The sequence below is a fragment of the Rissa tridactyla genome, chromosome 4 (assembly GCF_028500815.1).
Source record: "Rissa tridactyla isolate bRisTri1 chromosome 4, bRisTri1.patW.cur.20221130, whole genome shotgun sequence".
Lineage (NCBI taxonomy): Eukaryota > Metazoa > Chordata > Aves > Charadriiformes > Laridae > Rissa > Rissa tridactyla.
Window position 1 is genome coordinate 81884744 of NC_071469.1, and position 72089 is coordinate 81956832.

At 39.8% G+C, this 72089-nt stretch overlaps 1 long non-coding RNA gene across 2 annotated transcripts; it reads right to left on the reverse strand.

The window, feature by feature from the left end:
- Window positions 1–10712: 10712 nt before the first annotated feature.
- On the reverse strand, window positions 10713–30935 carry LOC128908802 (uncharacterized). 2 transcript variants are annotated; one of them, XR_008466108.1, is made up of 8 exons: window positions 26350–30935; window positions 25810–26132; window positions 22840–23000; window positions 22160–22284; window positions 20636–20757; window positions 19018–19162; window positions 11570–11743; window positions 10713–10802 (listed from the first exon to the last, which is right to left on the reverse strand). It is a non-coding gene; the product is annotated as an uncharacterized LOC128908802 (long non-coding RNA). The 2 variants fall into 2 exon arrangements; XR_008466107.1 differs by having other exon boundaries at window positions 10765–10802; window positions 11528–11743.
- Window positions 30936–72089: the final 41154 nt, after the last annotated feature.

Below are 72089 nucleotides of genomic sequence, written 5' to 3' on the forward strand. Positions count from 1 at the left end.
CCTGTGCAGGGCTTGGTGTTACGAGGCAGCACCACATAACGTCCCGTGGCTGTCCCAAGGCTTGCTAAGCTGGGTGCTCTCTTAACCTCGGAAGATCATTGGGACTGTCCTATCTGATGCTCACTAGGCACCCTGCATTAACTATCTGCCACCTTTTTTTAATTTTTTTTTTATTCCTTTGGAGTCTGGAGACTAGTTCTATTTGCTGGGAGAAAGTCAGTAGTGTTACTGGTGTCACCTCGGAGTTTGCTGAAGGCTGTGGGATTTTGTCAAAGAGCGGCAGCCCACAAGCACTGACCATGGTGGGACAGGGAGCTGGGTATCTCCAGAAGTAGTTCAGGACTATGCAAAGATAGAAAGTTTTCTATATTGTAAGAAGGGATTCTTCCCTGCTTACAAAGCTTGTTTTATGTAACTTAGTTATCTTCTCAAAAGGAAAAATGCAGAAGGGATGGTTGTTTGCTTTGTTGGTTTTTTAATACTTATTTTAAAATAAATTCCAGAAGGCAGGTGAAAATAAAATCAGAGGTTTGACTTCACGCTAATAGGAAGGCAAAGAAAAAAGGGATTTTTTGAAAGAAGAAGAAACAACCAACAGTCCAAACCACAGGTGCCTTCAATAATATGAGAGCTCTAGGGGAAGGCACCAGCCAGGAGAATTGGTCTACTTTGACTCTGTGGGAACTGAATTCGCCACTAGCGGTTCAGACTTTACTCTGCTCTTAGTCTTGCCCAACTATGACAATAAAAAGTCCATGCTCCAACCTGTGCAGAGGGCAGGAAGGATGGGGAGAATTGCTGTCATTTCTCTCTGTGCAATACCGTAAGGCTGGAGTTCTGCAGGTTATGTTAAAAATATTGGACTGAAAATACAAAATCAAATATATATGCAGGAGGCATAGCCATGATGGATTTGAGAATTTTTCAACTGTTGATTCATTTAAAATATGTCATGAAAAAAGTCATTAGTATGATGAAGAAGCATGTTTTTTTACTTCTGCTCACTATTTGCTTGCTTTCTTTGTTTTCTTACTTTAATTCTGTTATTTTCTTTTCATAGTTGCTAGTTGACAAATTCTTTCTTACCCATCCCTAGGTACAAACCAAACCAACCTGCCCAAGCAGGCCTGGTTTAGCGATCAACAATTATCTGTCATGAACCATCATTGTTGTAGGATGCCATAAACCTTAGCCCTTTGTTTTTTCTTTTCTTTCCAATGGCTGCATACGGCCTTTTCACCAGTGAAAGTCCAGGATAACCAGTTCGTTATAGAGTGAACTGACACACGCACACACATACATGTATATGTATATAACTTTTTACGGGAAGCAAAGCAGGACACCATCCATCCATATTTCTTGTACAGAGGGAACAGAAGTTAATTTGTAGGTTGGTGAGAGAGAGCTTGTGACACTGCACTCCATTTCACATCAAGAGACATTAACTTGAAATTACTGTTTCCAAGGGAAACACTTATGACTCAAAGCATTAATTTGCATTAGCCCACGATAAGGCTAGCCTGTAAATTGAGTTATTGAAAATAACTCGCAACCGTAGCACCAAGGAAGGAATTAACTAGGAATGTTTTCCTATAAACATAAGCTGATATTTTTTTTCCAGGTAGTTAAAATACTAAAAGTGTGCAAAATGTAATCAATTTAGTTTTCTAGTAAAGTCATTATTTAACAAATTGTCACTATGGAAGTAATCAGTTTGGATAAATTTGCGTTGGCTGGGTTTTATCTCCTCACTTTTTAGTTTCATGTGAACAGCCTATTAAAACCCATGGTTTGGGACAAGCTCTACATTTTTCTCTTACAGCTGTGAGGACAATGGTCATTCTTTACAAATTTAGTTCAAGGTAATGTGATGTTCTACCCAATCTGGCAGAAAGATTTATAACTTAGCAACTGGGGGCTAAATTTCTGTGCTGTAAGCAAGTCTGGTCTCAGGCAAATTTCACCTCTTTTGAGCACCGTAAAGATTATTTAGAAAAAAATCTTCATAAAATATATTCTTTGCTCTTCGTGTGCTCCTATGTTAACCACTCAAAGCCAGTTAACACTCGGCAGTATTAATAACTGAAATCTATACCAGCGAAATTATTCTAGGTTCTTACTGACTACCAGCTGCATGTGTACCACTACTGTTTTAAGTATCAGGTGAGCCGACATTCCCCCAAGTAAATATAGTCAAGCAGGTCCGATTTGTTCAATCCTCACTCAGGTTTCCATCCTCACTCAGCAGCATAGCTTTGATACGAGAATGGAAATGCCCGCAAAATTCCTTGTCTCTATAAAAGCTTATCTTTCTTTTCAGGAGCCACCCAGACTGGTACCCCGGAGGGGAAATGCAGACATCCCTGCCCCATCCCTGCATTTACGGCTATGCAAAAGGCTCACACCTACCCAATTGCCATTGGGCCCTCTCCAAACACCCTTCCAATTTATTAGATTCCAAGTTACTCTGGAATAGGAGAGAGGAAAATGGCGAGGGCTAATTTTCCAGACTAAGAATCTTTAAATCCAGATGCTCTCTCCTTGTATTCCATTACCATTTGCACCTGTGTTTGTACTGCAGTCGCAACCCTTTTGGTTTCATTCCTTTCTTTCTAATTCAAACTCAACAACGAACTTTCAAATCCAGCATCGCAGACGTAGTACGGTGGGGCACTGAAACACCTATGAGTTTGCCCAAAAGGCATAGCCTGGAAGGAGACTGCTATACCGGTATATGAAATTATCTCCTCTTCCCCGTGGTAATGTGGTGCCTGGGTAACTGGAGGTTCTCCCTTTGGGCTGGCGAGGGGAAAGCGAACCCGCTGAGCTGCCCCCCAGCAGAAGGATCAACGCACCTCTGAATTACAGGCACGGCTTTTCTAGATTAGGCACAGGATGTCTGGTTTTCTGCTTGCACAGGCATATGGTAAATAATATGATGTATATAAAAGGCAGGTGCCAATGCTACACGTGTAGGTGAAGAGCATTAATAAAGAAGCAGGCTGGAGTCCTGCCGATTCCCGTCCGTGCCGTGTGTTTTTCATGGAGTGGAGCATTGCACCGCGGTGCCTTACCCCTGCCCCTCGCATCCCGTATTCTATCTGCCTGCCATGCCCGACAGGGCACCCTGCCGTGTATCTCTCAATTGCTTCTCATGAGTAAGGACATTATTTTTGATCCAAACTAATATGTAATTATCTATTTCAGAATGTTTTATTAGGAATTAGGACCCTTTTTATATTTTAACCAAACATATTCATTTCACAGCATGTTAAAAATCATTTTCTCTCTTCTAACTGTGTTTATCCTTTCTCCGTAATATTTCACAGCTGAAGTCCTTTTCTAAGAGAGCTTGAAAAATATTGTCTGGTTTTATTTTTTTTAAATTGAGCATATATGGACAAAATCTGTCCTCTCCTTTCTTGTCCTTAGCATTCTAAAATGTACCTGTGTTCAAATATTAAGAAATAAAACAAATATAAATTATGCATTTTCCAAGTTAATTTAAAATGCATTATGCACTGCTTTGTTCTCTGGAATTAGTATTATTAAGGGGACAGATCTGTATGGATTAATTTTGAGTCAGTTTATTCACTTCTTTGTAATTCAGTGGCAAGGATTTCTGTCCCCAGGCATCAAATTAAAATTTTTACTGTAAGTAACACATACACAATATGGACCTCTTTGTATTGTTTCTTTGTTTTTCTATCAGACAGCATATTTACATATTGTATTATTTCACAAAACCATCTCTTTCAAAGTAAACAAAACTTTTTTTGCCCCCCTTCCTGAAAATTATTTTAATGTTCCCATTGTCATGGTACCCAACTGGCACCTAGTTCTAGTTTTGAGGGGGTTTTTTTTCCCCCTTTCCACCAATAATCACGTAATATTTATCCGTGTCTTCCCCGAGTTCTATCACAAGCTGAATAACCATCCAACCTCTCTTTCCTTCCAAATATTTTTGGTGGTGTTTAAGCTGCTTCTTTATGATTATTTTTTTAAAAACCCCAAGCTATTCAATGATCATTTTAAAATATTGTTTTATTGTAATAATTCTTTGCACTTACATGTTTTAAATCTTTATTTTTCCCTAAACTGAGCAAGAAAATAGAGTCTGCTTTCTTAATTAGTCTTCTTTAAACAAAATATCCTTTCATATGCACTAATAAAGACTAAGGATCATTTCTCTCTTGTTTAAATAACTGCTTGCTGTAGTATAAAATTGTAAGAGACATGATGCAGATCAAGATGCTGGCTTGAAGTGGAGAAGAGGAACAAGCAGTGCAATAATAAGCAGATTTTAATGATTTACTATAAATCAGCATTTTTGCCCTGTCAGTGAGATTGAAGAGGCAGACAGCTCCTCACATGTCTGCCTAGCAAATGTCTTCCTGATGAATCATGTGCTCTGAATCACTGATCACAACATTCAAACAGCACATCCAAATAATGAGGAAAACATATACACAGCATTCTTACGGCTAGTCTAAAACTGCAGGAATATGTGTTTTTAGTGGTGTGGTAGTTAAACCCCTACATTGATACTGTGTCTGTTCAGCAGAGGGTAATATAAGGTTAACTATTGATGCCCTAGCTTTGCTTCCACTCGTTAAACCGACAGTGAAAATCTAATCTTTACATACTCTGCAGGAAAAAAGAAGGCAAAACTGGATAACAACGTATTTTTTTAAAATATTTTTTTCAACGGAAAAGTGCATCGTCTTATTGAGAGAAATATTATTGCCATTAATTAGAAAACTACCAAGGCTAGTGTTTTATATACAGGGTAGTTCAGATGACCACTGTTAATAATTTCAGTTGATCGCTAAGATAATAGTGGTTATAAAATATTATGCATTGCTTGCCATAATATACACTGATGCTCCTCGCAATCCTGCCAACGCTTTCAGGTAACCAAATAATTGTCATCAAAGTCTCCTGCAGTTGTGGGATATGACTGACTCGAGTTCTCCACAGCAAAGGTCATAGGATTTTAAGGATGACTTGGATACACTGAAGGCTCTGGGGGGTGGATGGGATGTGGTGCAGCCCCAAAAGCCCTGGGAGAATTAAAGAGTGAACTGCAGAGTGGGGTCCAGTCTCAGCCTTTGCAGGCAAACACTCCCACGAGCAGTAACGGGACTTAAAGGCATTAGACAAAACTTCCCGGAGTAAATACGGGAGCTGACCCACCTCTCCCCCTTGGGTTCAGGAAGGCTGATAATTTGCCCGGCAGTAATAACTGTGATAATTGTCGTCCTCACTTACAGGAGATGCTCTGGCGAGGCTTTGGCACGCTGCAGCTGAGTGAGGGTAAGCCCATTTGCAGGTCAGCTCGGAGGACCTCATCCTGCAGCTCACTAACTTGACTCTTTGCGGATAAAATGAGGACTTCAGCTTCCAGCAGTCTCCATCCTTTAACCTTTTATTAACACCATCATTTATTCAGCAAACAGTTATGAAGGAACCTTAGTAGGAACAGTTAGTAGGAACCTTGGATTTAGAGACTGGAAAAAAAAAAAAGATTATTTCAAATTTTGTTGTGGTGAGCTTTTTAAAGATAGTAACTTGTAATTCTTAGTTTTGTGGACTGTAGCTTTTGCATTTATTACTAATTTTCTGCACTGCTCTAAACGCACAGTTCACATTTAGTTTAAAAACATGTTAGTACCATCTACATACGTAGTATTTGCAGTTCAGGTCATCCTTATGTAGACTTAGCAAAAGGTTTTTCCTGGAGATCCTGCAGATGAGCTGGCACTAGAAATCCACTGATGGTTTTTCCTGCGTGTCCCTGTATCCCGCTGCCCATTGGATGCAGAATCACAACACGTGTTTTTGCAAGAAGCTGCTGTCCATTGTTTGAAGACGTGAAATTCAAAGTCCTCATCTTTTCTGGCTTGTACGCAAGGGAAAGAAATAATAATGGGTTTAAAAAAAAAAAAAAATGTCAATGTACTTTAAACATAACCATGTCAGGCTCAAAAATGTTTTTCAAAAGCATATCCATTTGTTTAATTTGAATAAGAACATACTTAATTTCATGGTCATTTGGTTAAAGCAGTTATTTTTATTAATGTGTTATTGAGCTGGAAGCTGAGGGCACTGGTCAGTTTGCTACTGTATAACTCACTCGCTTGGAGAATGAAGTCTCGCAGTACAAAGGGGAAAACTCGTATGTGCTATTTAGGAATCACAATGGTATATTTGATCTGTGTTCTTATTTTATTCAAAGTAAGGAAGGGGGAAAAAAAAAAAAACCAAAACGCTCAGACTGCTGATTTCTGCAGAAAAAATCTGCAAATGAACTGTTCTATTAGCACAAATGTACAAAAGTCTTTAGAACCTCTCTCTTCAAAAGCATAATTAGGTATTTATTTCAGACATACTAACATCTTTGCAGTAGCTAATAAGATGCAGCCCATTTGAATATTAATATAATAAATGATTAAATTAAACAGCAAGATTCAGACTCAGAAATAGCCTTTATAGGTCCCAGGGGGTCACTAAAACTGTATTCCATTTCTTCCTACAGTTAACATAGTACAAGGGACATGAATGCGTAAAGCAATATTTGTCTTATGAAACATGGAGTTTTATATTGTGCTATTCAGTTTTATTACTCCACAGTTTGAAGCTGAGGCCTGTGATGAAGTCACCATGCTGGGACCCAACAGCAACTCTTCCTGTTTCAGTGCTTTTTGGCATCAAAGTGACGCATGGTTGCTTTGGCAGAGGCAAACCTAGTGGCAGGCTACATATAAATAGGTTAACAATGTTGGCATGGGATAAACTAATAACAACACATGCAAAAAAAAAAGTCGTTGTAAAGTAAACAGGTGAGGAATTTTTCATCTGTACATTATTATGTATTTATTATTAATAATATGCACCCAATAACGTGCAGAATTAATATCAACAGCACGAGGATGATAGGTTGGGCTTATTTTTTCCCCTGTACACCAGATAAAAGAAAAATAGGCAAAGTAGGCAATTATAATTGGCCATTATTCCGATAAAGGTGTTTCCCTTCTCAAATTAGTCCATGAAAACTGCACACTATCCAAATCCCATGAACCTGAGAGGTGTTAATAAACATCTGGTCATGGTTTTTGCTTAATTAGCAATCCTTAGTTTGGACTGAAGTCTGTTTATGTAAAACAAAACACACGTATGCGTGCGCACACACACATTCTTTCCCCCCGCCTTCCTCCCCCCCAACAACAATAACAAAAAAAAGAGAGGTTTTTGTGAGCCACAGCCCCTCAGCAGCCCAAATCGGCTTCTTGTAAGTGCTCGGTGGGAGAATTGGATTTTTAAGTCTTATCATTTGTCAACGCAGCAGAATAAAATGAAAGCTATTTGGATTTGTCTGTTTCTGTTCATTTTACCAGACTAATGTCACCTCAATCAGACCTACAAAATCCCCGTATTTTATTGGAAACAAAATTACCATTTTTAAATGCAAAAAAGAAATGGCATACTTACTATAGGTTACTGAAAAATGCCATTTTATTATTCTTCGCATCTAAAATCTTACAGCACCATCTCTCTAAGGAGCAGCATTGGCAGGGAGGTAATGGATAAACATGCAACTGGGCTTGCAAGACTATACTGTCTAAATTAGATAAAAGAAAAGTAGGAAGAAAACTCCAAGATAAGTGGTACAAAGTAAATCAAAACAAATCATCTTACCAAACTTTATTCGCATCTGATACCATTTTTAGAAATTAAGGTCAGTTTTGTGGAACTAATAGGGAGTTACACCTATATATCTTGGGCACCATGACAATGCTTGAGAGGAAGATTTATACACTATGGTTGCAGATGCAGAAGAAAGATATGAGAGATCAAATGGAAGTGCATGATAACAAATGAAAAATGGTCCCCACAGCCCATAAATTAATTGAGAAAAGAAGGTTGTCATTATTTGAACATGCTTTAAAATAAGGTATGGGGTCCAGATGGCAGAGAATAGATAGGCCAACAAAGTTTGAGTAATTGATGACTTAAAAATAAAACAAGATCTTAAAGAAATGAATCACGTTGGGAGAGTTAGAGGAGGAATATTAGATGAAAAAGCACAAAAACTCCTCGAAACTTCAGAGCAAAAATCAAAGTATAGGAAAACAGACACATTTTTTCGTGAAGGATCTAAATAAATGTAAGTAATAAATATTTCAGGCAGCAATTGTATCCCCATTAAGGACACTTTTCTATTGTCATTTCATTAACCTATTCAGCTTTGTTTTCCACGATTTTATTTCTTTTTTCTGTGGTCTAAGTTTTTTTTTAGGAATGAACTGAAGGAAATTAGCAAAGACTGCTATAAAAATCACAATTACCACTTCTGCTCCCATCACTGTTGTTAGCTCATAAGGTCAGCGCACAGAGCCCTTTGGTAAGCAGTGACACGCTTTCCAGAGCTTATTGTCTGCATTTACAGTAGCCGATTTCCAGCAACCCAGCTTGTTGGGCTGGTTAAACCCAAACCCTTCCTTCCTTCGTTTCAGGTTAGCAGGGTCAGGCAGGTCGGGGAAGAAGTGACAACACTCCCACAGGTTTTATTCTGTGGGGGTTTTTTCCCCCTTGTTTTTCTCCCCCTTTCTCTCTTCTTATTCTTTGGTGCCACACTGAGGGGGTGGGAGCACATCCTTTAAACAGTACTTCAGTATTATGCAATGCCAGGTAATAAATACATAAACTATGTACAATCTTATTATTTTTGCCTTCGAAATTTCACCCATCTATCCACAGGGGAGATGAAAACATCTGTATGGGAGAGGGTGAGTGTGTCTGCAAGGGGTGGGGGGTGTGTGTATATATGTGTTCACATATGTATCTGCACTCTGTGTGTGTGTGTGTGTGTGTGTGAGAGAGCACGCGTATGCATGTGTGCATTTTCCATATTTATCGCTTTTCAGTACATTAGAGCATTTAGTACTTTGGAAGGCACTCATCCAAACAGAGCTCCATGTAAATGCACTGTGTACAAGCCAAGAAAGAACGGCTCCAGGCTGATAGAAACCTCAGAAGTATGTTAAATCATAGTACTCAACTGTTCCTCATTAGAACACTCCTCATTTCTTCTTTTTTTTCCTTCCACTTAAAAAAAAAATAATTTTTCCTCAAAGCCACTTACTTCGATGCTGCACTCTAGGAGCATATTATGAATATTCAGAGCGAAAATAGAGAACCATCTAATAACGTGGAACACAAAGGAGCCCTGAAATGTATTCAGCCTCTTATTTACATTGTTATGAGAGATATTGCATTATCAAACAATGGCTCCATTCCACACTGTATCCGTTACCCCTCGCATTAGGCTCCTTGGGAACTTATTATTGATGACAAAAATGCATCTAATGAGAGACTGCAGACTCGCTAAATGTATAGGTAAGCTATATTGCCTATAAGAAAGATAGCCCTAAAGGAAAAAACATCAAAGCCCGAGAGCTGATTTGTTCAGAAGTGCAACTGAGATGGGAAGAAAAGCAAACTTGGGGACCTTCCCATCATCGCGCACAATGATGTCATTAAGGTACATTAATCTCAAAAAAGATATATACAGGGAAACTAAAACGTGACCTTCGGTGCGGAAGGCAAGCAAAAAGGCTTGAAAATATTCAGAAGGCAGAAATATACAGGCAACAAACATTTCAGGGGAAAGATAGTTGCCAGCAGGATTGATTTGAATACTCAAACCGGTGATTTATTTTTCATGCTTCTCATAAAAAGAAGAGAGCCTTTTTTTTTTTTCCCCTCCTCTCCCCCTCGCTCGCGCGTTCCCAGATGGTAGGAAGGATGGGCTGAGGCTCGCCGTGCCCATTGAGCAATGGCTGCCCTTTCACAGACACCACAAATGAATGCAGGATGCTGGATAGACCAATTCAAACCCTTTACCAGGACTATATCAAAAAAAATGGAATAACCCACGTTCTTTGCATTTGTAACAGAAGAGAAGGAAAAAGGACAATTTCATTAAAAGTCCAGCCTCCGTAAAGAGAATGTTAAATAGTTTCATACCCAAAATCCAAACTGCTTTGAATGCAAGTGCTGCTTTGCCCTTAACCGAAATGAAATTTCGCAAATCCGGCTATACATAGAGAAAGAAAATGAAAGACAAAATATTTACTCATGGACTCAATAGTGTCCTTTTTAAAAGGGAGGGGGTTAACTATTGATTTTTTAACAATACATATTTAGCATATTTCACATGATCCATTACATTCCTTAGAACCATTAAGATGCAGTTTACATGATTTATTCAGAATAAGGTCCACTTTTAGCTATATTTAAGTCTCCTATTTGTTATTTAACATGTGTTTAATGTTTTCTGTCCCTGCTGTGCACAGCTGCAAGCTGCTATTTTTTGGCAATTTTTGTGACTGTGAAGTGATTTGTGTCTTTGAATCTCACCTTTCTATTCTACGGCCTGCTGTTTTGATTTTTTTCTAAACTTTAAGAAATAAGTTGCAGTGCATTATGACCTTTACTTCACTTCGTGGAAGTAAACAAGAAGTCTAAAGGCCTATAAAAAAAATCATGGCAGGTATCCTTATGGGGCAGATACAAGGACACATATGCAATTGATTTAGCATTTTGTGACACTGTAATTCAAAGCAGTTTACGAAAAACCTTCTAAAAATCCAGTAATGACATAGGAACTAGTAATTGAGTGCTGGCAAACACTTCACTCACCACTTACAGTCTAGGCATATAAATCCTCCATGGCAGCGAATCTTCCATATTGTACGACTTCATTAAGATTATTTCAGCTGGTTTCAATTAGAGGAAATCTGACCGGAAAATAAGTTGTTATTATTGTACAATATATTTAAAATATCCTATTTATTTTTACAGTCATAAAGCAAACAGAGCATGATGTTGAAGTGCAACAGATAGATACAAAAACGATTGCGGGGACTTTTGTGGCAAAAGAATGGGTATGGTATAAGGATCCTGGTGTTCCAATTGGCTTCCTGGATATAAAACTTTAGAAAAGCAATAATAATAGATGATGGCAAAGCACGACAGCTGTGCCAGTGTCGTTGGTTTGGGTTGGTTTTTCTTTTTGGCATTAGGTGGGACTTTCCAAAACACGGGTATGAGCAGAAGTTTGCTGAAATGCAATGAACTCATCTCCAGTCACAGTATCTCTGTGCCGGTGTGACAAACCCCATGCCCCACACAGGGGACCCACGTACCTGCATGCTACAGTCACTCCTGGACCTGAAGCCTTTGCTGACCTCAGTGTGTCATACTGCACCTCGGCAGTCCTGGAGACAGTGCCGGACCCGAGCCCCAGCCAGCCCCAATCCCAGCCAGCCCCAAGCCCAGCCATCCCCAAGCCCAGCCAGCCCCGACCCTGACCAGCCCCAATCCCAGCCAGCCCCGATCCCAGCCAGCCCCGATCCCCTGCAGCGTTCCCCACGGAGCAGCTGCTCATGATGGGAGCCCCAGTGGCCACATATCAGCGTGGCAATAAGAGGCACCACAAAGGACTGAACGACCTGATATTCACCCCTACGTCCCAAAGTCCTTCAGCTTGAGGAGGCATGCTTACAGACACAGCAGCACGGCTACCTAGTCTGCTTATGGCTTTTCATCCCAAGGTTGGCAGCCGTGCCGCCCTGGAGGAGCTCAGCCTGCAGCAGTCAGCACAGACTCCCTCGCCTCTTCATCCGCTGTTTTTCCTTTGGCCACCTCTTGATTTCGAGGAAATGAATCAGTATCTCTCCTGCAAATTAGAATCTACGTATAATTCATGGGCAATGAATGTGCAATGTTCATATAATGATCTAAAAAGGCAGTTAGCAGTGCATAATGCATATGCTGGTACATATTCCTCTTTTTATGTGGAGTAAAATGGGAGTGCTTTGTGGTGTGCTGAAATCTCAGAGATGCGTGCCGGTGAGTCACTCTCTTTTTTTTGGAAGGTTCATATTCCACATCACCAGTAAATATAAGGACAGTGAAACACTATTGGGTGTACTGGGGACATTTGTTGTCGCTCTTTATGATATCTCTGGATAATTTCAATGTCTATCAAACTGCTACTTTAATTGATAGGAAAGCATTTCCCCCTAACAATTTTAAGCAAATATAGTAGGTAAAAATGTCTGTGTCAATTTGAATACATTTACCTGTAAGTGGCAAACTTAGTAACTTCATTTATCTGATTTTAATGAAAATGGAAAATGCACTGCTATATGACTTTAAAAAAAAAAAAGTAAAATATACCGGTTATTACTGTTTGATATATGTTCCCCATCCTTTTATAGGATCTATAAGAGAAAGCCATGTTGAAACAGTTTAATGCAATGCCTTTAACTTATCTAAACCACATTCAACTGACTGCACTGGGAAAATTGAATCTTTTCCTCACAATCTTAGTGACATGAAAAATATATAATACAGTAAATGATTAATGCAGTTATAAACTATACCTGAGATAAGATTTAAGTATTCATATTTCTATCATGTTAATACAACACGATAAACCCATGAAGCAAACTTGACCATAGCATTTGTTATTCTGTCCAGTGTTCAATTATTCTTTGTCCAAATACAATTTAGGAGCTTGCTAGAATACATTCTCCGGGTACGAAGCATTATGTGCTACAGCGAGATAATCAAAGCAGTGGTCAGCAACTGTAGACCTCGATCCAGTATACTCAGAGCTGCAAAATAAAAGGGAGCCCAGAGTATAACCACATGTAGGTTTTTATTTTGGTTGCCCAACGTATGCCGTTTATACGCAAAAGCATTCTTTTTCTTTGCTTTCCTAACATTTCACTCAAAGCTTGATATTTTCAGGTAACCTAAATTGATGTAATCACAGATGTGCTTAGCAAGTACCAAAGCAATTTCAAACCACGTTTCTTTAATAACCAACCTCTTCTTCTAATTTGTGCAGTAAGGGTTGAATTCTGCCTGTAGGAAACACACGTATACAACTCCGAATGATACCAAAAGAAAAACTGAGCCCACAGTGATGACCACTTTGATGTTTTGATGGGCATTTTATTACAAGGATCTTGTGCCTCCATGTAAATAATAACCAATTGTAGTGTAGACAGGCAGTGTGCCTAGAAGGGAAAGCACAAAGCTGGGAGACAGGATGGGAAAGCTGGGGATCTGTCTCAGCCAGTATCCTTGCAGCAGGTTACTTGAGGTCTCAACTTTCTCTTTTGCAAAATGAGCATAAAACTTCATTTTCAAAGGTGCATTTATACCCTTGAATAAAAGGTGAGATGATAAATTTGAAATTAGATCAGATATAATAAATAAAGTGATGTAGGTATTCTACAAGTTTAACCCAGCTTTGTGCAAGGGGCTGGAGTAGATGACATCTAGAGGTGCCATCCAACCTAAATTATGGTACGATTCAATGACTGCAGCCCTTGGCCGCATTGCTTTTAAAGTACCTGCCACCCCGAGCCCTGTTCCCACAGCTCCATCCCACACCCTCTGTGTACACGGACCCCCCAGATGAATGTCATGCTGTGGTGACCCACTTTAACCAGCGTGTAGGTTGGAGTCTCCTCAGGGCCCGCTGAAAACTCCCTACATCTCTCTGAAAGGTTGGTGGTTTCCGAGCTGAATTGGTGGTAAAAGCTAGAGGTTCCTTTAAGAGTTACTCAGGAAATAATGCTGAAGATGGTCAGGATTTAATAATGAAAAAAAAATATTTTTTTTTGTCAACACGTTCATAGAGAAATTAAATTGCCAAGAGTTTTTCTGTTTTATTTGCCCCCCAACTCAGCTGTCAGCTGAAAGGCTTTTGATGAAAACATATTTTTGAAATGAGCATAGAAGCCAGCTGGGACGGCCAGGCAAGGCCCTTTGCTAAGCTAATCTGTCACTGACTAAGGTTTGGATGGGCAAGCATTCAGGATGATCTGAGGTTTGCCTAGCTTTCAGAACGGCAGGTAAGCTTAATAGCCGTATTTTAAATAATACTGCTAAACTATATCACATTGCAGCTATGCCCTGTAATCAAAAGGGAAAAAAACCCAAGGAGCTGACAGAATTAGAATAGAATACAATACACCTCTCTGGATGGAGTTATTTTATTTTCCCAAAAGGAGCCACAAGCTCTTCTTTAATTAAATAGGCCTTAAGAACACAAACAGCATCAAAAATGATAAGCAGAAATGAAATACTTCCCAGTACTTGTTTAAAATTTGAGTAAGCTGTAATAATTCTTTATTTCCATGACACTAATTTTATGGGCTCGTTCACTTTCTATTTGATCAAGAACTTCTGCATATAATAGTTACCAGCATCTCAAACAAGAAATCATGTATTATTGTATATATACACCAGGATACTTACTGTTGTAGTGGTAATACTAGTAACGGGACACTTTTACTTAAGAATAAAAAAGCTGACACAATTGGGCAGCCCTAGCAGATAGACACCATTATTGCTCTGATAAAACTCTGTGCAATATGCAGCTGTTTAATTAGGTATTGGCATAAGCATTTGCCTCTATAAGCACTGATAGTAACTCCATTTGCATTTCTCTGTAGGTACTTTCATGTATATATGTAAATCTGACCTGCAATAAATATTTAATTTCTTTCAAGCTTTCCTGATTTACTTTCATGCCTGTTGCAAAACTTCCAGAAACACAAATGGTTTCCTTTCATGAGCAAGATACATCAAGTGTCTTCCTTTTTGTAGCACATTTACATTTTTCAGGTTGCCTAGGTTGGTTTGTGCTACTCTTAGTGATGCAAACTTGAATAGAGACTTAATGTCCTCACAGCAATCTTACAACAATTTCAAAACATGCCTATGGTAATCCTATTATCACACAAGCTTGCAATGACAAAATGATCTCAGTGCAAGTCTGCAGTGACCCTCTGGAAGGCAATACCATTATAATGTGAGATTATACAGGTAAAATGAATTCAGTGAAAACACACACTGTGTTTGAATTGCAGTGTGGAGCCCTGACGAAATGATAAAATCAAGTTCACCTTTATGCTACATTATGTTTATGTTACATGCAAGGATAAGATGGGAGGAGCTGTGCTCAAAAAACATGTAGCAAGAGTGGTGTAAAATACAAAGGGGTTCAAGTAGGCGCAGAATGAAAGTCCAAGCAGTTTGCAGAAAAGAGCTCAACAGATTTGTTCACTTGTTGTCATTCTAGGAGGGGGGCAGTGGTAATCCTGATACGCCGGAAGCTGCCCAGCAGGCCAGGTACCCACCCGGCGATGGAGCCCAACGCCTCTGCTCCGCTACCCAGGCGTGTCACCTCCCCGTCTCTGGCCACCCAAGGCACCTTCCTCAGCACCTGTGAAGAGCCCTTATCCTAAGCCATTTTAAGCCTTCCAACAACAACACATTAATGATTACTGTTTATCATGCCTTTTGACACTCGAAAGGGCAATGCAAAATCAGCACTGAATTCATTAATTTATTAATTAAAAGAGAGGAGAGGAATATATTAGCAGCCTCTAGAAATGGTCATGCAGAAGTGCACCCTCCATACAAGTCTCTGGCCCTCACCTCCTCCTGCACGAGCAGAACAGAGCCAAAGGTTGGGGCCCCATTCAGTGACTTCGGTCAAGGATGCAGGGATCTTTCCGCATGGAAACAGAGATGCTTCTCTACCCCAACTTATATTTTTATCCAGCTTAACACTGCTATCATGACACCACCGGCACACAGTAAATTAACAGGGGGATGCGGTCGCTGCTGACGGAAAAGGAGATTTTGCTGGGCTGGCTGGCAACACGAAAGGGTGAGGAGAGCCTCCAGCCTTCGCAGTGCCGGCGCCCCTGGAGAGCCACTCCAGCTTCGAAGGGCTCTTTGTCAGATGTGTAGGAAACACAAGTGTACGGTGCAATATTTTGGCCAGCGATGGGTGGAATCAGTCTCACCCAGCATTAAATATGTAAAGTCAGGTATCTAGCCTACACTAGTCGCTAAACTACATTTTTTTTTATAATCTTTAGAGACTATAAATCCAACTCATTTGACCAATGCTAAGACTCTGTCTTAGCACAAACCGCCCTGTTTCACTCCGCTGACTTTAAAGGGTAACTAGCTCAGACTTAATTGTCTAACTTTTAGACATCAAAGTCAAGGAAGATGAATATTATCTACCCACTATTCCAGGGATGTCAAAATGAAATGAGCAAAAAATAAGGAGAGACTAGTCAAACTATTTCCCTTTTTGATAATTAGGAACTGTAAGATGTTTACTTACAGAATATGCTTTTCAGAAGTAACTTAAATAGATCTGTGAAGCTGACAACTATTGCAGATGTTTTGTATCTACATCTGTAGGGATTTCATAACACTTATTAAAAACCTTCACACATCTAGCTTGGGAAAGCCCTTCTGGATGAAAAGGTGGTTTCCAGGGACAGCCTGCTCGCTTTAAACTTTTCTAATACTTTTTGCGTTGGAAAGTATGATATTTCTGCTTTGAACTTCAGCTGTCTATGTAGTCTTGAAGTAAACAGAGAGGGAGAGTCCATAAACCTTAATAGCAGAGTAGAGAATGGTCTCGTATCGGTGGTGTCATACGTGGGGTGAGCCATTGCAAGTCCCCCACAGTCTGTTTTACAGGTAACGGTTGTCTGAGAGACTCCAGGAGAGTTCCCTGTGTGTCATTAGCCCCTCTGAAGGGAAGATGGATTGGAGGTATTTTAAGGAGCGTGGCTCAAGACATGACAGATTCAAGTTTGTAAACACCAGGCCAAACAAAGTCCCAGTTCCTCACATCCCAGTGATTTTCCCAGCCAACCAACACACAGCAATAAGAGAAAATCAAGGAAAGCTTTCCTATGTTATTGCTTTTACAAGTGTCTCAAAGTGATTGACAGCGTTCATATTCTCATTATGGCATCTGCAGATAATGAGGTATCTAGGCACAGGAATATCCACTGCTTGAGCATGCCAGGAATATTATCACTGACGTTTGAGCAAAAACATTGCAATTCCACACAATACCTCTACATCTTAGAAACGTCAAAACACAGCCAGATGCTGGAGCCATGGCAGCTGAAATCACATGGGTTAGCTGGTATCTCTTGAAAGAATTATTATAGATGTAAGGTACCTATTTAGCCAGTCAGGATTGTGGGTTGTAATTCTGCAGATAAGAGCAGCCTCCCCCCTGAATTTAAAGACTCTCTCCCCTTTCTCCTTTTGAAATCTTCATAATTTTCTGTAAACAAGGCTCAAGAACTGTCTCAAGTGCTGTGAGGAAGAACTTTCTGAGCTATATGGCAGTCAAACCAAACTTGCTTTGAGGGAAGGCTGCGGAAAACGTGCAGTCTCAGACAGCTGAGATGGTTCTGTGACTGATGGCTCAGGTCTAACTCTGCCACCGACCTACTGGAGTGTGACCTTTGGAATGTTACTTTGCCACAGCGATGCTCGCCTGCCACTGGTGCACATCGTCTAGTTAGCTGTCAGCCTCCGAGCCAAGTGTCCTTCACCCTGAGTCTGAGATGGAAGGGGGGGGGCGGGGGGCAGACCGGCAGGTACTAACCACACGGGACTGTGGCTGGACCGCAGGAGGTGGCTACAGGTTCAACTTCTAAATACAATAAGGTAATGAACAGTGTTTGAAATCTGGAAAATAGGCACAGAAACTCCTTTAAAATTCTGTTACTGGGGGGCATGGAGGTCATCTGTAGGAAAAGCTGCCTGCTGGGGACATCTGCTGGGTCCCAGGCACAGGGGCACTGAGTGAGCAAGCTGCTCTACTCTCCACCAGTGAAAACGCTCTGAATACATGAGAGGTTTACACTGAATTATCAATGGAGCAATGCTGGAAATGCATGTCTTCTTCCTTCCCTTCCTCCCTCCCTTCGCAGTAGAGATGAAGAGGGCACTGCCAACACCAACTCCTCCCTTTCCCCTTGCATTGTCCAAAATGCTGATGCTGGGACGTGTGCCTTTATCAACTTTACCTTCCCCATTACTAACGAGCATTTTATTGCCTTGGCAGGATTTCCAAATCTTTTTCTTGTATTTCAACACAGGTCCGGAATGGGTGGCCTTAGGATAGGAAGCAAGCACTGCGTTTCCTTAAGAGGAACAGGTGTCTTCAGCCTGAAAGCAAGCAAACAGGCCTTCACACATAGAACACAAAGAAAGGATGTCTCCACGTGTCTTTGTAATGTCTTTGGGCATTACAACTGCTTTTTTTCCCCCCACCATTCTTCCACTGTTTGACCCTTGTCCCAGCTAAAAGCACAAGGCATGTTAGGTGCAAACTAATATTCTCAGTCCTGCTGCTGCAATAGCCAGTGATCCACAACAGCCTTGTAGTCATACAGCCTGCGTGGGGATGCCTCTGAGCAAACACAGGGAGATTTGCAGAAGGCCTTCATTCAAAACCAGACAGAGTATGCGTAGGGTCAACATACAGCATTCATTGTTATGCCTTCCTTCTAAAGAAATTGTTTCTCCAGCTGGATGTCAAAACTTCAGTCAAATGCCCTGTGGAGATGAAGTGCTTTAAAAAAATCACCGTGGCTAAAAAGATAGTAAAAGAGCTAAGACTGATCACTATCCCTTGGCATCACCCATAAGCTAAATTGCAGCAGGTGTACTGAAATGAAAATGTACACCAGTACATTAGAGTTTGTACTCATTTAAAAGATTTCTTATGAAAAAAAAATCGGTATTAAAAACTCTAAACCTTTCTTAGATATCAATACAAAAAAATCTCACGGCAATAGGTTATTAAATCCACGTCATATTGCATTCTAAGTTATTTTTGTGCCAAAAATCTGAAAAATTACCAAGTGTCCAAATGAAAACTACAGAAAGATTTATAATATTTGGGAAATAAATGCAATGTGCTCAGACAGGTCAGACAATGGCCTGAGATGTAATAGTTTGCTAAATACTAAATAAACCCTCTTTAATCATGACAATTTGAAGGTCATGTGGTTAGGACACCTTGTGAAATGTGAGAAGTTTCAGTTCAATGTGTTGCTCCAGCACAGCCTCCAAGTGCGACTCTGGTCATACCGTTTACCCTCCATTTCCAATCTGCAGACTGGAAACGTGACTCCCTTCACACTCTCTTGGCCCGGCTGCTCTAATGAGGCAGCGGCTGCGCTCCCTCCACACATAGCACGGCTGATCCTGATGTTGGTGAGGTCTCCATTTCCAGCTGCAATGCAGAAAATAACTAATAAAATGAGGGAGTAGTTTTTTTCAGAATTACAGGAGAATTCAGTCAAACAAATACCAGAAGCATGAATCAATTAAATTTCTAGCACCAGTCTGGAAATGTACTATACTTCTGTTAAAATTGGTCTACCTTATGAAAATAATAAATCCTACATTTTCATGAGGGTTTTTTTTTTTTTCCTTCCTCCATGTGCTTAGAGATTTCTTAGTATGCTTTGTCACCAAGCGCCACACCAAATGTTGAGCCCTTTCTTCAGGTTGCAGATAAAAGGGAAGAAAATAATGATGTCTCATAATGACAGCTGTCGGAGGGATTTGTGGGAATCAAAAAGCTTTCCGGAAAACCCAGCATACAAAATGCTTGACCCAGTTGTCATTACTTCTGCCTGGCCTGGCCAAGCTCGTACACCAGGAGCCTACTCCTGCGCTGGCTGATGCGGAGGCAGCGTGGGACAGGCGGTGAGAGACAGAGCAGGGCAGCTGCAAATGAAAATCACCCTGGGGAGGGTTACAACTAGATAAAGTTTTCGACAATAAGATTCCAGAGACTGCTGACTGGAGAAAAGCTCAATATTTTAGTCTCAGTACAAATTTGCTTCAATCTTATACAACTCCCATGCAGCAGCATCCACAGCTGCATGCTGTAAACAACAAACAAATCTATTTCCATCAGCCCTGCTGATGCTATGAGAAAAGTGCCTGAGCATAAGACATGCACAGATGTAGAGTCTCACCTGAGCCTAGCGCTGCCCTCCATTTGGCCCCTCTAACTTAATATCGTTGTTACAAAGCTATTGGTCTCCTGGTAGCGAGCTGGCTCAATGCAGAGCCTCTTCTTCCAGCTAATCTGACAACTCCGATCCAAGAAGCATCAAGGGCCCAATTAAGAAGACACATCTTATCAAGGAGCTTATTTTGCATAACAGAATACAAATGACGAATAAAAATTTAATGTTTAATAACTTAGTACAAAGAGGGCTGTTGATATAGAATGCCTGGAATTTTTATGGCGGCTGTCAGACTTGTGATAAAACTGTTATATAGGAACACTTGGCAAAAAACAGCGTAGAATTTTTCAGTAATGGTGTGTGCATGATATTGCATTAATTCTTGATAGGAAAGTAACTGTAAGCCTGGGAATCAGCCAGTTTGAGTTTCACTGTAAGATGATTTTTTTTTTTGAAGGACATCTAAATACATTTTAATGAAGAGTTAGCTGAAAGGATAGTTGGTACTTCATAAATGCATTTGTGTGTTTGCTGAAGTCCAGAAATTATAGGCAAATGATCATAATCCCTCTGGGTTCAGAATAACTTTGTCAAATTCAGTGATGTGGCTGCAGTTCGCTGTAACCATCACTAATGGATAGTAGGGAGTATGCTTAAAGAGGAAGGAGAGGTTATCTATAAGGCTTTGCCCTTGCTGGAAAGGGGCATTTCTTCGATTTACTTACTCTGTATGGAACAGTTGAACACGGATGTAGCTCTTTTCTGACTTTGAAGATCATAATCTGGAGGAAAGCTTGGCTTGCCTTTGTTCTTACAATTGCAATTTATATATTAGAAGTCCTTCATGCTAATAAAAAAAAAAAAATTATTTTTGTGCTTTAAGTTCTGATACAAAATCAGTACTTCAAACAGCAGGTATGCATTCTATTATCAAAGAATTATTGCAGGCTCTGTAACTAGCATGTTCTGTAAATATGTCAATACCAATCAGGAAAAAAAAAGTGTTCAGATTTTCTTTTAATCATTTTCACAAAGCTGATGCTCTTTCACAGGTTTAGAATGCTCGCATCATACTCTGATGAATTTGCCATATATCTTTAGCATTTTTGTAAAAAAAAATAAATCTAAATAAGTGTAGAAATTAAGTCATTTTTACCAGTACGCTTAAAATAAAGTGTCCATTAAATAATGCTAAACTAATGCTGAATTAGAGTGGAACTCTTTTAGAAGTACATATCACATCCACATGAATACTAAATGAATTTCTTATTCATTCGATTCTATTGTATTAGTGTTATTGCAATGAATACTAAATGAATTCCTAATGATTGGATACTTAAAATAAAGTGTTACCCCTTTACAATAGTCATCAAACTTTAAGGACAAATTGAGATTAAAAAAAATTATGTACTGTTGGGAAAAAAAAAGGTTGAACTGTATAGTTCAGACTATTGAAAAGTATAATTTATCTGATGATGCTAATATTCAGATGCAGTCTTACATTAGAATTAACACTACAGGAGTGGACCCTTATACAGAGGATTTGTTGCAGAAATAAAATCTATCGGTAACAGTTTCATTGTTCCATCATTATGAACTCATTTGGTATTCACTGTAATAGCACTGATCATAATGAATTTGTTTGATATTCATGTGGCTCTCACATGCATTAACATAGGCTTTCTGTTGTAATTCAACATCCAACAAGCATTAGTTAATGCAGACTTTGGATTAGGCATGGACCAGTATTCTGCAACTGGAGTTTCCTTTCAGTTTACGCGCAGTTAAAGGACATTTTTATCTGTCTAATTCCTGGCTCTTTTTTTTCTCTGATACATTGTTTTTAAGCTGGAAAGCCTCCTAAAAGATCCCACATTGCCTTTTCATACGAACATAGGTGTGTGCCATCTTATATCTCAGGCAGCAAGCCAGAATACCAGAATTTTATCACCCAGGCACATTACCTCATTATCCCCTTGGCAATAGTGGCTTTGGCACAGCTTGGAGCTGGCAGGGTACTAAGGGAGCAAGAAATCCTGACTCCCGGTATTAAATGGATTTTGTCGCTTTAGGTTCGGAAATGCCAATACTTCCTGAGTATTGGATAATATTTATTTGGCAAAATGAACTCCTGCCCTCGCAGTATCTTCCTCAGAGGAAATAACTCCATGGCAAAAAAGCAGGGTAAATCTTTGGAAAGTTTTCATAACGGAGGGAACTCAGCCAGGTTTTCAGCAGGTTTGACTCACTTGAAATTTTTGGAGTATTCCTCAGTCGAAGCTTGACTAATGCAGGCTCTGGTGTGATTCAGCCTCAGTCAGGGTGTTAGACTGCGTTTCTCCATTGTGCCTCATGGTAATTATTCCTATTATATCTTCAAGAGATTATAGATGAGCGATAGATGAACTGCAATAACTATTAACAAGAATTATAGCAATTTTTATGCATAAGTGTTCAAAACACCAGGGGCCATGCACTCAGGTAATACACATGGATTTAGATCACGTAATCAATTCGATTGCAGTAATTGGTAACATGAAATTATGGAGTCAGGTGATCTGCTGATGCTATCAGCACTGCTGCTGCAACCCAAAGTGTTTTCAAAATACTGTCTCCATTTCATTTCAGTCTCTCACAAAGGAGGTTTTCCTTTGGTTTTTCCTGATGGCTTTACGCAAAAAATTTCTTCCTCCCACACAACCCCACTTTCCCCCATCCTTCTCCCCACAACAGCCTCCAACTAAAAGACTGGATTTTATCCCTCCTTGGTACATGGAGCTCCTCTTTGAGGGGCTGGAGGTGTGAGGAGACCAGGAGGGCTCCAGAATAGACCCACTGGCTCCCAGAAAGCTGGCAGGAGAGCTACAAATCCTTCTCAGAAATATCCTGTAAGGCTGACCTTGGGACTTGGGGAAGGTCAGGTTCCCACCTGCTCTCTTTGGGAAGCGGAGGTGGGTCTGCAACAGGCTCCTCACTCCACTCTCCTTTTTGGCAGGACATCGGCAGAGCCCGGTCCAACCCAGAGATGGAGCAGCTGTTTGGGATGGCTGTACCAGATGCCCAAAATGGTCAGGCTCAGTAGAACTGAAACTGAGAGCACAATTAGGAAAATACATGCATTAAATACAGTGATGGATGCTCAACGCCTGGTAGCAGAACACAGCCCTCTCCTGCTGGGGAACCGCTATGCGAGGGTGGAGGCAGCACCGAAGTTGACCCCAGGAGACGACCAGGATGGGTCACAGGGAGAGAGAAGGAGCTGCCTGACAGCAGCCCTCCACCAGGTGGGAAAGACTAGAATTATAAGGAAGACCTGCCTTGGGTGAGTAATTGGAGACCGTCTCTTTACTTCAAAAAGTCATGGTCTAGTTGAACCATGCAGCAGTGCCCACAACGACGGACTGCTCTGACCAGTAATGGCTGTGAGGGGTCCTCTTCCCTTATGATTTAGCTTCCCTTTTGACTTGCAGGCAAGGCAAAATTTGTCAGAGCTCCTGGAAGCCCTAATAGATGTAAACACTGTTTAATTAATATGATTTATGATATAATTGCACCACTGTGCTTGAGCCTTTAAAGGAGTTCCATTTCCAATGTTTCTTCCTAAAAGGGATTTCAGGTAAAACTTTGTGAGGGGAGGCAGTGCTGCCCTGGGGGGTGCAAGACGTGTCTGCAAACGATACACCAACCTCCATGTCACCCATCTAACGACAGACTCATTCACCATTTAAGCAAAGATATTTAAGTGTATTATTATTCCTCTTTTACCTACAAATGTTTTATATAGAGAAATTTGAGGCTCAGCTGTACTAGAAAATGCACTTTTGTTTTGTTCTGTTTAGGACAGAGGACTGTCTCACAGGACTATGGAAAACATGTCTTTTTCTTTTCTTTCATTTTATTTGCCTCACTGAAAAAATATCTGGTTTAGTTCTTTCTGAGCCAAGACTAAAGATGATAATTTTTTTCCTGAGCTTCTAAGGAAAACATATTTTATATTTTTTTAGTATAAAGTATGCTTATAATTAGCTGATATACGTGAATTAATGTCTTGTGGTATAGAAGCACACAGAAAGGATGTAAGTAACCAGCTACTTTATACCATATATCACGACCAAGCACAAAGTTTGGCTGCATTTAATGGAAAAAAATGGTGGGGAGCGTTGCCCGGCCACTGCAGAATACCTGTGATAATGTACTTGCATCACTTCACAGTTAAACTAAAGCAAACGTATGTCATTGCTGTGTGTGCCGTAACACCTGGGCACAATAGAATGAATTCATGGACTGTGCACCCATAAATCTTCATTTCCTAGTTTTGTGGGTTTGTCAGGCCTTTAAAGTTATTTAACACGCTTTTTGCAGTGATAGATAGGTACTGAGAGTGTTATAAATACTAACTTGTGTCTGAAAGTTAGGCTGTGAAGCTATCACCCAGGCTTATGGTGTCTGTGGTTTTATATCCAGCTAACAAGTCACTTTCATGAGTCGGGACATCATCTGGAGTCTATGAATGTGTAAGAACCAACAGTTACTGTATGTATGTTAGGTGCTGTTTGATTCATATATACAACATTTCTTCCAGAAAAAAAAGCATAGTAAGAGTGTTCCTTGCTTTAGTTTTAAAAATAAAGACCGTAGACCTTGCTAGTGTCTGGCCTATCAGGAATTCATAATGAAAACGAATGTTCATTTTTTCTTTAAAAGTGTCTCAAGCTAAATGATACTGACGCTTTCAATTTTTAACATCATAATCAATAAAGGCTGCTTATGCACACTTTGCAAAACCATCAGTTTAGAAGTTTGAAAAAAAAATCTGCATATGGCTGCAGCTTGCTGACTGCAAAGCTCTAGCACTAAATCTTCTGAGTTAAAGTTTTACTGGTGTGTTATGAGTAAAAATGCCTTGTCAGCCATCTGCCAGTTTTTCTCCTAACATCCATATTTTCAACCCTTGCTAAACATTGGGAGCATTTGGCCACAAGAGGCCAGCTCTACAATTAAACAGCCGAGTTCTGCAGCAGAAGCAAGGGCATGTCAAAATAGAACTGTCTGTTATTAATTTTAAAAGTCCATAAAGGAAAGCTATGACCCTGTCAGGGTGATGGACTGGCAGTTAAATGTATTATAAACTGTTAACTCTCAGAGACACAAAAGAAAAGGAAAAGAAAAACAATGCAGCAGTGTCAAAAGCTTCAATAAATGCTAATCATGGCAGATTAATCAGCCTCTAATTCCACTGATCCAAAAAGGTTAGAGAGTCAATTGTGTAAAATTAGCTCTTTCTCATGTGTCCCTTTGCATTTGGAGAATCTGTCTGTTCATTTGCATCTTTTGCCAATGTTTACGAAGAATTCAGTTCATTAGCTCTTAAACATAAAATCAGACACTGGAAGGGGGATTCATTGCCTTTTCCTGCTTAAAGTAGTACTTAAAGCAAATAGCATTGCTACAGTGTACATTTATAGATTCTATCAAGCAGCATTAATTACTGTATGTCTCATATCTAGAAACCTTCTTTTCATAGGAAAGTTTTCATGTGAAGTGTTCTATTTAGTGTTGTAAGGAGGGCTTTTTTGATGGGTTAAGATAAAATGTTTAATCACAAGACTGAAATGAGACAAATGGCAAACCGGAGCTGCTAGACCTTAGTAGAGTACATACTACAAAGAGCTCCCAGAAGTATGCGCACTATCTGCTTTGGGAAATACCTGCTTTAACCTGCATTTGAAAATCCTGCAACTTGCCAAAGAGAATGGCAGTTCAAATGAATGACTATGCAGAACACAAGAAAGCCTGAGGAAGGATTGTTTAATGGCAAATAAAGCGGGAGATGAGAAGACGTATTAGCTGGCGCTGTCTGAAGTGTACGTAACTGAACTCAGGACCAGACAGGACTCACCTGCTTTCCTTACAAAGCCGGCGTTCAGACAGGATTCATTCATCATGCGATGACGTTTGACTGCTGGACTGAGTGTTGAGGTCTCACACCGCTATGACTCAAGTTACTTGGGGAGTGCCTTAGAGCTAAGAAATGCAAGAATGGAGACCCTGATTTCATAATATACCTCCAAGCTTTAGCAACCATGGCTTCCCTTTTTAGAGAAATGCGGTGGTCAGCTGAGGGGAACCTCAAAGGAATACATCCATACACATGGTCTCCTAATGCTCAGTTTGCCTGGACTGCCTCCACTAGGATGAAATTTGTGACTGATTTCTCATTCCCTGGAGAAAATAAAAAATATTTTAAAAAAAGATGTTTCTTCCCCACACCAAACAGATCATGTGATTTAACAGAAATCCAGGAATTTACCACCCATTTGCTCCCCCACACTTCCTGGAAGCACACTCACATTGAGGTCTCTGCCAGAACCCTACCTGAAAGCCATTTCCCCAGACACAGATAGGAGGATGTAGGAGGTCTGTTCATCTCCCAGCTTACCTCCTTTTTGGGCTGGCCTCCCTGGGCGGGTCAGAGCTTCCTCCTCAGTGAAGCACCCAGGGAAGGTCTCCATGTCACCTGCACAAAGAAGAGAAGCAGCAAAAGGCTATTTCTACCACCTTTCCACAGGGACTGGTCCCTGACCGTGAAATCCTGCAGCAACTGAGGATCGACACCAATCTCTCTGCAGTAAGTGCAAGGCGTTGCCTTTGGCTTGGCCCTCGCTGACATAAACACATAGCAATGTACCTATATATTATTAAAAAGTTTCAAAGCAAAACACTCTCTCAACAGATGCATTGGGGAAGAGGATAAAAGAACAAACAGGAGCCAGATGTTTGCCCCATTCCTTCATGAACTACTGAAGGGAGCTGAGCTGCACAGGATACGAGTCTCTGCAGAGACTGGAGCTACGCGAGGTGCTGTGGGGTATCGCTGCCCCACACTGTCACAGGGACACATGCATATCAAGCATCTCTCTCGCCTTGAATGGCACTGCTTTGTCTCATCTCACAAAAAACTTGGCGGGGTTTTCAGGGTTCAGCCCATTTTCTCTGGATTGTGGCAAGTCTTGGGGCATTTATTCTGTAGAGAAATAGGGTAAAGTATCCGTATGAAGAATCACACCACCATGGGCGGGGGTGGGACTGCTTCCATTAGATGCCCTAGTTTGTTTAAGGATAATTTGGATATTTGTATACCATGTTTCAGTGCACAATGTAAGTGTGCCTTTTGGTCAAAGGCTCTTTACTGGGGCTTTGTATGTTTGCTCCCTGTTGAAATGCCATATTTGCTCAAGAAATACTCTTTATTTGAGGTAAGTTTTATTTCTGGACACACTCAATCCAAAACATGAAATTAAAACTTAGTGAGAGGGACCTTTATGGGAAGAGAAAATATAGTTACATATGTTTGATATACATGGCTCTAATTTTAAAAAATGACCCATGACGAATCTAGCTTAAAATATGAAAATATAATATTAAGTTTAAAAGATAATTCTGAGGCGGTAAAACAGAAAAACACAAAAATTATTTTAAAAGGAATATAAAGTAAGTATATATGGCACAGTGCAATGAATGGACTGTCAGCAGTATTTCTTTGCGTGTGTATCTTTTGTATTGCAGTGAACTGTGCAACAGCAAGATTTGAATATTCTGAATCTGCCATCTCCCTCTTCTGTCAATCAGATCCTTCCAATTTTGAACATGCCAGGATGAACTATGTTGACTTCTTTGGCACAAAAAGTGAATCCAGTGAAATTCATATATTCAATGGTTTCATGAAAATGAGAAAAGTCTGTCTATTTGCTAGAACAGCTTTGGGCTAGTTTTGAATGGCTGCATTTCATCTCTGCATTTTCCCTCCCCACAACTGTTATGATTTGAAAAGTGCCCAAGGCCAGGGGCTTGTAGGCCCAAGTCCACTGAAATTAATTGTAATTGGGAAAAAAAGGCCTTTTGCCTAAGCCAGTCATATTATACTTTCCCATCTGACCACTTCTTTTCCATTGATGGATATAGTTTACTCTACCAAATCATTTCTTTTTTTGCAAGTGAAGCTAATTTAATTCCACCCGAAAATATATCAGACAGCTTCTGGCACCTATTCCTGTCTCAGAAGCACTCTAAATGCTCAGGTCTACATAAAGTTCTGCAGCATACAATTGCTCTTGGTTCTGCAAAGTTTTTGCTTTAATAATAGCAACAGACAAGTTAAAATCCTTCTCTTTTGGACTGAACAGAGTGTATATTTTCCTGCTGTAGGTGTGCCACCACCTCCTGCTCCTGCACTGAAGTAGGGCTGTACACAGGTTGTAGAGGGCAGAAGACTTCTGCAATTCTAGCCGTTTTTGCTGGCATTCTGCCATCTGAAGTTGTCATGAGGCCAACCAAAGCAAGATGGAGTTACCCCTGCACAATTGCATGTTCACACTCTAAATCTAAGCTTCCCAAAAGTTTTCTGATGTCTGGATTAACAAGGGGAGTATTTGTCCTGTTAAGAACCAGCAAAGCTCAGCTCCACTTTTCAAAAGGACTAACGCTGAGTTCAGATTTGTTAAGATCCCCCAGCTAAATGCACCCTCACAGATGCTTCATCCTTCCCAATGCTGTAAAGCAGATTATCCTGGTAACAGTAAGACATTGATTTGATAAGCGTAGAGCTAGGAGAAACTTTTTGAACTGGTGTAGTTGAGGATGGCAATAAGACTTGAAATTTCTAGTTTCAGTCACTGATTGGTTTTTCGTCTGTCAAGATGATTTTTAAAGTCTTAAGACCTTGTTTGAATTTAGATTGAAGTGGGGTCATGTCCAGTCGATATCTGAACAGAGTACGTCCAAAAAATACTCGGGTGCTGCAGGAAGCGGGGAGAGTGATTCAAGAGGTCTCATGTTTCTTTTATGGGCCAATATGACCAAGCATGGTATGAAAGGAGGAACTTCAATGCTAACAGAGTAGGCCTTCAGATAAGATGTAAACCAGAGTTCCTGGCCGTTTTCTCTGTGCATCAGCCTTCTGGACACTTTCCAGATCCTCGCTGCCTACCTACGCTTTCAACTGCCTAACCTAGTGTTTATTTCCTGCCCAAAACTGTTCAGTAGCATTGCTGTTCACTATTAAAAGAGTAGCTGCATGTTAGTGGTGGATGAAGAGAGCTTCTACCTCTCAATGAATGTTATTAGACTGACTTAATTAAAATCTATAAATACACTTTAAGCCCAAGAACATCTTTTAAGAGGCAGGGATGCAGGGGAAAGGGATGAAGGGAACAACCTGAGTGACAGCTGCTGGAAACATTTCGTTAACCAGACACGGGTTCTGATCTCCTTTACTATGTACCTTGATCATTTGCTTACATGATACAAAGCGGCTGCAAATCATTATTAAAATGGTAGCATTTGTGCCCAGTTTGCATTGGCCAATGTGATGGATCAAGGTCAGGCTAACTAGCATCAGAGCCCTGTCACAGGCAGTGGCTGTTACCCTGCCCTTTCCAACAGGCAATAATCCCACCCAACGCAACTGCGACCATCTCCTCTTCCCTCTCCAGCACACATACAAGCAGATTGATAAGCAGATTAATAACTGAAAGAGGCTCAGATCTAAATCTGTATGCAGATATTGTCCCTGGACCCTATTTCCAAACCAAATCTTGCCTGGAAATATCAGACTCTATTTCAAATTTGGCAGTTAGGCACACTCTAGTTTAAATTAGAGGCTTAATCTTAGATTTCCCATGTTTCTCTCTCCTTATCTAGTGCAAAATACAGCAAGAAGAGAAGGAAAACTCCCAGAAACCCTTCTCTTTGCACAGATGAGGAACAGCAAATCATAAGTAGGTTCTTTGAATGCTCAAGTATATGATTATATATTTCACTGTCAACTAAAACCACAGGAATAGGAAAATATTACTGTGAAAATACTGCCTGTAATGAGAGGACTTGGTTGTCACATTTGGTAAGACATAATTTATCTTTTATCTGATATTAGTGAATAATATCACTTTGCCATTCACTGCAGTGTGCTTCCCTTAGAAATCCAAACAAACTTTCCTTAAGATTAAACCCTAGGTAAAGAAAGCTATCTTTTCTGGATGTCATAAGCTTCCAGTAATAGATGGAATGCCCTCTGAGTTTCACTGTTTTTTCTTTCCCCAAATCTGCAAAATTCTTAGAAAAATGTCGCTACTTCATTACATCCCAATGAAGCTATGTTGACTTATGCTAGCAAAAGACCTAGTTCATCTGTTTTCTGTTGTTTCATTACCTTCCCACCTTTCTGAAAGGGCTAGTTCTTTGTCTGGGTTATTTGTCCCCTAGCTAGAAGGTGCTGTCTTATAAAGAGGGTTGTGTTTTTACATCAAACTCAGTTCTGGATGATTTCTTTCTTTGTCTGCAGCCATAACATCCTCTTGTTCACACAGAAATAAAAAACCACAAAGGGTATGGATTATGCGATGCATTTCCTGTAACATTTAATAATCACAGTAAAACACTGACATATATTGCTGTCTACTTACAAATCTCTATTTTCTGTAGAAATTACAGCTTATTGTTTAAGTCACCTGAATAACCTGCTTTATAGATGTGAACAACGTAATAAAACAACTCATCCTGACTAGATGAATAACCTCTAATGAACTTAACACACGAGGTCCAGATTCTGCTCAACGTTTCACTAACATCAGTCTCAAATAATACACCCTTATTTACAAATGGCGTAAAATGAGTCATGAACCATTCTCCTAAACTGACTAAACCTAGATGTTCACAAATGCCCTCGCAGTGAGCCATACTTCCCAGGTTTTGTCCCAGGGACAGTTTCTCCCCATTCACCGTCAGCAGGCTGACTCTCCTTTCCCAAGCACGCACGCTTTCATTCCCTCCCATCTAAAGCCAGAAAACATCACTGCAGCAATTGCAGCAATTGTTTTCCTGGGAAAGAAGCATTTGGGAAGTATTTAATGTATTTCTAACTGTCTTCCAGCGTACATCAGCAGCTGGAAGTCAGGTACAGACCCAGAGCAAAGGGTTTAGCCTGTGTTTCTGTACTTCATGTCTTTTTCCACTGACTTTTAGTGGGAAAACTGCACTCCCATGAATGCTGAGTTATCCTCTTGTAACCAGAACACATGGGACACAGTCCTGCACAGAAGGCCTTGATCCTTTTCCTTGGTCTTGGCCCATGATTTATTTAAACAGGACTAACTGGGCGTTCCACACTTTAAGAACCACGGACAAGTAGAAGCTGACAAGTACTTGACAAGCCTGGTTTGGGTAGGTACTGGTTAAGTCTCTGTTCCTGTCACTGGGGAGGATGTTTGAATTACCTGATTGGAAAATAAAGGCATTAAAAAAAAAAAAAAAAGGTACTTTTCCTTTCCTCTGTTTCTTTTAGAAACAAAACAAAACAAGGAAACCTGAACATTTGACAATCTACAGATATCTTTTTATAAAACAAATAATAAAAATGAAGCTTTTTAGCTTTGTGAAGATTATTACCAAGAAACTCCAACAATGCTGAGCAGTTATGTATTTGTTGGAAACCTGTGTTCCTATTATAAAAGCTCTTCCCACAGAAGCCTTTAAATTAAAATTATTTTTGAAGCTTAGCCTAGAACATCAAAAACAAATCAGAGTTCAAGTGCACAGTATGATTCCCATTGGGAAAAGGGATTCATTTACAGATGCTGGGCGATTTTTGTGACAGTAGGAAAGACATTTATTTTCACAGAAGAAGAGAGGTCCAATTCTAAGGCATGGCCTATTTGTATCTGGCTGTGGGTTACTCATTGAAAAATTATTGATCTTCCCTGAGATTAAGTCAAAAGTTATTTTTGTTTTCACAACTTCATGTATTCTCAGCAGAGCCTAAGCGCTGCTCTGAATTGTGCTGCGTCGTGTTCTGTTGGTACATCGACTGGGTTTGTCTGAGTGGGGGCAGGTTATCCCGCGCGTAGTGTGAAAGGTTGTACAGCATCCCATGCGGCCGAGCATGATCAAAGGCTTCCTCTCGATTTCAGCATGGGAGCCTAAACAATGAACTTAAACCAGCGCAAGAGAAACAGCAGAGCAGTTTAAGGCTACACTTCAGTTTCCTTTTCACGTATTGCAATTAACAAATAATGGCAAGCTGCCCACTTGGAAAGGTAGCACATTCATATATTTTTAATAGCTACAAGCTTTGTTGTTAATATTGTTATTATTATTATTATTATTACATTTTCTCTTAAGCTTTTTATTAGCTCAGTGATAACTTTCAAAGATTACTTTGATTCCTTTAATAGCTCCTTCCAAAAAAAAAAATCTAGCTAATCTAGTAATTCCCCAGTTTCCTCCAAATACACATTGAAACTATAAAGTGTTTCTAAATATCCTGAGAATTCTCTAAATAGATTTTGTAAAATTCCCGTAACCTTTCACTAACCACCAAGCCCTTATTATCTAAAGAGGCTTCCAGGGAGGTGTTTGTAGGTAATTACCCAAGAATTAATCATAGGATTAACATAAAAGGCAAAATACAATAAATAATCAAGTTCTTACATACGCAAATCATTGTGAGGTATGTTACCAATTTTCATAGAGGGGCCACTGTCAGAAATGCAATTTCATCTATCCAATTAGCAGGTTTTGCTGCATTATAAATCTGTCACTGCTTTCTTTGCACCAAACAGCTGCTTATGCAAGTAACTGTGTGAAACTCTATTAAAAACCACAGGTCTGTATGAAGGGGGTTTAGAAAAAATAAATTCCCGATAAAGCTGCATTAAGTCTACTTGGTCTGGAAGGCTGTGGCCAAGAAGCAGTTAAAATTATTAGGAAGGGAATTCCATCGTGCTATTAATGTCCTGCAATTCAGCTGTGACTGTGTTCTGTTCACTTGGTTTTCCTCTTCAAGTGCTGTTCTGTTTTTAAAGCTGCTTTGAAGGAATGCTCTCCAGTGGACTGCCGCCTGTCACTGCTCCCTGTCATGTGTCCGATAATTAAAATCTGACTGATTTACTGACTGGCATCAACCATCACAGCTCAAGAGTTAGAAGATGTTCATCCTTCCCAAGGCTAAATTTACTTGGTGAAAAGGGGCCGCTTGCTTCCAGCCTGAGCTGTCATTCAGCTGCCGTGGAAACCATAAAGATAGCTAACAGAGCCCCAGCCAGCAGTCTTTAGTTTATTTTATTCTAATATTTATTGCCACCCAGAAAATGAACATAATACAGACAAGTTAGTGAGAGCACTGCACTAGTGATTTGTGAGGCTGGTGTGGAGTGAGAGCAAAACAGTCCTGCAGTATTAAAATAAAATAGAACAGCGGTGTTTCCCAAAAGCATGGCAGGGCTGTAGCTGTGTTTATTTTAACCCTAATGGGGTGCAATTTATTATTACATTTTAAGTAGATGCACTCTTGTAGAAGGGTGGTTGGGGTTTTTTTTCCTTTTTTTTCTAAGTACACACTGCTCAGGAAGTACGAAAAAAAAAGGAAAGGAAAGGAAAGGAATATCATGTCATCCTGTGTGAATGATCTAGCAGTATTAATGGAGCCTCCAGGATCTATTGAAAGCAGCAACTTCAATAGCTCAGGGTCATGATATCAGTACTTGTGATGGAACAAGCTATTTACAAAAGATTTAAACTCTGGGGAAGACGCCTCCTCCAGGCTCTCTGGCTTATTCTCCTTACCCTTTAGGGTCACATCCTGCTCATCTGGCTCCTTCTAGTTTTTCTGTTATCTCAGGTTGGATGTGACAGTTGCCAGCAATCTTTAGCTCTGACCCTCCACGACGCAGCGTCACCCCAACCCAGAGCACAGCAGAGCAGGACCGTTCCCCAGTTTCCAACCTAGATTTTTTTTAGCGCACTGCTCTCGTTTTTTTCTGTTCCCTCAGCTACAGTATTTGTCATTTTCTCCACATAAATAAAGCAAACCTTAAATATATACTGTCTGGTAAGAAACTCAAATACCTTTCCAGCATGAGCAAGATTAATCACACATAATATTTACAGTACTAAACAAAACAATTATAACATCATATATACTCAGTTGAACAAACACACTGACAGTTCTTTTTGAAACCATACAGTAAAAATCAAATGAAAATCCATATCAGAGTAAAGGAACTTATCTTCAATTTGTATTCCTCTTAAGCCATTTTTGAGACCAAAATTCAGATGCAGACGCCTTCTCCAGAAGTCATCAAGGCCTGATTTACCACTGTCTTTCTGCTGTAGTGATACAGCTGGAGGGACAAGCAGCGCACTAGAAGCAAAGGCAAGTAAAATTACAAAGAGGCATTAAAGGAAAGCCAGGTTTGCTCACTTACCTCTATAACCCTTGGGTTTTTTGCTCCTGCAATTATCATACACACGAAGAGACAAAGTCTTGAGTGTGCTCTGACACAACCCCTATTTTTGAAAAGGTGGACCATAGTCTGGCTTTTAGAGGGCTCACAGTATGCCTAGGATAAAGAGGAGACGTGAGCCTTGTCTACCAAAGAGTTAACAAGCTGAGGGCTCAGCCCTGCAAATAATTTCTTACTTGAGCCTTAGTCATGCAAAAAGTCATATTGACCTTAATGGCTCTACTCATATACTTAAGATTCATGCCAATAAGTGTCTGCAGGGTCAGGTTCTTAAAATCAGGCACCAAAACGTGTCCATAAGCTCCCCTTAGAGAGAGTCTGTATAAAACAATACTCTTAATTGTAAAGTATCCCAATCAGATGTCCTGGATAAACTAAACTACCATTGAGGAAGATAATAATGTAACGTTTTCTGTACGAACATGCAGAATGATTTCTGTGCATGCTCAAAGACACTCCTTTGCTGGGGGTGCAGCTGGGCAAGGACAATGCGGAAATGTCCAGTACCTGCCTATGCAGAAGAGCCATAGCACAAACACAAATTTTTATTAACCACCCAAGCGCTGACACATCCCTGGCCTCCATACAGGTTTTCTTCTGATCAGCCATAGATCTGATGTGCTGTAACAGACTGTAAAAGGAATTCAAAATTACCCATAACCAACAACTTCATCATTCACTCTCAAAAGTATTTCATCTTCCCTTGTCTCCTTGCTTTCAGGAATTTCTCTCAACCTGATATTTCTTAATCGGAGCTTATTTTTTACAGGTCATCAATTTGATTTCTCAGTCTCTTAGTGCTTGGTATTCTCATTTGGAACAGCAATCAGTTGTGCCCATCGATCTTTAGCATCTTATATTCAATTTTCATGCAGCTGTTTACAGCATGGAGCAAAAAACTTTCTGGCAAATGGAAGTTTAACGGCAAATCTCAGGTAACTTTTTTTAAAAAACAATGGTTTATAAAAGGAAAAGACGTATTAAAAAATTAAACTCAACAAGCCACAAAAATAACAAAACTATGGAAACATCTGAGAACAGTAAAACTGTCTGCCATCTTGGAGTACCCACAGGACCAAATTTTTTCCCAGTTAGTTCAGAGATCACTGTAGACTCAGAACATAAGCTGTGGTTAGATCACTCTTATTTTAGCAAGTATAACTATAAGTGATGGTATTTGGACATAAACTTCTGTAGCTTTTCCAGCTACACTAGCGGTCCTCATGACCTGCTGTGGTAGTGGATTTCAGAGGCTGGGGACATGCTGGGTGAAGAAAGATATCCTCTCATTTGTTCTAAATGTACCTGCCATTAATTTTAGTGAACGACAGGTTGTTGCTATGTTAGGGCTTAACATGAAAAGGAAGAACTGATCGGTTTTCACTACATACTCACAGCGTTAAATACCTCAAGTCAAGTTTCTTTGCATTTTTCTTCTTTCCAAATGCCCTTTTTCCTGAAATCACTAATACAGGAGGATGAAAATTGGTTTCTAGTATGATTAATGCTGAGCAAAATTTTCAGCTCAATACTAGACAAAGATCACCTGGTTTTGATATAATGCCTCTTTCCCTTTTATTTTCACTCCCTCTCTCCCCCTTCCTTCTCTGGGGATGCACAAAGCATTTCAACCAGTCTTGCTCCAGCTCCGGACCCCTCACCCTGTGTTCCTGAAACACCACCTCCACACTGAAGTGATTCCAGGAGTTGCTGCTCTCTACCTTTTCACCTCTAAGTATCCTCTGAAAAGGAAAGACTTTTTCACTCTTTCTTCCAAAGTGTTTGGCAAGTTGGATGACCCCATTCATACCTTCAATGTCATTCTGATCGCAAGGGGATGACAGAGTTTTTCAGCAAACATGAAATGTGATGTTCTCCCAGTCAATACGGTTTTCAAGGGAGCTTTTTGCAAGTTCACCTGAGTTTATTAAAAACCAGGACAAGAAAAATGGTTTCACCCCTGCCTTAGTCTAAGGTCCAACTTTAATATAAACAAAGTTGGGAAACTGCTTGGACTTTATATGGGAGGAGAGCAAGAAAACATGGTCATGGCAAAGTATGGTCTTTTCATAGGGCACTCTCAGGCCCCAGCCGCTGGCAGCACCTAGCAAACAACCAGGGCTGGTCTTGTCCCTGCCCTCTCCCTGCCCATCCCCATGGGGAGGCAGACCTCTGCCCCTGCAAAGCCACCTGGCGTCAGAGACTGGAGCCACATAGGGCCTAGTTACAGGCACCAGGAGGCACTGACAACCCAGAACTCACGAAGACAGAAGCGAGCAAATTCCCTCACTTCATCAAACAGTTCAAAATTTGAGGTTTTCCAAAATCATTTTGAAACTTCTAAGATTTTTCACAAGCTTTGAAATCTGAGCGAGCCAGCTTTGGAAGATGGGAAGTGTGGCAAAGCAATTTCCTTCACTCACTAAAACCATAGGAACGCAAAGAGGAAAATATTGCCCTCCTACCATTTCACTGATATCCCACAGTACTGTTATTCTTCTGGCTGCTGCCATCAGGCCTGGCTCTACACTTCCATAGTCATGCCAACACACACCTGAAATGGCCTTCATCTTGCATGTACTGAGGGGTACAGCATACTAACTGTGCCTTAATCTTTCTCCTTTACTGCTGTATAAATTAAATTAATTTAATGAGAAACTGTGACAAGGTAATAATCAATAAAAGTCACTATCAGAAGGAAAGATTTTTAAATGCCTGATTTGAGCAAAGCACCTAAACAGTTTTAAAATGTGACCCATAATGTGTTTCACCCCAAAGGATATAAGCAGGATATTGAAGATTATTCACATATAGGAAATATTCAATTCATCATCCAAATGCACCCACTTCTGCAGTGAAATATAGCAGATATTTAACAGCACCCGGCAATTCGATACGCATTGAAAGGTGGGGTGTGGAGAAAAAATAGAACAGTATCCAGATGAAATTGCAGATGTCAGGAATGGAATTCACCAACTGGGAGGAGACGAGCAGAAAGGGAGATTACTATTTTTATGTAAAATAAATCAGTCTGCTAATCGGGCTGGGATTTTGCTGCTGGGAGTTAAGGAGGGCAAGAGGAGAACCGTAATTTTTAGAGCTGCCACTTTAAACTACAGCCCCTCTTGCTTCAACACTGCTTTGATGCTGCATCAGAGAGGGAGCATCTTGAAGTGCTGTAATGTCAAGGCTTAAACAGGCATATTTTAAAGTAACAGGAAGTAAATTAAGCCAATTAAACCATCTTAATGCTTTGACTTTTTTAGAGTGCTTGCTTACCAAGCAGATTTTTCTCAGCTTTCACAGCAATGATCATTACCTACATTTTAGGAGGTAACTATTTCCCAGCTTTATAGGCTCACACCTAAAACTTTCAGTTATCCCTTTGTTTTCAAGCACAGTTTGTGCATATAACATGGAGTTCAACAGTCTTCACACCCTTGTTGGGACCCCTTGTGTCCGAAGAGAGCCAGAGCAACACAAACAAGCTGTTAAAATCCCTGCCAGGCTCCCCTGCTGGCATTTGTGCCCAAAGAGGGAGAACCACCCCCAAGACCCTACTGCTGCCAGGGTGCCAGTGCTGCCTGGGCCGGGACACCGTACCCAGTGCCCCTGTGCCCTGCGGCAGCTCGGTGATCTGCTGGGTGCTCTGTGGGGGCTGCACTGAGCTCATCAGGGCTTTCCTGCTTGCCCAGCAAGCCCAAGGTATGAAAGCCCTTTTCCCCTCAACGTGGGGCCATCATAGGCTGTCTGTTTGCAAACTTCCCCTCCCTCCAGCTTTGAATCCATTGGGCAACTTCCAACCAGGAGACAAAAATGACCCCCATGTTCTGACATTCCTACCTATTGCTTTAAAAATAAAAGTCCACTTCTGGAGGAGATACTGGTCTGAAGCAAAGATTCGTCAGGTACCAGCTACATTGGGAAGCAATCCCAGAATGTGGTGGAAGCTGAATTGAAAGATTTGAACTTTCAGCTTTCGCAGATGATGGACCAGCTTGTCCCTTCACATCACCCCGGCTAGGGTATACCCAGGTAAATCTAAAGGCCTTTAAGACTTTTCATATTACTAAAAGAGCAAGTCTCATACCTCAAGTTTGGTCAAGAGCCTTACTGCTTTTAATCTTCATTTTTTTTAGTTTTTCTCTCACCCTCTCTCAGCACTTGTTGAGCTTTTGCATGGCGAGCCTTTAGTGCTGGGTGGAAGCTGAGCATCACACGCATCAAGATCTTTACTAAAACCCAGTGTAGGTCACCACACAGCTCATTAAATAAAGGGACATACTCTGCATGCCAATTAAGAGATTAAATTATGGAACAAAGCAGAGGAAGAACTAAAATTTAAAATCCCCTTGTATTTTCCGGCAAGTCATCTGTCAACTGGAGGAGCTATTCCACTAACTGAAGCTCGTGAAGAGCCTGACATAGCCATAACCGTGAATATGTCAAATAGTTATGTCAACTGAGGTTACTGTGAAGTTGAAATTGTACTGGCAGTGGAGTCCTCTATTGTCATGATTCCTATACAGATAGAAAGATGAGGAAGGAAAGAGAAAAAGAGCTATAAAAGTTTACTAGCACAAGTTTAGGTATGTTCTGTTGTTTGTGAATACCAAATAGTGTAATATATGTATCAAAAATGCCAATAAAATATACATAGCAGAACTTCATGGGGCCATTCATACATACAGTATGTTTTGTATTGACAATTATCTTAAAGAAAGGATTTTAAAATGTTATAGTGGGAAATTAGGAGAAAAAATAATTCAGATAGAATTTACGCACACTGCTGAATTCACTGTTTCAGCTGGTCTTTACTTTCCAACTTTCAAGTCCTTCGGATGCCAAAAAACTCTGTCTGTGTGTACGTGTGTGTGTCTCTACAGGCAGAAATGTGTGTGCCTTGGCAGCAATGCAGAGCTGAGCATCTATCCCACGTACAAACCTGGTCAGGTTGGAGACAGCGTTCCCGGGATTCTGCAAGGTTTCTCCGAGAGCACACCCTGCACACCACCAAACCTCTGGGCCTGATGTGAGAAGCAGCAGGGGTGCTCTGTTTTAAAACACAGCCACACCCACGGGAACAAAGCCCAGTCCATATTTTTCCCTGTAGACAACCTTATCCAACACTGTAGAGATTTCAGGGCAGAAGATGCTTCACTACACTTTTTTTCCATAGTGGACTAGCTTCAACAGGCTGATGGCAGCTTTAAACCTATTTTTCTGAAACCCTAGTTTACTGCAGAGATGAGCGCTAATATTCATACAGCGGCTACACCCACCCTACAAGCCAGACAGGCTAAAGCCAGTGCCTCTCTAAAATTTATAAAGCTGAACTAGCCCATTGCTATGCCCACACTTGCAGCTGAGACTCACAGTGTGTTAGCTTGGACACTGAATGCACTGTAATAAATCCTGCTGTAAATCTGTCTTACAGTTAAACATGACTGTTTGTGTCTGTCCATGGAGATTATTCCTAACTCCTCACAGCTCTGAGCTGGGAGGCTGCATGCATGAGGTGCTGGATCCACAGTGAGAGACCCCTTACGCTCCAGGCTTTGCAGTGGTCAGCATTACAACATCTACATCTCTTTCAGATCTAGCTCTTAGTAACCGTAATAGAGCTCGCTCCTTATATAAACATTAGTCTTCAAATATGACTCCAGCTACATAGTCCTTGAATGGGACTGGATTATAAAGAAATAAATAAAAAAAAATATTAAATGAGTCATCACATTCATAAGAATAAAAATGTCGAAGGTTTCATGCAAAGATTATCTTCCAGGACTACAGGAACCACAGGGATTGGAAGGACACACTGTGGGTCAGGAGAGATGGGAAGGGATTTTATTTTTATTTTTTTTTAAGGAAGAGTAAAAAAATGTGATAGTTTGTGAAAACTCAAACCTGCTGCTTCAGGTCTGACTGTCACCCAGCCTTCATAACAATGACATTTTTGGATGAGAAACAGGATGATTTCAAAGAGGTAGGAAAGGCTGCTTCATTTGGATAGTACCAGCGGACAAGACTGACTTCTGAGATGCAGAGAGGTGAGGCTGGGAAGCAGCCTGGCTTCCCAGTCCCCCCGAAGCTCAGCATACCTGTGCTTCTTGCAGGGCAAGGACAAAACCATGCCTCCTATGCCTGCTCCGCAGCCAGCAACGGAGCTGCCCGTGGCCCTTCATCATCACATCCACGGTAACTCATCTGCCCTGCTGGAGAACGGGGAAGGCAGAGGGGATCGGCCCATTCATGGTGCCTCTAGCCTGCCTGCACAGGGGCAGGAGTCAACAGATGTAGGTCACCACCAGTCATCTGTTACCTGCAGTGCAGAAAAGCCCATTACCAAGCCCATGCTGAAGATTTCTATACAAATAACTTCACCTCCCTCAAATCTGCTCTTAACATCATCATCCACCCCACTATGAGCTGGCTGGTTAATTTGAAACAATGAGGTTTGGAGCTAGTCTGAAGTGTGGTATCTGTACCAGAACTGGATCAGTAGCCACAGAGCTGATCGTGGTTACACACAAACTGTGATTTATCCCATAGCGCCACAGTTACTCTGTAGCTGTCACATGTCATTGTGTGAGGTGTCATGTCACATCATTGTCATGGTGACATGTCACCATATTACTGTGCAGTTATCATAGACATACAGTTAAAAGCCCTCACTACAACTGTTTCCACTTAGGTATTTAGTTTCTTAAGGATTGCTGACTGAGATGTAGAAATTCCTATCAATCATAATGTCAGCTCTACAGAAATTAAGCTACTTTTAGATGAGGATTTTAAAACAAATGTAATCACACAGAATAGTGCCTATTTCTCAAAAAGTGGGTTACATCCATCAGTGCGATGACACAAAAAACTAGGTGGAGGCAAGGGAGGGTTCCTTCTTTTGTTTTACAGAGATCTCACAAGAAAAAAGAATACTAGCTGTGAATAAAAACAATCTTGAAAACATAAAATTAGTACTGCAACTGCAGAAATGTCTTTCTGAGTTTGCAGAGAGCCTCAAAAAGAAGGTATAGAGACATTCATCTACTTCAGCGTGCGGGGACCAAGATACCAAAAGCTTTTACGGCTAATACCCTGTAATCACACAATATGTCTCATTCACAACCTCTAGTAGTTACTACAAGGTAGCTGGTAAGCTCAAACCCTCAGCTGTTACAGGTACACTGTCAATCTTGCCCAAACACTTCATGGAAAACCTGCCTGAGATTTGTCTCCACAGAGATTTAAAGCTTCACAGCTGTGTATTATCTTGCTTTAAAAATACATCTTTTGTATTTTGAATGAAGACAAAGGGAAGGAAGAGGACATTTTTCCTAATGGAGAAAGCGTGAAGACCTGTACCTGCAAGGAAACTGAAGCAAGATGGGAGAACATGTGCATGTATACGCATAAGTGCATATAAGTGTGTGTATGCCTGTATATGTATGCATATATTTCCTTAATTGACAACATAAAGAACTATAATTATCTGTTAGTTTTCCTGCTCCTGAGTGGGGACTTGGCTAAGGAAGCAGAGAGTAACCAGAAGGCAAAGAAGAGGTACCTTGTTCTCCTGGAACTAAGAACACTTATGTGGAATTCTCTGTCTCAGAAGAGGAGAAAGAAGAATTGCTATTTTCATTCAAAATAAATCAGTTTGCTAATCAAAGTGGGGTTTTGCTTCTGCAAACTGGGAAAGAAAAGGAAAAAAATAATATTGAGAGCTGTCATTTTAATGAACAGCCTTTGGTGGGACTGCACAAGGTAAAAGTCAGCATAAAATTTAGCCCAGATGTTCAGTTGGAATAAGAAACTTTGTCTTAATGTCATGTTTTTCACATTTCCCTTCTGAAATCTTAATGTAATTTATAGAAAAAAGTTGTATAAATGTTTACAGTTCTGTATTAGAATTGTAAGCAACCTAAAAAAGCTAAATTCACCTTAGGATCTCCTAACACTACTCCCAAAACCGAGCTTATCCTTTGTAAATTGTGCCTGTCAAAGACTATATATGACTCTGTATTACATTGCAGTGTTTTACCTCCACGCACAGATGAAGTCTGAAATTTCTTGTACACAAAAATGAGCATTTTGGCATAAACAATGTGATCAAGACAGTTTCCATCCTCATCACTGAATCTTGATGGTTTTCTTGAACTTAGATATAACAGTTCCCCACACACAGGATATTGTGTGTGATACAAGCAGTTTTAACTTGAAAGCTCACTCCCACCAAATGTCTGCATTTTTGTGTGAGCCAAGAAAGACCAAAACTCAACTATAACGTATTTCCAAGAAAAAGTCTTTGCTGTTATTCTCTCAGGCACAATTTGTTTCCTAACCAATGATGTTATTTAATCAAAACTCACACTAGTCTTCCTAAAAGCATTTAAAAAACAAAACAAGAAAGAAGAATTTCTGTTCCATAGCTTAGTTCTTAATCATCTAATCAAACTTGATAAATTTTCCACTCTCTCTCTCCTAAAATGAATTCTTGGCAGCCTTCAGTGAAAAAAAAAAAAAAAGTTCATGTAGAAGTTCAAAGCAGCAATTTATGTTTCTGATAATTTTAAATTAATTCCTAATCTATGAAGCATAAAGAAACTATGCTTGAGATGCAGCCCACATCCAGCCATATGGCTTAAGGAGACAGTCTCTGTGATGTGTGGCTGCAGATCTTTCTGTCCCTGGCATACACACCTGAAGTTCATGCCCCCTAATGTAATTGGACAGTTTTGTTTGTGAAAATGGCCTGTTCTGCCAAATGCTGAAGTCCTTGCTTTGACAGATATATCACTTTTCCAATGTGAGTGTATTTTGAAGAGAGCTGACACATGATCAAGTTCTCTTTAATATCCTTCAACAAACCTGACAGTTGTCCAGCAGGGTCTTGTGCCGCATCCAACTGTCAGCTTCTGCAGAGGCATTATGGGAAAACTGAGTGAGGAAAACAGCAGTAAAGAGGAAAAAAGTGATTTATGCTTCTCTGTGTATTCAGCTTAGTATTAAAAAGAAGTACCTCAGCTTATATGTATTTTAGCAGCCCTACATGGACAAAGTCCCTTTAGGTTCTGGTAGTACAGGACAGCAACCTATTTATATTTTATTCTTTTATTTTAGGGATTTATTGCATGTCTCATCATGAAGCACCCCAAGTCTCACCTGCTCAGGTAGAAGTATTTATTTGAAAACAAAATGTTAAGAGTAATGAAGACTAAATGTTCTCATTAAGATCCTTTCCAAATCTGAGCTGCCTTATATATACCAATACTGCATGGTTGTCTAACTCTGAGGTGCCTCAGCTTCATGCAGTTTTTAGGAGGGTCTTTCACTTACAAGACAAGAGTTCTCATGTACACAGGAAAAATTATTTGTTTAGTGTTTTGCTGCTTACGTGTGCCATCCGTGAGAAAGTCTGTGTTTCAGTAGAGATCTAAAAATATAAGCTGAGAATATCCTCTTCAAATTGTTATTTAGGCCAGATGTTGTCACTTTGTCACCTTAAAATTTCATTTTCCTGCAGGAAGGTAGAGCCTGATTGAAGTCACTTTGTGTTACTTACTGAAATGCAGCTTGCAACGAGAAGGAATTGAACTGGACCAAGATAATAGCATAAACCCCATCATCCTCACCATAAAAATGGCATCTGTACCCTCAGACTGCAGCTGTTTTCTTTGTCTGAAAACTCCCTCAGCCTGTCTTCTGCCATGCATTGAAAGAATGAAACATTTCTTAATGCTCCATTCCCTGCAGTGAATCTCTTTGGTCTGCAGCCCTGTGCCAAAGTGGCCCACCCTGGCTGCAGTGGGGCTCTCCGTGAGCCCATGTACACAAGCTGGGTTTAGCTACACGAGATTGCAGCCAGCTCTGCCCCTGCACAGGGTCAAGCCCCATGTGGAGAATCCAGAGCAGGCAGCCACAGCCTGAAGGGGCTTGAACCTGGAGTAAGCAGCTCTGCTGTAAATCAAGCTCACACTAATGCTCACCCTTGCATTGATGAAAATCACACATGTGAGCAACACTAAAGATGTGCAAGTGCTGAGGTTCTACATAAAAATGACAGAAAGATCCTATGAGACAGAAACACAAGTGTTACCGAAACAATCATAGAAGAGTTGGTGTGAGCTGGAGTACTGGAGAATGACCATGTTACCTCTGTTATTCCAGTGCCCCTTTAAATATAGTGCTGAGGTGACTGCCTACTTAGCCTACGGTGAAGGCCACACTTGTCTGCGGTGAAGTCCCATAATCTTAGTTTATTGCATCGCATGTATTGTATTTGCTCAAGCTGTTGCCTGAGGGGGTGCTTGTGGGAAATGTATAGCTTTCTTCTCCCCCCTCTCTCTCGCAGACTATTTAGGCTGACATTTATCAATAAATTGCACATATTGTTATACATTTTTCTGTCGGAGCAGCGCTACAAGATTATGTGATGAGCACATTTTATCAATCTAGTAACACTTCTTTTTTTTTTTTTTTTCCTTTCCTCTGTACAAAGATTTTTGCTGCAGAAGTGACTGCAATGTCACAGCTCCAGCACAACCTGATTGCTAAGTCAAACCAGAGACCCAGAGAGTTTTCACCGCAGCCCTCGTTTCAGGAAACATTTCTGGGGAGGCTGTTTCTGGCTGCTCTCCCTCCCCCAGGTCCGTGGACGGCAGAACTGTGGTAGAAACGCAGCATGGCCCTCTGTTCCCCACAAAGCCCATAAATCTCCCACAATCAGGCGATTCCTGCATTCTGCAGTTCTGTGTGTTACATTTTTTCCCGCATGGGCTAAGCCACTAAAAGCCACTGCCCTGACCTCCTCTAAAGTTTTTTTGTTTGTTTTATTTTTTCCAAGGTAGCAGTATAATGACCCTACAATCAAGATCATGTCAGTTAATCCTCTTTTTCAGATCAGCACAACTCTTCCTCATGCATTACATTTAAATTTTCTTTTAAAAATGCCTTTGCTTGAAAGACAAATCATTTGTCTTCAAATTTCATCTGTCAAAACCTAGACAGCTTATTTCCACAGTATACTTTTAATCTTGCTCTGAAGTTTGCTTCTTCTGTTTTACTCTCATTAGTTGCACCCACATATCCAGATTATTTCAAAATGCCACTATTTTGGACAACACAAAGGAAGCTTCTAGTCACTTCAGTAGAAGAATCAGATTTAGAACTATTTAAAAGAAAAGGGAGCAGGAATTTATCCTCATGCCTGCTGCAATACATGTGGGGCAGCCCATACCCTGCACAACCAGGTCCCTTGATTAGAATAAAGATGGAAAAAATTGGGGAAAACTTATTGCGACCATTTAGTACGTTTGAAATAGAAGCTGGGAAAGCTGCTGAACACCATCTAATCTAGCACTTATGCGCGCACCGTTTGCTACAAGACTTGTTTAACCATAAGACGCAGTTGGCATCATAAGCAAGCGTGATGCCTTTTGGAAGGAGACAGAATGAGTTTAGAAGAGGTTAGGTCCCCAAACAGTGCAGAAAACCAATACCAAAATGATATCATTTGCCCACCTGGAGGGAGCTTACAGCTGAAGGTCCACCCACCCACCACAGCAGCCTTATTTAACTCTTCATTGAAGGTTACATTTACATGGCCGACCGCAGCACTCTGTACACCTCCAAAGGAGCCCTGGTGGCTAATTGGCATGGACTGAGGTGTACAGTGATTCAGACACAAGTCCTAGCACAGCACAGCGGGCTGTGCCACAGCCCTGGAGGTGGGCATCAGTGAGAGCATCCCTCCAGAGCTGCAGAAGCTCATGGCACCTGACAGCCTGCTCCTGGTCTAGCCTGACACACAGGCAAGCAAGCAGGGATGCCACCCATGCTCCTGTCACTGCAGCTAAATCTCAGACCAAAATATAGCTGATTGTTGGGTTGGTCCTCGATTTACTCCACTAGCAAACAGGTGTATCCTGGTGGACATAGCAAGAATTACCATGGAGGTCCGCACAGAGACATTTGGCACCAAGTGCTCACTGTTACTTCAAGGACAGTCACATGGGCAGGAAATATTAAGGGTCACACCACATTTGTGGGTGGCAGGAATGATGATTATTGTGCAGACAGCCTGGCTTTTACTTCTCCAAAGCTGTTGTGGAATTTTTGCTGGAACAGCCTAACTACTGCAGTTCTGCCGCCCCTAGCTTTAACCCAGAACTAGAGTCACTGCAGTTATGAAGAATTATCCAATAAACTGTTTTAACTTTAAGTCTTAATGAAGAAATTCAATCAGTTTCAACTAAACTATTTTCTTTGGTCCACACTGACTAGCAGACACTACACTGAAATAAAGAAAAGAATACTACTACTGTAGTAAAAAGAAACAATGAAAGAGCTCACTGGTTATGTAAAATTACTGCTGTAATTGTTTCATTATTAAAAATGTTTTGGTAAGAACATTTTGTTGAATCAAGATTGATAGCAACAAAAAGTAAATTCGAGAAATAATCTAAAAAGATGTCAAATACTTCTACACAAGAATTAAAATAAATAAGGAGAGTATTTTATGAAACATTCTGACTCTTTGTTCATCCTTTGATGGTTAGACACACACATCAGTGAAAGATTTGTCAGAAGCAACCGTCAGAGTTTCTAGTCTTTAGTGAGTTATGCGCTAACTGAAGTCTCTGCATTTGTGAAGTGTTTATGATCACTTCAGAATTAACAGCTTCCCATGAATGTCAGATTTATGGACAATCTGTTAAATATTTGAATCAGATCTGCTTACCTGAACTAATCCATCTGAAAAAAATACATGTTCTTCTCAAATGCCAAGGGTTATGTCATGTCATTTTGCCAGTGCAAAAGAAAACACGTTGTTATCAAAGAGAAATTTGCTAACAATCTGGAGGATGTGTGATATACAGAAGTATATGGATTATTGACTCTCCAGTGCAGCTTGTTTTTCACATTCATAATTATTGGCTGATATATCCTCGTGGTGAATGGAAGAATAAAATCAACTCAAAGATACGGTTCTGAGTTTAGCATTAAAATTCAAATATCAAATTTCCCAAATATCCAGGAGACTGAAATAGTATAATATATACACAATACAGTGAGTGAAATCTGCTCTGTACCACAAACAGTGGAAAATTGTTGCATGTATTTAGTAGACATACTCCGCCCTTCTTCTAGTGCAGCATTTCAGAAGCATTTCATATCACGCATTACTGAATTGAGTCCCACAGTGAGGGACTAAATGGAAGAGGACAGGAAGAACAAAAGATTGGGAAGGAGGAAAAGGTACAAAGAAAATATAAAGGAGTAGGGCAGAGAAGAGAGATGACTGGATAAAAACTGACAAAGAGAAAACCACGTGTGAAAGAACTGAAGCATGTTGCAAACAACATCTCCAAAGCAGGTAAGTGTATCTGAAACTCTCTGGACTGAGTCTTCTTTTTTGTGAATGCTTACTTTTTTATCCTAACTCTTCTCTTCTCTGCTCTTCTCAGTACCTCTCAGCTAATTTTATTACCTTTCTACCTATCTCTAGAATATAGGGCATCACTTTCTTTCTCCCAGAATTTCCCCTTTTTCTCCATTTCCTTCCAAAACACGTGCAACAGCCACCTGTACTACTTCCGTGATTCTTAACACCTTTTTTTTTTTTTTCCTGTAACAATTTATGGCACTGTTGATTCACAACACATACATATATTGGAAGGATCCGCTCCCTAGCATTTCACCACATCTACTCGAAAATCCTTAGCCGTGTATACTCTGTTCCGTAAAGCAGCAGGGTGCTCCTGTTGCACAGTTATGTTTCATTTGTGACATGATCCGATCATCCTAGACTGTATCATTCCAGAAATAGTGACAGCTTCCTCACATCATCCTTTTCCAATACTCTTGGATTCAACACAAGTTGTTACAATTATACACCGTCCCACTAATTCAAGATACCCATATAAATGTTTCTTGCCAAACGTACCTGTACTTAGACTTCATATCCAAGTGTCTGTATATAACATATGGACTTAATCAATGTATAATTTAGACATTTTATTAGCACATCTCCCAGGGAACTGGTTTAGCTAATGATAATGAATGGTCATGACTATCATGTAACTGGGATGGCATTTGCAGGGGAAAAGAAAGAAAGAAAAATCCTACCTTCATATGACCAGTGTCACGAGGTTAAATAGTACTAGAGCTCTACACTCTTGCTTTTTAATGTGGAAATGACTAAATAAAACATTAAAAAAGAGAAAATATGCATGAAAGATAATGAATGGCCATTTTATTAACTTTGCCATTCGTGTTTCATCTCGGTAGGATAATAAAAGACACATAGATCAGCAAAGCTGTGATGTGATGACCACACTTGGACCTTTCCCATTCCCCAGTCTCTGAACCAATGACAGCCTCCTCCTCTCTTTGGTTCAGCTTGCAGATGCTCAACAGCTCTGAAAATCATTTTGGACCACAGAAAAGTCAGGAATCCAGAACATAACTGTTAATAATTCAGGACTAAATTTTCCAATTACATACCCAAACGAAGTAATTAACTTTCTAAAAACTAGAGTTGCCATGGATGGAAAACAGCACATGTGCAGATTAGATCTCTTAAAAATAAAACCTGAATTGCTAAGGGAAGTAACACCATTTGTTAATTCTAAGGCTATGCATTTTTCTGGAACATATTTTACCCACATGAATTTTGTCCTTAACACTACAATCTCTGCAGATACACGTCAGCAGTTCCTGCCTATTCTAGCTTGCACATACTTCTCAAGAGGAGAGAAGGAAAAAGTCGTCACTAATATAATCTATATAATTTCATAAGAAATTCTCCAAGCAAATGTCTTTTCAAAGACTTTTAGCCCAAACGAAAAATTCAAGGTTTTAATAATTTTAATAAGCTTCTGATAGGCATTCAAATTTGAGGTGTTTATCCAAATACCCTCAAGCTTCAGAGAATCCCTTATCACTGCTTCAATTCCTAATAGCTGTCATTCCAATAAATATCAGAGCAATTAAAATCTCCATCAATCAAAAATATTGCTTTCTTACAGGCTTGTCATTTTTTTAAAAGCAAATCCTGATCTACCTTTTCTAACAGCTCTTGAATTTTATAGCAACATATAATAACCATCTGACTGCCTTTATTTCCATTTAACTTTTATCTTTAATGTCTCTGCTGTTTCAACCAAAATATTTATAACATTTTTTCCTTTGCACACTTAATATTATTGTCTCCGTTTCCTGCTGTATTTTGCTTTGCATCCTATGAGGAGGGAAGGCAAAGCCAGTGAAACCAGTTCTGGGAGAGAAATCCAAATTTTTCATTAGCGTTCACAAATCTTATCAAGAGAACAAAGACATATTCCCACCATGAAGATGCAAAAATATTTCCATGGGCAATGCTGACCATTTCAACAAACCTGGACAAACACCCTAAGAACAACCCCTCCTTTCTCTGTAGTGTCTTGGACAGAAGAGAGATTGAGATAATAAGCTTAAGAAATCAGATCTAGCCTGTAAGTGGAGTTGTAGTAAAGAGACCCAGAAAAAAAAAATTGTTCTTACTAAAATGAGGAAAAATTAAGAATTCTGCTCTTCTCATGCCACTTTCAACCCGAAAGCGGGATGTCCACAAGGAATTATCACATAACTGGCTCCTTTCCTAGAGGAAGAGGAGGCAGGCCAGGAAAAGACAAGGAGATAAGGAGATATGCAAGTTCTCACATATTCTGCAGGAGATCTGACCACTGATCTACACCGACCTAGGATGAACACGAGTGGAGTTTGGAAGAACATTCTTCCATTTTGTATTTTCTTTACTGCCACCAGGACATGACAGAGGAAAGATTTCCACAGCATGCTTCAGGGAAGTGCCCATCTTTGTTAGCCTTCTGTTTCTACCCCACCAGGTTACACTCTTTTTTCTCTCCCTTCCTCTATCACACAGGTTTCAGTGTACCCAAATAAATCCATTTCTAAATCAGACCTCTTATTTTGGTTTGGGTTTTTTTGATCTACTATTTTAGGAACGAGCCTAGCTGTTAATGGAGCCCAGTTATCTGATCTATCCTAAGTCCTATGGGCCCTATTTTCATCTGTAAAAACAAGCACTGACGGCTGCCTAGGCAGATGACACTTAAAGGTTAAGGAGGTTGGACACTGTTTAGAGGACAAACTGTCATTCCATTATTTTCAAACCCAAGCCAATGTTTTGCAATGCAAATGCAACAGTTTTCTGTATATTTGGTTTATTCTCTTTCATGTTTTGGCCATTCCACACTCTCCAGAGTACTATTAAGATTAGGAGAGTTGCGTGCAGTGGTTTAAAGAATATGAAAAGAGATATCGTCTAGTGTATGAGTGAGCTTCTGCAGATTGGATCCTTGAGTGACTTTAACCTTGACATTTTTTTTAGAGATGTCAGACAGCTATTTTTGGTAAACTTACATTTCTTGGTAGCTCATAATATATTCACAACACAAAATCTACTTCCCAGGTAATTTGGCTGACTGAGATATGTGCGTGTGTGTGTGTGTACGTGTTTCAAAACATGGTACAAACTTCAGAAAAGGAGCCAGACAGATGCTATTTGGTTGATCTAAGTATTAGTCTTATGGTTTTTATATACATAAATCTCTTGCTCTGGATTGATGTCCAGTTCTATTTATTCTGCCAGTAAAGCAAAAGGTAATAGTAAATGTAGTATATTGCAGCTTTAGTAATCGTGGATGAGTAACCATTAGAAGAGTCGGAAGACTGCAGACCACAAACTCAGTGCACCAGTCATATCAGCCAGATCCCCCAGTATATCTGCTTCTCCCAAAATGTTGCTAATATACTTCATGAAATACCCCAATGTTCACATCTGTCAACTCAAACACAAGGATGACATAACAGAGGTCTGGCGCTGGTGGAAACCATGACCTCCTCATCAGAGGTCTGTTGCTATGTAGGCAAATGCCCATTTTCCTATAACAATACTTTGAACTCAGTGTAGTACGTTATGTTTTAGCATCTTTTGAGCACAGTTGGTCAACGCAATTTTAATTATTTCCCAGACTATTTCTCTGGATCAAGTTTTTCATTGAACCAGATTCACCTTTTGCTGATTTATTCATTCTGTGTCAAAAATAAAAGTTTCAATCCCTTAATTTAATTAAAATGTTCTTGACGGAGATCATTAAATCTTAGAGAGATGTTTAATTCGAAATTCACTGTATCCACAATGGTAGTGATTGAGTAACAGAAAATCAACTTATGTCGTAGTAGTTTGTTAGAATATTTGTTTACTCTTCAACTGAAGCATGCTAATTACAATAAGAGGTCTTCACAAGCAATCCAGTTAGCAAATATGATTGGTTAATAGATAAGGAATGATTCGTGATTAAAAACATACAAAACCAGCATCAGCAGGAGAAGGTTATCAGACCTGGGGCCGCATTGTAAAGCATCAAAAATTGGGTTGTCAAACACACTTGGGTTGCCATGTGGATGTGGAATCAGACATATTTTTATTGTATGTACAAATAGAAACTCACATGTACATCTGTGTCATTGGAATCGTAGTGGCAGTGATGTTTGCTGTTGCAAACACTGGTCACCTCTGATCCACGTAAATGTAGCATTTCCTCTCCTTAAAAAAAGAGACCCTCACAAAATCAGGAACTCTACGAAGGGATCATAAAAACATTTGACCAAGCTGTATCCCAGAAACAATTTGAGCTCTTTAGAGAAATTTTGATTACCGCATAAGAAGGACTACAAGCTCAAAAAACATTTACATTTGTTGCACTTGGGCACAACTGAAAATCAGGAATGACTCCTCTTCAGTGTAGTCATTAATAATGTGCATTCCAGATTAAGGATTTCTACAGGAACAAAAGTCCTTGCTGTTGGCCTCTGCTTCATAGAAACTCTTACATGCAGAGTTTATAAACAGGTTGTGAAAAGCTTAAATAAATAGGGTATCAAAGGTGGATGGTAGCTCATTTTTAAGTGATTTGTGCAGATATGGGAAAGTTATTTGTTAATTAATAAACAGAGAAAGTCCATTAAGTATCATGTTCTATTTTTGTTAACTGGGAAATTATTGCTTTTCTTGACACAAGGTTATTTTAAGTTTGGGGATTTTGAAATAAGAAAGGATTTTGTTAACTTCTCCCACAGTCATTGGGGATCTTTGATTTTATGGTTTAATTAAAAAAATAAAATAAACATTGCTTTTAGCAGGACTTCCGTAAGCAAACAGCTCTTGAATAAATACACTACACCACGATAGGAAAATGAATCCCATTATAACACGTCTGTTGTTCTCTCACCTTGTTTTGCATTTTGTCAGATACACACATGCTTTTTGAACCTGTCATTTAAGTTCCAAGGCTTCATTCCCCTGCATCCTGCTCATTCAATCTGCATCTCTTACAGTTGATTTCCTCTCCTCTTTCTAATGAGTCCTATCATACTCAGGTCTGGTACTCTCTTTTTTCCAGGTCAGCCTAAATGAGTATCTACTCTCAACTTCTTTCATTTTCTCAATATCCCTTCAACCATGCCCACAAACGCAGTCCCTCAGCAGCAACCCCTAGGATCCCCTAGCAAAGGGCATGGTGCCCAGCTGGCAGGTCTCCCCCAGGACCCAACTCCAGAAGGCACTTTAGTCAGGGGATGCTAAACCTAGGCAATCTCAGCAGCCTGTGAAGCTATAAACCTGAGTCAGAATTCACCCGCCTCTACCCTTAGTTTACATTGTAAATGTGAATGGAAGCATTTTATTGTAATTAGCTGGAAGGGGTACAGATTGTAGTTGTTTTATAGAAGCAAAACTATGAAATCTATAAATGTAAAACTGTTATGGTGGCCATAATACATTCTGAGCACTAAATTAAATTATGTCATAATATATAGGCCATTTATTAAAGATATAATGTCTAATAGCTCTCTCTTTTTTTTTTTTTTTTTTTTTAATGAGGAGTTCCAGATTGAATATCTTGGCAGCTGAACTTTTCTCTTTAGTCACATAGGTGCAGACTATGACAGGGTGATCAGAGCTGTGTCCCAGCCTGGTGTCATCAGGACTTAAATGCTGGATGACTCCCTCATCTCTCCAGCATCTGAAGATGAGAAGAATGATGTGGGGCACAGCACCAACATTCTGACTGACCCCATGGAGCAAATGTGTCCCCATACCATGGGGCAGCTCAGCTGAGCTGAGGGCAGCTATTGGAGCTTATACTTTCCTCCCTGGAGGAGCAAGGAGGCTGCCTTGCAGCTTCAACCCTTCCCTTCTCAGAACAGAAATCATGGAAGTTATGGAAGTGTAAAGCACCACAGGATACCCTTACCTACTGCCCTGTATTTCTGCTAATACGATCACTCAAAAGGGTACTGGGGGCTTGATGCTACCCTACTGGAAGTCACCAGTGACTCAGAGGTCTCTAAGGAAAGGACCGGGGAACATCAGCACATTGAATGTACTATCAGTATAAATTTTTGTCAAATACTGACACATGTTGATCTAGCTGGAGATCTTAAGCGGGGCCAGGATCCTGTAATCCTTTCCTGGGTGGGTAATTTACTCTCAGAATAGTCTTGATAGTTCCCTCAGGACTTCACTGAATATGAATTAGCAGGAGGAGGTTTCTTGCAAGGCTAAGCTCCTCACGGTGAAGGAACCAACTCCTTTCACTGATGTTAGCTGAATGTTCGTAAAGAAAGATGGATAAACTTACAAAGCTGTGGATTGCTGAGTACAGGAATGCTTCAGTCACTCATTCCCAGTGTAAAGGAGTAACATCATTACTAGATCTAATCAATGATTTTCAGCTGAAATTATTTTCTCTAGAAAATTTCAGGGTTCCCCCAAAATTCCTTTCTTTTTAATATCACTGCTCTTGACACACTTGCCACTGCAGTCTTCTGATGCCACTTAGCAGCAATCCACTTAGGAGTGGAAAATTTAGGGTTGCTTTTCCTTAAAATCCTTTTCCCAAACAAGGAACAAAATTCTAAATTTTTCTTTGTGGATTACTTTGATTTAGTTTGGTTTTTTAAGTCTTTTTTTGTAGGACCTTCCTTTGCCTGTTACTTTGACATGGAAGGAGACCTGTAAACAACGATTTGCCCAAGCATAAGCCTATAGCAGTAAATGCTATGCCGAAAAATATGGGATTCTTGAAGGGTATAAAGCAATCTCCTAAGAAAGACAGTAAACTAAAATTCACTAAATCTCAGATCCACACCCAAATAGTATGATCTTGACTATTAACAGCACATCTCATATTCATTTCCCATTTCTGCCTGTGCTATCTCACTCTTTTGAAACTAAGTTCCTAAGTGCAAGAAATATCTGTAATGTATTTGTGCAGCACTAACACAATGGGACCCTTAAATCCACTGCAGCCTCTAGATTCTGCTACAACACAAATTAATAATGATAAGGAGGATCTCTATGCCATGGGAGCATAAGACACTGTCATCACTTCCTATTGAGTTTTTTTTTTAGGATTCCCTGGTTCACAAGCAGGTACCAAAACTGTCAGATAAGCTTCCAGCTGTTCCTATTAAGGCATATTCATGGTTATTTTGCAAATGTTCATTAGGATTTTAAGCTGTAAAGGCGCTTGATGGAACATCTCTGAAGATTCACCTTCCGAAAGTGCACAAATGGTTCATGCAAATGGTAATGCACCGTATGGATATAGATATTCCTAGTAGCAGAGACTTTTAAGTGGTACTCTCAAGAAATGGCTGCTGGATAGTATTCAGTATTTCCCAATTATTGCACTTAGACAGAGTCTGATCTCATCAGAGAATGTTTAAAACCTTGCCAGAAATAACAGATCATTGGGTATAGAACAACTCTAAACAAGCCCTTTTGGTGGCAATCTATGCAGAAGTAAACATAGGTTATCCAACAATAAAGAGAAAATATGCCATTTTTATTACCTGAGCTTCACTGCTGCAGACACAGAAACACACCTGTTAACAAGTATGAGAACGAGTATGTGGGGATATGGCCTGTGCAGAATAGACAGTGTTGAGGTAAACAGACATTATTCTGCTGTTCCTCTACCCCGGTTACAATACAACTGTTGTATTATATGTGGCATTGCAGATCAGGACAGTTTATTACTATAAACATTAAAAGCAACTTGATCAATGGGGTACAATAGACCCCACTACACCAGAAACTCCATTTACAGCATCTAAGGTAACATTGCAGATGGTCATTTTATTTTCCGGAAAGTTTTCTTTTACATTTCAAGTGCTGCACTTGATGGTTTATTAAAGGGTTTGCCAGAATTAGTTTTATCTAAACAGTGGCAATAAACTTTACTACTGGATCTTTACCCTGCAAGATTTTGCTTTTCCCTGGTCATTTCTATTCAACCAGTCTGTTTTCCACTATGATTTTCCCTTTGTCTGGTCTGCAACATATTTGTGACTAAACAAATCAACAGCATCAGTTCAGTAGATGGATCTTCAGACCCAAACTCCAGAGTAAATTCCATAATCAACTAGGCTGAATGATGCTTTTAGCAGGCCAAGGCTGATACTGACTATAATTCACATTCCCTGGGTACACTGCTCCGTAATAAAGCTTGAATGTCAGGCATGTCAGCCAAGAGCTAACATACCTGTTTGAACTAGTCTTGTGCCAATGGAAACACATCACAAACTGAAAACATTTAGCCTACTGTATAATCGTAAATGGATTCTTTTTAACCAAATGAAGAATAATCACTTATACATCAGCACACAAATATGTTAAATGTTAATATGTAATAAAGCCTTAAACCACTCCTAGTTGGCATGTTCAGAATAATGTCACTGTAAATAAATACATTGAAGAGCTATTAGAGTCCAAGACATTTTTGCCCATCAGTAGTATTAGTTTAGCAGGACAAACTTTCATTATATTCTGACATTTGGTACGTACGGTACGTTGTTTATGCACTAAATGTCAGAATATAAAGACGGTTTAGCCCTTTTATTTATGTGTTTAAGAGTTATTAATTTAAGAGTGACCTTATTTAATCAAAACTGCTGTTTAATAAAAATCACGTCCACAGATTTCAAAATAGAGCTTTTGGTTCTGAAGTGACATTAGTTGTTGTTTAACACTCAGATATGTGCTTAGCCCTCCTTGGAATCCTTTTTTCCCCTCTAAGCTTGCAACTCCAGCATGCACAATGGTTTAATCGTATATTGTTCTCTGAGTACTAACCCTTTACAAATCATATGACATAAAAAGAAAAATAAGTAACATTGTAAAGACAGTAATGAGAACTGTTGAGCTAAAGTGCCTCTTAAAGAAATCCTAATAAATTCCAGAATTTCTAGTCTTCTGGCAAGCTTTCCATTTAGAATAAAATCAATGATCAATGGTTGCAAACAGTCAGCATCAGGCTTGCATGCCTCCAGAGCAGAAAAAACTCATAGACGAAAGATGACATTTAAAGGAAAAAAGCTGACATTGACTCCATCACTGTCATTGCTTCTGCCATAAAGCAGCTTCAAATATTAAAACATTTTTCATCTGTGCTGCATTATTGGCACCAGAAATTGTTTTCTCTCTGTCTGATACTCACTTGAACTGCAGCAGAGCTCCCTAGAGACTCCAGATTGTTACCAAGGCCTCATAACATATTGGCAGTTGATGTGGTGGTGTTCATGTACACTTGCCACTCACAAAGGAGCCTCCCCCTCCCTTCACACTCATAGGAAAAAGAAAATGCTCCAACAGGAATTTCAGTCAAGTTCAATGAGTTCACTGACTCGGATGTAGGAGCTGGTGTGCATCACTTTGTGTGGCCTCCTTGAACTCAGTATGGGTTTGGGGTAGGTGGGTATATTGTCCACATTTGTGGTTTTCTGCCAGTGTATTAACAAACTGACTATTTGCATCGATTTTTTCTCAAAATCTCTGTCCTCCTCCTTTTACATAAATACCTCTTAATTCACCTCGCATTCTATGCTTAAGCTGTTCCCAGGTAAGCGTTTCGCAATTCAATGGGAAAAGCAGAGCTTTTGTTGATCGGTGCACTTACAATCTGTCACTAGGAGGGAAGGCAGATTTAGACGCACCACGGAAAGCCTTCGCTTACTATAGTATAATCTTGGCATAAGTTTTTATGCAAACACACCAGTAGTATATAGGTCAGTGAGAACTGCTAGGCAAATAAACCATAACTAATGCATCGGCTCGTCAACAGAAATTAGGCACCTAAATCCCTATTATTGTTAAAAACACTGCGGAAATTAATGAATACGCTGCATTTTGCATCATCTAACAAAAAAACCACAAACCTAGTATGTTGTCAAGCACTGGTACTCCCTCAGTTTATGAAAGACGATGCAATTAAATGCAGCTTCACATCATCAAAAATGATTCATGCATCCTCCTACTAGAAAGAAGACTGAGCCTTTCATGAACAGAGGCTTCTGTCAGAAGCACTTGCCCAAGATCTAATGTTCAGAAGGACGTGGGGCAGCAGGACAGGTGGGTCAGCTCTACCTCCAGTCCCTTTGGTGCATTACGACCATCACAGGGATGGAGTCTGTGTCACCTCTGACTTATTACCAAATGCAATAACAAAACAAAGCAAAGACAGCCAGTAAATTATCTTCCGTTATTTTCTACTGTCTCTACCCTCCTTCCTTGTCAGCAAATACACCCACTTGGACATTCCAGGTGTAAAACAGAATGAATGCCGCAATTTGCAACTGCATCCAGCCATTTTTTTTTAAGACTAAGGTCTCTGCCCTGTGACACACAGGCAACATTGTCCACCAGACCCTTTGAGACTATTTGCAGTTATAGCAAAGCAAAAAATTAAGACTCAGACTGACAGGAAGCAAAGATTTGCTCACTGTTCACAACTTCGCCACCTTCATCCACCTTTTGACCAACAGAGCCAAGGGACTGCTACTCAAAACGTTTCCAGCAGCTGGGGCATGACAGCACACAGAAGCTGACCGTGGTCTCTGTGCCTGCTGTACACCTCAGCTCTTACAGGCCATAAACCACTAATGTCGGCATCCCACAAACTACCAGACTGGGAATCAGCCTGCAATACTGCTCCTAGTGCCATACTGCCTGGCACCAACTGGTGTCGCAAACCGATACAATTGCAAAGCAAAAGGTGACCCTAAGGGATTGCCCCACTGCTTGGATGACAGTGTTGGTGCATCTTGTGCTTTGAAGAGAGGCTTGAGCTTCTCCTGCTGTTATCTCGCTGTGGTGCTGTCTCACCTCATGAGATAGACTTTTAAAAAAAGCCTGGACAATCAAGGGACGTAAAAGGGTTTAAACACCCCTAATCTACCCTCTTCCAAAATAGAAACCCTGAAAAAATCCATGCCCACCTTGTCCCGGGGCAAACCAGCTCACACAAATCAACTTGGCTGTCCCCCTCCTGCCTGGCCCTAGGAGAAGGCCTGAATACCTACGCTATATCCCACTGCCCTCTCGCATATGGTATTACCTTATTGTGCAGACCATTTTGTAAACAAAAGTAAGCCACAAAGAGCAAATGGTGTCCCTGGCCCTGCTCAGGGTGTCAGGGAACCTCCTAGATGTGGGTAACAAAATTTGCAGACACCAGTGCCCAAAACTGCAACAGGATGGTCTGTTTTAGCAAGTTCAGCATCTAATTAGAGCAAGCGGCTCTAATCTCAGCTCTGACGACAACTGGCTGCCTCGACAGGGGCAAATCTTTGTCTTTCTGTTGTCTGTCCCAAACACAGACAGTTACTTGCTTCTCACCAGAGCTGCTGCAGAACTGGCTAGCTGCGCGCAAGCCACTGACAAAGAGGAAAATGCAGGACCAGGATGAGAAGTATTGGTTGAACCCCTACCATCAAGCAAAGCAGAGATGAAAAAAGGTATATTGGCGCACAGGGTGGTGAAAGGGGCAGGAATGAAGGTGAGAGGAGGATGTGTTATGTTGCCAAATGGCTTGGTTTGTCTCAGTGGAAGACATCCAGCATCCCTCCACTTTGGGATTTGTTTTTTTCACAATGTCACTAGGACACAGTTTCCTGGAGACTGACAGCATTAAAAAAAAAAAATTATAGGGTTTCAGTCTATGAAAAGGAAGTAATCATTTGGCACAGACCTTTTGCTGGATATTATCTCATGAGTCATGACCCATATCAAGAGAGCAGCCATTTGAGTCTGACTTGAAAAGCCAGTGGTTGATAATGTTCCCCATATATTCCTGCAGGTAACAAGTGATATTTAGCTGAGAAGGTCTGTATAACTTGGCTTGCTGGCCCTTTTAACTCAAGAAACTGCCTGAGAGTGAATGACAGACTAGAGAGATTGTGTTGAAAACAAACAGAAAGAAAAATCAAATAAAAAGTATCTGTGTGGGTTGTTTTATTGTGGAAGTGAATGACAGCATTAGGATTTAGACCTCCTAGTTTAACACATCCTGCCTTCCCTAGTTTAATAACTATACATACAACTAAAAGACAGCATATAAAAACATGTAGCGATTTAGTGGATCAGGGTTGCTGTATTTGGATTATCAGGGCATTTAGGGGAAAAGGAAAAAAAAAAAAAAAAGAAAAAAAAAAGACCACACAGGGAGACAGCGCAAAGAGCCTCTCCACAACCATCTGCCACAACATCACGTGGCTCTGTAAACTGACAGACACTCCTTTAGCAGGGCCCAGGCACGTCAGATGAATCAATCAATCAAAAAAATTCTTATGAAACTTAATCACAGAGGGTCGTGTTAGGGAGTGGGGAACAGATTAAATTACCACGGTATTAGATACGGGAAATGATTTCTGTCAAAACCATCTTTACTGCAATTATAATATGTTAATTATGTATTTCATTAAGTAAGTGGATTAGAGTCTGCACAGATGAAATCACGCTGAAGGCTTTGAATCATTTGCTGAGCAGTGTGGGAGGACTGGTGTGAATGGAACTCAGTTAATTTTGAAAACTTTCACATGCTAAACATGTCCCCCCCCCAACTGCAGGAAATAAATGCCTCCCAGATTGCTGTGTAAAACATCCAAAGACCACATTAATTTTAGTGATGTAATCAGATCATGCCTGATGTGGTCCAGGAGCTTGTCAAAGATGCCATAAATGTGTTTGTGTATAACGAAGCTACACTGTCTCCGAATCTGCCAGCCATAGAAGGAAGATAACTTGGACAGGATACCAGCTTTCTTTCAGTCTGTGCTCCAGAACAGAGCACTACCCAGCACAGAAGGAAAACAAAAGTCCCCCTTATTTTAGGTACTGCATAGCCATGTATGCAGCTGCCAGCCATAGGCTGACTGCAACATTTAGCCTGCAAATGCATTTAAATAGCACAGCTCTGCAGTATCCCGCATCTTTTGTGCTCCTGCGTATTTCCCATTCGACGACCAAAAGGTCCTGGATTCATAGGAAGGGGCTAGTTAGCGATGTACAAACAGTAGCCCTGATAAGCCAATAATTTGCCATGTGTTTCTGTGCACCTGAAGGGACTCATGCTGGGTGAAATGCTCAGAAAGCATAAGTCAGCACAGCTACTGGTGTCAGTAGGACCAAGCTGCTTTACACCATGGGAGGATCTGGCCCAACACCATAAGCCTCATATTTTTTTAGGACAGATTATTGATGTTCGTAGGTACAGTGAGAAACCACCTGCATAAGCTACGTGCAATCCTGAAATGATCATTTTCTTCGTTTGAATTCAGTGAGTGAAAGAGAAAGAGAGTGTGTTTCTGTTTCAGTAGTTAGATGTTCCTCGTGCATTTAATGCTGTGCTCTTGACAGAGAAAAGAACATGAAATAAGGGAAGATCACGGTAACTATTGTTCTCCTCACTCCCCAATAAATTAAATGGCTCATTTTCGAGGTTTATCTCAGAAAGGCAAATTAATGAATAAATAAAAATAAATGTGTCAAGCTCTAATTAACAACAAGAATTGGGCATCTTGTCATGGGATTGTAGTCTTAGCAGTAGGTAACCTTCCATTCAGGGGAGACTACCTCACATATTAAAAATAAAAGGACATTCAGTGTCACAAAGGAATAAATCTTCCAGCTCCTGCATATCCCTCTCTTCTTTGGAATAGCTTCCAGGGTAGGAAAATCATTCAAAATATATGTGAAAAAATAAGAGCAAAATAATTAATTTTAAAAAGGAGAACATATACAATATACATAAATTTGCCTCATCCCAATTATTTAGTTATCAGTAATAATCACAAGGGATTTAAAAGGAGGAAAGAATCTGTGGCAGCATAACACCCTGCACGGAGTGAACGTTGGTGTAAATGACTGGAAAAGGTTGGCTGATTTGATGAAAACCCAATCAGACTCTCTAGGGAGATATTACTTTCCTCATTATTCCACTGATTGGCCTTATTTCATCTGAAGAATGCAGCACATTCTTTACAGTGCTGGCAAGCCTCTTTAACAATATCCAAGGAAAAAAACCCTATCACCTCTGTAATCGAAACAACAAGGAAATTAACCAGAGTCACTTTCCTCAGGGAACTGTTACAGAACCCCCCAAAATCTTCTGATGGATTGGCAGAGCAAAGCTGCGAGGCAAAGGGGGTGGGATTTTGTCAGATTTGGCACACAGCAAAAGCCTTTTATAAATTTGCTAAAAGCAACTAAAACAGCAGGCTCAAGCCATAACTCCGCCCTCTGCACTGGGAAAAAAAAATAACACTCGAGTTGTTTGCTTGTAGCAACCTAATCTTAACCAACAGTGACATAATTTACTAAGGGAGTTCGTTCTTGTGATACAAAATTTGTTATGCCCACATCACTGTGCAGGGCTTTAGAATAAAGCAGCAATTTCAAGTCAAGTACAAAACACACTTGTGAAATTCAGTCTGAGAACTGTGTTATCAATGGCCTCAAGCTTGCAATAACTGTTAATTAAGTGTATTTTTCATTATTCTTTAGCAAAGAAGCAAGATTTAATGATGTAAGTTAACAATAGATGATAATTTAGAGTAGTGACAATAGTTTAATTATTCACACACACGTAAAAGTTAACTTCATAACTTATTTCTTTGTAAGAACAAGTTCATTTAAAATATTTTGAACAGTGCATACAATTACCACATACGGTATCTTGCCACACCGTTTTTGCGGATACAAGTCAATTTGCTACAGAAGTCTTTCCTCTGTCAGAAATGCAGAAAAGGAATTCTCAGCCTTAATTATTATTTTTTTTTCCTGTTTGGGAGGAGAAGAGAAATTACTAGCGATAGATAGCGGTGGGCCCACTAGGTTAAAAACTGAGGTCAGAATCCTCAAACAATGGATCTCAAGATTGCCCAAGCTATTTCCAAACCTTCCACAAAAGCCTTTGTTGAATTACAGGAAATACTGGGGGAGGAGAATAAAAATACAGCTTATGATGAGCTGGAAAATGATGCTCAAAACCTACTTGAACATCAACTTCTGAATGCATTTAAATGTCTTGAGATCATCAATATCTTAAGCTAAATCTAGATTAAATGTAGTCAAGAGCCTTTTGTAAGGAAGATATTTGTAGTGTTTGTAATAGAACAATAAAAAGGGGTATCAGTTTGACTCAAAGACTGTGAGTACCCAAGGAAATTATAATCATAATGCATTTAAATAAAAACGAATTCAAAAGAACCATCTATTAAGTAAGCAATAACGAAATAATGATTCACTGTTCAATCAATTAATCTGTTTCAATGCTGTGTTTTGTACATTTTGCTTTCATTGCAATGGACAAGTCAGCAATATTAGACTGGATTTCCTCATTGGGAATGTGGAGATGTTCCTCAGTTATTACTCAAAACTCTCAGAAATGTCTGTCACACAGAGAATTAGAACTCAGTATGCCATATCTATTTTCAGCTGACTCTTTGATTTACAGTTTTCTCCAATGCTGTCTCTAAAAACCTGCAGGGATAATAATGATGGTAGCCTGATCCATTGGTCTAATCAGGCTGTTCTTTCTCTCTGTTAAGATCACATTTTAAAAGACCGATTCAAAGCCAATTAAAGATTTCATAGCCTCTGAAGTGTCCTGCACCCAGTCTGGAAGAGTCCTTCAATAGCATACACCGTGAAGAGCTATGAGGGTCTCTATTTTCAAGGAAATGCTCTTCCCTTCAAATAACAAATAAGAAAGAAACAAACAAACAAAGAGAAAAAAAAGAAGTCGAGGCAGATGCACGCATGGACACCAATAAATCTGGGTATGCTGAAGTAGCGGGAAGGTTACGATTATAAAGATTATTCCCATTTGCAAGGGTTTTCCTGTTTTGCAGTTTTATTTCTAAGCAAGGCTAGCTGAAAGTGAGGTCAGGGCCAAGCTACTTATTTGACTTAAGCATGCATAATTGACACCCATGTTTTGGACTCCCACTTCCCTGAGTGTGCTCTTGGGAAGCCCCCTTAAATTTTGAGTGGTTGCAGAGTAACGAGAGAAGTGTGGGAGACATTACATTCCTGCCTCTGAACTGGTTCAAACATAATTAATTATGCCTTTTTCTCCTCCTCGATTCATATTGCTATGAAAGCCAGTATATTTGTTCTTCCAGCAAACACAAGACCCTTCTTTTTGTCAAGCTTATCAGAGTCACACAATTCAGTATTGAATCTTCTTGGAATAAACAAATACTCTGCCTATAATAGAGCCAGAAAATGTGACTACCTCAGGATAAGCTTGTCCATCAGAGCACTGGAAGCAAGGAGAGACACCATGACCTTTGGATCTGTGTTTAGGGAAGTACCTTTGTTAGAAGGTGGCGCCCATGTTGTGGAGCCAAACATCTGTTTCTTCATACTAAAAATGCTGCAATATCAAGCTCAGTGCCTTGTGATGTGAATGTCTATAAAATTCTGAGGATAAGACAAAATTCACTGTTTTGCAAGTAATGCTTATTGCGAGCTGCTGAAACTGGAATGATAGTTCAAAAGATTAGCTAAATAACCTAAAAGATTGCCATGTTATCAAGCAGCAGCTCTGTTCCACTCTGGCCATCGGAAAAAAGAAATTTGAAGGAAAATCTCAGGATGAGTGGGAGTGGAGAACATGAGGAAAAAGAGATTCAGTACCACTGAGTACATCTTGAGGAGAAGACGCCAGAAGTTCTGTGGTTTTGTGAACATACTGTGGTATCTGCACCCTGCGTGCTCCTCTTGCATGACCCTATGGTTCATCGTAAGACACAGAAATACTTATTCTTGGATCCTAAGGGTTGACCACTTAGACATATAGTTTCTCCAGCAGGCTTTGAAGGTCACAACCATCCCTGCATTGCTGTGGTAGTGATGTTTGCCCTTACAGCAATAACTGAATTGCTGTTGATTTAGAGGCTTGACCACTTCTTTGAAGATAAGTCTGCGTGCTATTTTGCAAGCTCCAGTCAGCTCTCATGCACTCCTCCTTGCCTAGAGGCTGCGCGAAGGAGGCAGGCACATCAACAATCCTGAACAAGATACCTTAACTTGAACTCAACACTGCTCACATTCACACCGTTCTTAGTCACCTCACAATTCAGGCAGACCTTCCTCACATCTGCCTGGAGAAAGACTACGTACACCTCCCCAAAGACATGTGATTAACCACTGATGTATTTATCAAAAGAAAGATGCTCTTATTTTGGGAAGAAACAGATGTGAAAATGCATTCCAGGATACTTCAAACCAGAGAGCTTTCAAGACCACACCTTAAGCTACAACATCATGAAGAATTCAGCTGGACAAAATTACCCATTGCCTTTGATGAATCCAGAGTGCTACCTATCACTTATTTATTGTACTTTTCACTAAAGAAGGATGATTTTGTAATGACGGAAGATTATAACATCTGATTACATTGCACATGACAGGGCTTATATCCTATCCACAAAATGTTTCAATTAAATATGGCAATCTTGATGTGCCCTCTTGATCAAAAAAATAAAACTGAGATGGGAGTTCGTAGTTCATTTCAATACTACAGAAATCAGAAAAACACATCAACAACCTTAGTAAATACAGCAGCTGAACTGGCTGTATTAAAGGCTTGTTCAATTCAACTCCATCCCAGTTTCTGAATTTTAAATTAAAATAAACCAAAATACGCCAAATTAGAATAACCTCTGAAACTCCCCCTGTATAATTTATTTAAAATTTCCATCTAAAATTCATTAAAATCACTAGCTTGAGCAGAAACTCAACCTGCAGCATATAAAGACGTACAGCTGAGTAAAGTCATTTTTCCTGTTTCATTTAGGTATGGTGTTTGGCTCCAGTATTATACATAACATCCCACTAAAGGTTTAAAAAAAAATTTTAAAAAAAGAAAGAAACCTCTTGCTCTCCTTTTGGAAACAAACAGGGAAAAGCAACCTCCTTTCAAGCCTTGTGGAGTCATTTATGTCCTTCTTGTAGAACGCCATCTGACTCACCTTCTAATCCTCTCCAGCTCTCGATTATCCCAATAAACAGATATTGCCTCTTGTGTGTCCTGACTTGGGTTGCTTAACTCAAAATGGGTGTGATATTTGAAAGAAAGCACTCTCAGATCTGTTTCGGGTGAGGTAAAGTGCTTTGGGACCTGCTCCTTGTTAGGCAAAAAAAGAATTAAAAAAAAAGAAAAATCCCTGCAACGTGTGCTGTCCAGTTCCCAGAAATGGAAACAAAGCTAATTTAACCCATACTGGTCCGGAGGCTGATTCTTGGAGGTCACGTGAGCTCTGCTCTTGTTAATCACCACTATCAACAAAAAAAATCAAAATGAGATTTTTCTGTTCTTCCCCAAGTGGTCTTAGAAGATAAACAAAGAGATGAAGCAAACGGTTTTAATAACACTGGGCCTGTAAAGCAGCCAATTTTAATTTTAGTGTACCGATAACATGGTTGGGCACTTTAGAAAGCTATGGAAATACCAACCTCCAGTCAAATTCTGACTTGTGACTTCAGACTAAACCCAACCCTCAGTCAAATCACTTAAGGTTGTCTAGTTTCCTTTGTAGCCTGGGAAAACTCACAGTTTTTGACCAATTGCTGTGGAAAACCATAAATCAGACTGTGGTCATTGAAAGTTAGACTCAGGTTCACCATATGGTTAGTAAACCTGGGGAATCACTGATGCGTTTTGAGTTTCTGATGAAATCTGAAACATTAGCTGGTTTCACATGGTTTCAGATTCCCTTGCAAACATTTCAAACTCCCCATTCTCTTAAAGCATAAATTCTTTCATTCATTCTAGAATGTGTTAGGAGATCACAAAGGAAACTTAAGATTAAAAAGAAGAAAAAGTAGAAGCATACAGTTTTCACAACTGTGTATACAACCGGCTTAATGACCCGGACAAATGCACTTAATTAAGCATTTGCGTGCACAATTACCCAGTTTGTGAATAAAGTTTTTACAATTGAGTGTACTAACCGGATGTCAAACGTGCCTAGATTGTACATACCCCATCGTAAAACTGGCCTTACCAAAATGTGGCCTTCAACTTAATCAATTGTTTTATCTGTTTCAAGGCATGTATAAAAAGTCAGATATATTCAGCACATCAGCTCGGTGTAAAACTCAACAGCCAACCTGGGAGGTTAGGTTTTTGTTTTGCAAGATTGTCAGTGTAACTTGCCCGAGGTATTTGGAAGCTGAGAGAGGTTTTCTTTTCTATAGCCAAGTATGGGAACTGTTTAAAAAAAAATAACTGCATACTTTTTCCATTTTGGTGAGAAATAGTTAATGTTCCATAGTCTTTGATTTATTTATTAAAAGTATTTTACCAGGAAACACAACAGAGACAGGCCTTCTCATTTACAGTGAGACCCTAGAGAGCAGTAAATTTACATACACAAAGGACTAGCATCAACCCCTGAACCTTTAATGTTTATTTTGATAGCCCACCCTGCTGGTAAGGCCTTTTGTTAAGAAGCCAGGTACAACAAGGCAAGGATCCAAACAAACAACACTGGTAGCTTTGTTGACCAGGTCATATGATGTCCTGCCCTTGAACAGTACCCCTTGTCTTTTACCCTTTGCCCCTAGAAAATGAAGTTAGTTAGAGTCCCTGTGGCAGATTTAGCATTTCCTTTCAGTGTCTGCCAATCTATCAAAATTCAGCTACCGCTGTGAACCCATCAACTCAGTGCAAAAAAGAACAAGGCTTACCACGGACCCCCTCAAAGTAGCAATCATTTATCCCTTCCTGAACTTTAGCTGACCTTTGTAAGCACGCTAGAAGTTGAAGCATGTAGCACCTTGTCGTGTATGAGCTAGGCTGAGTGTTTTTCTCTCTCCCCACTCAGCCCCAAAACCAAAGCTTTTATTTCATTTCATTAAGAAAAGTGTTCCATTTAGGAATAACCACTTGAAGGGAAATAAAGTCTTCAACAAGAGGATTCAATTGCTTTAGCGCCATGCAAAAGAACAGAAACAAATATAAATATTCTGCATTTACTAAGCCAGTTAGCATCACTTTGTAGAGGAAATAAACAAAACAAGTGGATTCCATTCACAAAGATTTATCAGAGGGAGAAGGGGAGATACTGCTCACAGAACACAATGATGCATTTATATACAAATAATTGCAAAGTAAAATGAAGCATACAGAACGCTCAGCTCCAAAACTGAGAATACCCCGTAACTACAATATATTGGCTAAATATTGCAGTGGTTTTGTTTTATTTTTTAAAGCGGAGGGAAAATCTAGATTGCGGTAAGGGTTATACACAGTGTAACTCCCTCTGTAAATTTAAACTGACCTAAGGGACATAATTACATACATCTCATCATGAGACAATATACTTTTTATTTGTTTGAATTTTATTTGTATTGGTGAAACTGACCTGAAACTGACACAAGTTTATTAGAAAAAGGACTCTCAAAAACAGAGTGGGCTGGTCTTCTTACTTAAGATGGATGTGCCAACTTCTAGTATGATTAGAGAAATGGATAACTCACTAACATCTGTGCAAACTACAATAAAAAGGGATTTAGTGTTACCCCAAGGAAGGTAAAAGAGGCTGTCTGTCCATTAAACGCTTTATTACAGTGCCAGCAGCTTTTTTCTAACTCAGTTATTCCTGCACAGAGCTCAGCACTGTGACTGCCTGTCATCCTTACCAGACAGTGCTTGGGGCTTCGTAGTTTTTTTGTGCAAGGTAGATGACAATCAAATGACTCATTGAGCAGAGAAAGCGCCTGACCCCTAGTGAAGGATTAACTACGGAAAGTGAGTGTGATCATGTCACACCATTACTTAGAATTTTCACAGTCAATTTCTGAAAATATGAGATAACTCCTTAAAGAGACAGCTCTTTCAGAAAGCGCTATGAGCCAGCAGAAATTCCCTTCCAGTACAAAGGCAGACAGTGCCATCCCGGAGACATCTGCTTAGCTGCTCAGCGTAAACCAAACCCTGTCCTTCTTATGATAGCAGACAAGGTTAAGAGTGAGCAAGACAGAAATCGGACGGCTCAGACCATTCAGGTGGTCTAGGCAGAAAGCAAAGTGGTATGAGAGAAGACTATTAAATCCTATGTTTAGTGGCACTGTCTCCATTTAGGTTAATACAAGGACTTTTAAAATATGAACATTAAAAACTATGGGCAAACGTAAGTGGATATTTCATGTGAACCCTCTTCTAGATTAACAGAAAAAACCTCTCAGCATACCACGTGAACGCAACTGTCCAGCAACTGCCCAACAAATCCATTGAAAACAGCAAATGTTTTACGACACTTACAAACACATGAAGACCGTGTCGCATATGGGAATGCCTGTTCCTCCATGGCACAGCTGGACTACTGTGAGGAAAACTCAAGAAAAACCACAGAAATACTGTTGGGTTCACCAGCAGCGTTAAGCCCCAGCTTGTTGTCTCTGTGAACCTATTATCACTTTCTCACATTAAAACCCCCTCGTGGTATAAGAAGAGAGGCTTGACCCATTAATCAGCAAATGAAGGGCCCGTTTGCTCTGTTTTTACATAACACATTTTTTTCATGCACAGTTCTAAATGTGAGATTCATCAAGTTTCCACAAAAAAAAAAAAAGTAGTAATTCAGCCTAAGAACCTCAAAGCTTGGGCGTGCCAAAATGAGTTAACATCTGCTGCTGCCTGAATCTAATTGAAATGATTCATTATAAAATTTACAGATCTGCGTAATGATTTTGTATTTCTTCTTCAGAATCACCTTGTTCATTTTCTCACCTTAGGTAAGCTAAATTCACCAGAGCTGTAGTTTCCCAAACTGACTGGAGTTTATATACAACACTTCCTAATAAAAGGAGGCTGATTTTTCCTTTGACATTCTGTTTGTGATTTTTTTTTTTTTTTTTTTTTTGGGAATGTACTCCCTCAGAGAAAAGCTCCATTATCATCGAACAGAGACCCATTAGGGGCACCTTGGAAATTTGGACCCTTTTACTAGTATCAGGGCTTAAATAGCAGTTTAATTTATGGCAGTTTTCTGGCTGATGGCATTTTTGCTCTCAGGTAAGGTCATCTCAATATATATCCCTTTAGAGAAAGCCAACACAAGAATCTTTTTATGCTTTTTTATTTTCAAGTAGCCAACTATTCAGCTGCTAAAATGTAAGTCACATACAGAATGTATGCACGTTTGATTCTACACTATTTTTTTAAAGGCAAGATCCTTTATATGTGTAAAAAGGAGAAAACTGAAAGAAAAAAAAAAACGAATAAGCATGTGAATAATTAGATCAGAGATAGATGCCACCTTTTCTCAGTGTTGAAACTGTGAGGGGAAAAAAGTGCTACCATATAATTGACATAATTGATCTATTTTTTTCCCTTTTTTGCTGCAGTAATTTTTTATGCATGCCATTGTTGCTGTTATTATCCAAGATGTGATCTTGTGTGGTTGATAATACTGACTAGATATGAATACTGGTAAGTACCAGCCAATCACAAATCTATAGTGTCTATTTCTGCATCACCAGGTGCTATCTCATGGGAAATATCCTCTTTTTTGGCAGGCACACAGCGCTCTGCATTATCTGTCATTTTCATTAGATTCAAGCTACAGCTGAGCCAAAAAGACTTAGTTCTAGCATATGTGCTCAAAATGGCCAAGATGAGATTGTCCAAATTCACCCTTTCAGGATTGTATTAGAAAACAACTGGAGCTAAAGCTAAAAATTAGAGCTAGCGAAGAATCTGAATTACATTTGGGAAACTGCAAACGCCATAAGCTCAAAAGATTTCCAGCTTATCACAGTCATCACCTCCAAAAGCTCCAAGGAGCCTAAGTCAGCAATTTCTATGTTTTTCAACACTTCTTTTGTACAGACTAAATGTGATGATGTCAACAAAGAAGAACAAGGACATCACAAGAAGACTAAACCCTTCTGTTTTCCAGTGGCTGAGAAAACTACAGCAAGAAGCCACTGATTACATGCAAATGCCATATTTAATAGGTCAATGTTATTATATTCTGAGTCAGCACTAATATATTAGTTAGAACTGTTGTTTATTAATAATTCTGTAGCTAAACTATATGAAATGGGACCATGAGCCTTTCTTCAATTACAATAAAATAGTAATACTGTATCCTCCATCTAATGAGGACAGGCTTAATTGGGATGGTTGCTTTATTAAGATACCTCCCAGGAAACTAATTTGGTGTAATGTTAGTGAATAGCTGTGACTGCTGTTTAATTGGGATGGTACTAACAAAAACTCTGCTTAATGGGGATACATTTGGTCAGTACCAAGGGGTTAAGTGATACTTAACTTGGTGTTAAATGGGTGTGAAATTCTGAGTTTTGTTCTTTTAATGAAGACATAGCTAACTAGGGGTCAGACAAGTAAAACGGGGAGGAAAACGGAGTTCTACGGCTATCATTTTTGTCCTCTCATTTCATTGCAAGAACTTCCAAAATGGCGAGTGACTCCTTGGTAGCATTCATTCAATTCCTTGGATATAATCTCTTTTAGCCATTTTCTTTTAAAATTTATTAGTATCTGACTTTTAATGGGATATGTTTTCACTGAAAGAAGATTTCACATGACTGATTTCATATGATTTCATCTTGCATTTAGCAAGTATTTCTAGATGGTCATTTAGCCAAGGGCTATGAATAAGCCTTTACTCCACTTAAATCTCTTTCAATTTCATGAGCTGAAGCTCGAGCCTTCTGTTATTCCTATACAAAAGGATGAAACTAGCAGGAATGCTCAAAATGAAAATCAAAAGCCATACCCATGTCAGTTCTCCTACAAGCCATCCATATGCATGAGAAAATGGATTTGTAGTAAAGTTCAATCTCCTGTAACAAGCAAATAGCTTACACAGACCTTCCTCCTGCATGTAAGCTTTTTACTCAAGGAACTAGAGAAGCAGAAACAGTAACTTGATCTCAGTGATCAACACATATATAGGAAGTTACCAATGGCAGTACGCCTACCAGCCGTTGTGGTATGTATTAGCTAATACATGTTTTATATTAAGAAGCTTTTATCTATGGAATGTAAATCCTTAATTATGAGCTCTACACCTCATCTAAAACATTTATCAACCAATACTGAAGAGCAAACATCTGCAAATGAGCCACAAAAAGAGACTGATTTTTACAAAGCAAGGAAAAACTAAATTGTGCATAATAAGCACAAAAATGATCAGAATATCTGCATAACTGGCGTAAAAAGATAAAAGGATATCCCATTATGGTACTGCTGCATATCTTTGCCTACAACTAGAAGTCAAAGTTTGTTGGTGACAGGAAATGTATTTGTTGGCATTTAATAAAAATATTTACAAGAAATGAAGTTAAAGTCTATGTTTTAAAGTCAAACTTGAGGTATGAGTCCAAAATGGATCTCTGGTGATTGTTAAAATTTAAGTATTTGAGTATTTTTTTGTATATTTTTTGTGTATTTTTGAGTATTTTTTATTTCTACCAAATATTAAATAACACTGT